The 72,089-nt window shown below is 33.1% G+C and overlaps 2 protein-coding genes across 2 annotated transcripts; both read right to left on the bottom strand.

Moving 5' to 3' along the window:
* Nucleotides 1-24,921: 24,921 nt before the first annotated feature.
* On the bottom strand, nucleotides 24,922-25,845 carry LOC145958570 (uncharacterized). Its single transcript, XM_083076076.1, has 2 exons — nucleotides 25,464-25,845; nucleotides 24,922-25,280 (listed from the first exon to the last, which is right to left on the bottom strand). Exons 1-2 carry the CDS (start codon nucleotides 25,843-25,845, stop codon nucleotides 24,922-24,924), a joined length of 741 nt encoding a protein of 246 aa, XP_082932202.1.
* Nucleotides 25,846-27,309: 1,464 nt separating this feature from the next.
* LOC109814470 (agamous-like MADS-box protein AGL8) lies at nucleotides 27,310-40,581 on the bottom strand. Its single transcript, XM_020378907.3, has 8 exons — nucleotides 40,085-40,581; nucleotides 36,953-37,028; nucleotides 36,408-36,472; nucleotides 36,229-36,328; nucleotides 36,102-36,143; nucleotides 29,037-29,078; nucleotides 28,813-28,928; nucleotides 27,310-27,642 (listed from the first exon to the last, which is right to left on the bottom strand). Exons 1-8 carry the CDS (start codon nucleotides 40,267-40,269, stop codon nucleotides 27,537-27,539), a joined length of 732 nt encoding a protein of 243 aa, XP_020234496.1. The 5' UTR covers nucleotides 40,270-40,581; the 3' UTR covers nucleotides 27,310-27,536.
* Nucleotides 40,582-72,089: the final 31,508 nt, after the last annotated feature.

The following is a 72,089-nucleotide window of genomic DNA, read 5'->3' as shown; positions in this document are numbered from 1 at the left end:
AGAATAAAATAAATTACTTTTGATAGGAAATCATGTTATAGGCTTAATTAATTAGTTAATTGAGTTTATAATATAAATAGTGTTTTGTTGAGAAAAGAGATTGTGGAGAAGAGAGAGACACTAAAAGGGAGGTTGAATAGTATCAATAAAAAATTGAACACTTTTTCGAAATAGTGAAGTAGTAGTAAGACCATAAGAGAGTAAACAAAGAGTAAAGTAAGAAGAATACACAGTATTTTTATACTGGTACATCTCAATCACTGAGACTACATCCAGTTCTTGATCAACCAGATCAAGTTCCATTATCTTTTACAATCAAGTCTCTCAGGCTCAAAGTAACAAAGTATTCTTTTATAGTTAAGCCTCTCTAGGCTTAAAGTAACAAAATATTCTTTTACAACCAAGTCTCTTTAGGCTCAAAGCAACCAAGTATCCTTTTATAATTAAGCTTCTCCAAGCTTAAAGTAATAAAAACAAAGTTAAAGATGAGTAAGCTAACAATCCTATTTTTTCTTACTATCAAGACATTATACAACCAATTAAGTACAAAACTTTTTATAAAAAGAATGAAATGTAAAATGATGTTCATGTAAATCCATCACTCTCATTACTTTCTAAATCTTTAAGCTTTTTTATATAGGTGCTTTATGATGATGAACTTTGCAAATCCTTAAGCGTTTCTCACAGGTTTGTTTCATCTGTCTTTATTTTCATCATCTTTTGATGTATAAAGAAGTGTTCGTTGGTGCATTAAATGCATTTCACCTAGGGGTGGAAAAACGGGCTAGGGCGGCCTAGCCCGCCAATAGAAAACGGGTTGGGATAGCTTGCTCGCCCAGCCTAAGGACAGGCTAGCCATATGAAAAAAAAAAATTTGTTCAAATAAAAAAAAGTGCTAAAAATAAATAAATATAACCATATGAAATTAAAAATGCATACATATTATACATAATATATGTTCAACAAAAGCAAATTACAAACTTATAACAAAATCAAATAGAAATTAGTCCACTTACACCAAAATCAAAACCAAATTATAAACTTACAAATTACTAATGAAAAAAAAATTTGATAGTCCACAAAACAAGTCCAAACACTCAACTTTAACTTTCTATTTCAAGAACATTAGAAGCTCCCTTGGAAGAAGTTGTCTCTACTTTTTTGTGTTGATCATCTTCATCCTCATCTTTTACATCAAAATAAATTAAATATAAAAAAAAAGTAAAATATAAAAAAGTTAAAGTATGCGGGTTTGGCGGGTTAAAATATTGGGCCCGACCCGCCAATTTTTGGCGGGCCAACAGGCCGGTTCGTGGGTCACAACCCATTTTGCCATCCCTAATTTCACCAAATTGTTGTTAGAAAAGATGACCTAATTCACTAGTACAAAAATCACTTTTAAAATCGGTTAAAAAGTAGTCGATTTTAAAAGTGACGTGGTGGCAATTTTGTAAATAATGACATTACTTTTTAAATCAGCTACATTTTAACCGATTTTAAAAGGTCTCTAATGCTACTTTTAAAATCGGTTATTTAAGAACCGATTTTGTATGTAGTATACAAAATCGAGTCCTAAATGAACGATTTTAAAAATGCTACTTTTAAAATTGGCTATTTAAGAACCCATTTTGTATACTACATACAAAATCGATTCTCCAATAACCGATTTTAAAAATTTCAATGCCTATACTTTCTCTCTTTCCCTCCATTCTCTTTTATCTGTCCCTCCATTCTCTTTGATCTTTCCCTTCATTCCTTTCTTTACTCTCTCGCGCTCTCATCTAAAGTCTCCAGCTTCACATTTTCTTTGCAAGACTACAATATTAAGGTAACATTCTCATTCTCTTCTCATGTCTCTAGTTTCGTTGTTGCTATATTCTGGGTAAATTTTGAATATGGAACGGCCCGTTCCAAACTACAGTTTTAGGCCTTTTTATGAATCTGGAACGGCCTGTTCCAGTTTAGGAACGACCCGTTCCAAGTTGAGCACCTTTATAATTTCTTTTTTGACTCACCATTGCTTTATATATACAAATTAGGTACCCAACTTAGAAAATTAGACACCTTGTATGTATGTGTTATATATTTGTGTTTTATTAATAATTTGTGATATAATTAATGTCTTAGTAATTTAGTGCTTAAAAAAATTAGGTGCTTTATTTGATTTTTATAAATTAATATGATGTTAAATTTATGCATGCATTGAGTGAACCTTAGTTTCCCATTTGAAATTTAATACAAATGATTAAAATAGTGATATTAACATTCATGGTCTATGTTTTTTTATGAAGAACAGAAGTTATGGAAAAAAGTTGGTTATTGAATCGAAGTTGGATACATGCATCACGTATAAGTGATTAGTATTAGATTGGAGTAGAATATTTTATTGAATATGTAATACGAAATGCTAATGATGATATGAATAAAAGGTTTTTTTGTCCTTGTGTTAATTGTTGTAATGCGACTCGCCTAGAACTTGATGTTATAAGAGAACATCTTTTGTGTGATAGATTTCTTAAGAATTATACACGTTGGATATAACATATCAGATATTACAAACGGACACTGTATGCTGAACATATCAATTTTGTAATCGTGGTTATTGTAAGTATTTGAATTAATTTTAATTTTGTTTTGTTGCTTTTTTCTAACTTTATTTCTAACCTTGTAGATTTATCCATAAATTGAGTGTGGATAAAGGGAATGATCACATTTATGAATTTTTGGAACCCGAGTTAATCCAAAAAATTGGGAACAAGACAAAATAAATCCAAGCTTACATCCAAAATTGGATGTCTGACTCAAATAAAAAAGTTTACTTAACTCTTTACTTTTCTAAGTAAGTCTATTTGTATATAATTGATTATAAATTTTTAAAAAATGTATTATCTATTACTGATAGTCTAACAATGCAGTGCTCATTGGCAACTTCTGATTATTTATCCTATGGACAATATATCTGTATGCATTTGTTCGATGCACAAATCTCCTCTTGCAGACTTTAAACGATTATTAGATAAGTAAGTTGTTTTAAAAAAAACTACTTTATTTTATTGATCATTACATTTTATTTTAAAATATAATAATGATGTCCTTTTATCATTAGGGCTATGGAAGGATACCATATACTTAAAGGTTCAAAGTTGAAGAAAAAAATGCTTTGGGTCTCTCTTAAAGTAAGTTATTTTATTTTAGCAATGATATTTTTTCTAAGGTATTTTCTTTTGAATTACCATTACTACTAAAATTGATTTTTATATTCTTTTTGTAGTCTCATAAGCAAAAAGGAAACTGAGTGAAAATACTATGTAATGAAGGCAATGCATATTATTGTTGATTCCCAAATAGTATCTGGGTGGACTGAAGTACGTTTTAGAATTTTGAAAATTTTTATTTTAAGTTTGCATTTTATCATATGTTTTATGAGTTACTTCTAATTGTTCTAAAATTTTTTAACAGATGTTTATAGATCGATCACCATTGTCACTAGAAGATATAAACACGATTAGGGAGTAACGGGCTACATTTTTCATTGAAACATTGACTAGCTACGAGTTATGTTTATAGTTTTACTCATTTTGTAGTTTAGGATGCATAATAACTTGTAAGTTACTTAAAAATATTTTGATTACATATATGGTTGACATTTACCAACTCTTGTCATTTGTATGTAATTTGGTCCATTGAAAACATATGAATTGTCTGGTATTTTATTAATTTGCAAGTTTTGTTCAGGGATCCTCCTAAAACAAGTCAATTATTTAAAAATAATAATCACTTTTAACATCAATCATGCCATAACCGACCTTGAAACTTAGACTTTTTAAATCGGTTTATGCATGACCGATGTTAAAAGTCTAACTTTTAAAATCGGTTTATAAATGACCGATATTAAAAGTCTAACTTTTTTAAAATTGGCTCATTTTAAAAGTAAAAAATGATCGATTTTACAAGTATTTTTTTCCACTAGTGTAACCAAGAGGGGAAGGTGAATTGGTTGATAAAAAATTTCTTTCAAATTTATCTTGATTTTTTTAAAAAAACTTTTCTAGATCTTTCTAAAGAAATGTATTGATCTATAGTTGTATATAGGATACTTAATTCAGATTCAATGCAATTCTAAATTCACTCATATCTTTATGCAATGTGTATACCTCAAAACACATATGAACAAGCATAGAAATAGAAATGTGAGAATGTAAGGTCAAGTATAGCAAGACAAAATAATGCACTGTCAATTTATACTGGTTTAGCCATATCCACTTGTGACCTACATCCAGTCACTAATCACTCTTTAACATAAGAAGTTTTACAATCATAATACCATATGCAATACACTTTTACACTATTAAAGAAGTCACTTCTTGCACCCAAAGAAGTCACTTCTGGCCGTAAAGGAGGAGTTTACAGTTAATGGTATGGCCTCCATTGTAATGACTTCAAGTGACAATTAAGCAACTTCATCAATTAGACAGCGAGTCTTTTTAACAAGTGGTAAGATTGCTTTTGCTCTAACAAAATATGCTCTAAATGATGAAGGTTGAATTGTTAGGGTGACTTTAGTAGATGTTGCATCAACTAGAGTCTTAACCTTAAACACTCATGCTTGGGTTGAACAAAGACTCTCTTCTACATTAGATGTTCCAGTCCAATTAGGATGAATACTCTCCTCAACAAGAGTTGCTGCTACTATTTGAGTAGAGATACAAAGTGCTTCTTTAAGCATCATGGATTTTTCAACGACCAACTCAACATCTATTATTTTTTCTTCTCTTTTGCCTTTTTTTAAGATAGATGCTTGGTGCACTTGAAACTCTTTTCTTCTGCTTTCTTCATCTTACGCTCTAATAGCCCACTCACTAGGCATCTCTTTTTGAACTGTTGAGATTGGGGAGGCTTGAATGTGGTTTGAGGTGCTAGTGGGTGAAATGAAGTGGGTTAGGGGTGAGAAAAACAAAAAGATAGAGGTTTATCATTTGAATCTGATAAATAGTCAAGAATGGTGGGTTGAGGGTGAGAGGTAAGAGCTTTTGATTTCTCTGGTGGAAAAGGTGGTAGTGTTTAGGTTGGTGTTTAGGGTTTGGAGGAGGGCCATATAAAGAGTGTTGGCCAATATGTGTTTTAGAGCAGGGGCTCAAAACATGATTATGTCTTCACTACACCTTTTTTCCTCTTCAGGCTAGGAAAAAGTTAAGTGATCCCTATTCTCTTAAGGGTGGTGAGGTTGATTTTTTTCACCCTTTTTCCTTGTTCATAGTTAGTGGTGTTGATGTCGACGTCTATAATGAACTTTGTAAAAAGCATCCCATATGAAATGAGTGCTCTCTTGCTCTTTTCTTGGTTTTTTAATTGAGACAGGACTTCCAGTGGTTAAAAACCATACTAGGAAGATTCAAAACAACCCCAGACATAGGTGATTGAGACAAAATCTATCAACATTTGAAATGTTATTCTTGGAGCTAGACCGATGGATGAACATGTTGAAGAGGAATTTATGCAACTACTTCTAAAGGGGCTTCATTTTGGCCACATAGAGGAACTACTTCAACTTCATCTTCTTAGTAGGGTGCTTAGAGGGGAAGTGGATGATGTCTACTATCTCCTTCGTGATGACTTCCTCCCAGTCATCAATGTAGACCATTCCTTCCATCTTGTAACCAGAGAGGGTCACAATAAAGGTTGGAGTGATTCTAACCTCCACTCTGTCCACCATACCCATAATGGCATTGTCACCGACCATTGTAGATGCCCAAAAGTAGGCATATGGTGCATAAAACCAATTGCATCGAAGCTCCACAAAGTTGGTTCACCAAATTGTCACTTTTTTACCTGATTAAAGAAGTTATTTATCACCTTTTAGGTACTATAATAGAGTAACCATGTGTGTGTTAGTTCGAAGAAGCTTTTCATGTAGTTTTTTGTGCTTTAAGAAATATGCTAGTCTGTCTTTTGATGTATATCATGGTTTTAGTTCCTTTAGTGGTCTATGAGTACCAAAGTTTTTTTCCATTCGATCTGTTAAGGAATCATGTAGAAAAAGATGATTTTATTATGAGATATCATAAATGATATAAATACGAAACATTTATCTTACAAATAAAGTGCTTTGTTTGTGAGACTTAATGTCCTAATAATTGATCATCTTAATAGATTGTGTTATCTTAATTCATATTAAAGCTTGATTTGAAAACTTTTCTCTTATAAAAATGTCTATGTTTGTTATTATTAAAACTTAAAGTTTGAGGGGTCTAAGATCGTCTTTTAACCTAATATATTTTTATTTGGTAATCATCAATAATAAGCTTGTGTCTAGCTTCTTCCAAAACCCACAAATCACCAAATCACCATATCATTGTAAGATGATAAGCTAAGAAAAAAAGTACCAAATAAAAGGAAGAAAAAGAATAACATCAGCACCATTGACGATGTGGCTCACAATGTTTTGCAGCTAGAGAAATTTTCAACGATGGCAACTTCTTTCATTTTTTTTTCTCCTTTTCCTTTTCTTCTTTCTTTTTCTCCTCTCTCTCTGTTTTGTCGACCCCTTTTCTCTCGTGGCTTGATTTTGTTGTGACCATTGCCATAACCAAAGATATGTATCTTTTACGAGGTATACTTTTGTGTTGTCCCCTTTCCAAATCCAATAATCAAATTTATCTTTATGTAATCAAATTAAATTAGGTTGATTTAGGTTATTTCAAATTTGAAATCTCATCTTCTCATTTCTGTTTAAGATTCAAAACGAAAATTCAGTATCATGAAAAACAAAATTATCCTAAACAAAAAGAGAAGAGGAAGAGAGAATTCGTTCAGTAAAAATTAGGAACTCAAATTTACCGTAGCTCTTAAAATGCTAAACTGATTGATGGATTAACCTTGCCTCATAATAATGTTGCTTCAGCCATTTCAAGTAGAGAAGAGAGAAATCTTATGAGAGAGAAGAGAAGAGAAGAGAAATTTTGTGAGAGAGAAAAGAAGAGAGTTAAGAGAAAATGAGAGAAACTACTTGAGCAAGAAAATCTCAAATTTGAAAAATGAGAGTAAAAATTAAATGTAAAGAGTCATTATATGAATTTAAATACAAAGTAATGGGCCTAAACTAAGGGTCTAACCCACTAATTACACTCCTAAAGCCTAATTAACTACAACTAAACAGTTTCAAGACAAAGCTGAAAATTTCAGTGCAAGACTTCGAGCTTCAGGCACGATTTTGGGTCTGAAAACGTCCGAACTGGTTTTTCCCCTCAACAAAGAATTTGTATATCTCCCCTTTATATTTCCAGGGACACCAAGTTTGCCCAATTATGAGTTATATAGATCCAAATATGGCTTGCACTAGAAACTGTGTCAAAAGCGAAAATTATTTCAGAAATTTAGTAAAGTTTACAACTGAATACTAAATGACTCACTAACACAAAATATAAACTAATACATGAATATATGACACTAAAATAAATCAAATAAGGCAAAATAATATAAAGAAAGATACTAAAATATGATTATCAACTAGGGACTTGTTAGTTGAGATCAGAGAGGGCTAGAAGGTGGATTCGTTTTTAGTATCCAGAGTAAAGGCCATGAAGTAAAGGAAAGAAGGTGAGTTTAAATTAGGGGAAGATTGAATGTTAAGGTTTAGGGATAAAGTATGTTTTCCTAGTGACCCTAAACCCAAGAAATTAATTTAAAGAGAGACATAAGAGTAACCATGACCTTAGAAAAATGTTTGGCTAGCCTAGGATGAAAACGAATGTAATTGAGTTTTTATGCATTTACTTAGTATGATAGCAAGCCAATATAGAGCATCAAAAACCTTTGGGTTTGCTATAGTCTTTGAGTATGCTTGAGTGAAAGTGGGATAGTGTGCCCATAAACTTTGTGGTTGGGTTGCCTAAGACCATGAATGGACTAGATTCCATTTGGGTTAGTAGTTAAGTAAATAGATTGTTTTTACACTTGTATTTAGGGGTGTATTTTTTTTTTTAAGACACACCTTTAGGATTCAGAGGCGTGTTCCTTTTTGAAATGTATTCCATTTGACTTTGTATTCATGGTCACCATATTTTAGTTTCTTTGAGTTTAGTAGTTGGAGTGGAAGTATCCATTCTAGTAGTGTGATAATAGCCATTTTAGGTGGTGTGAAAGTAGTAAAGGTGTTGAAATAGACAAAGGTGATATTGGACTTATTTTTCTTCTCTTGACCCAAGGAAATGATTTGGCTTGGTTTAACCTTCATTTGGTTAACCAAAGCAAATAATTCTCTAGTTTTTGGTTCAACCAAGACAAGCCCATGGCCACCTTGCTCGCCCATCTTTGTTAGTTTTCTACCTTGAAACTATTTCTCCAACCACCTAAAGACAAGATGACACTTGGCACTTTCTTATTAGCTCTTTTAGATCTAGTTGTCCCCTACATGTCTCAAACATGTCCACTTGGCTTGTAAGCGATTGGAGGAACTAGATATAAGTGTCTCCTGGATGTTTTGCTTCCTCTCCAAGCTACCTAACTCTATATATAGGAGTTTTGTCCCATTTTGTACACACTTTTGAGTTTTATATTAGGCTTCACCAAGATTTTTCTCTCCAATTCTCCCCCTCAAAGCTTGTTTCTCTATTTGAATTTCTTCTTTTTCTCTTATCCTCTCTTAATTGCGGTGAGAAATTGAAGATGCTTATTAATCTTCAAGAAGTGTGGCATCATCAAGGAGATTCACTACATCATCTTCTATGGAAAAAATGGCTTCTAGCTTCCATGGAAGCCATTGAAGAAGCTTGAAGGAGTAAAAAGAGTGAAGATCCTTTCCTTGGAAGTTTGAAGGAGAAGTTACATCAATCTTGTTTCTCCTAGGTTTTCCATCATGGAAGCTATTATGAGTGATGATAATTGGCATCCCCAAGGCAATCAACTTATGTTGTCCAAGCCCTCTAGGAAAATGTTTGTTGCATTGAAAATATGTGAGAAAATATTGTTAGGTTTGATAATGTATGATGCTTATAATGCATTACCATCTATGGAAAAGTTAGCTAAAATCAATTTATTAGGTTGGTGTTATTTTTATATAGTTGAAATCAAACTACTAGATGTTGGAATGATGTTATTTATAATTACTTTTTCTCGCTAAGCCACATTGTAGCTTATGTTGCATGTTTTGCAAAAATTACTCATTCAATTATATGTCAATTGCAAACACAATTTCAAGATTCTTGCAATATCAAAAGTGAGACCTATTGACACTAAGACAAACACTGTGTTTATTCAGGGTAAAGATAAGAAAACAAAGACGTCCTTCATTTCCCCAATCTCGTATTTGTTGTTGCACATTTTGGATTTATATAAGAAACTTGAATTTAAAAAATAAGGCATGGAAGATTTTGAATTACAGAAATAGAAAGAGGTGAGGAAGAGTATCATATTCCATGCCCAAATGGTTACTTTGATTTTTTCCAATCTCACAATCAAACTACATTAATTCTAAGAATTATGAAATTATGAAAGAATGTATAATTCCTTCATAGTTACCCAAAATCATATTACATACACAAGACATTGTTTAAGTGTATCTTTAATAGAATTTTTAACTATATTACTTTGGTATAACAAGAAAAAGTACAAGATGATACTTTGAGAAAATGTGGAAATGTAAGAAGTTAAAGAGTAACTTACCCATTTATTTATTTGCAATTAATTAATATGAGTCTTATTAATGAGAATGTCATCTTGTATAGGTGTAAATGGACCTATACAAAATTCTCGTAAGTTTATTTTTCTTTCTCTTTTTTCAAACTAATGTACATTTTATAAATGACTTTGATGACAAGCCAATAATTATATGGTCTACATAGACCAATGTCTTTGTACTTGTTACAAGAGGTCACAAGATTTTCAATTGTTTTTTATTCTAATTTTATTTTTACAGTTTATCAAATATTTTAAAAAATTAAAAACGTAATGAAAACTATTTGAATCTTTGTGCCCTCAATTGTCCATTTATAAGATCAATGTCCATTAATAAAATCACATGTCTCACAAAATCTACTAATCATCAATAATAAGCTTGTGTCTAGCTTCTTCCAAAACTCACAAATCACCAAATCACCATATTATTGTAAGATGATAAGCTAAGAAAAAGGAGAAGAAAATGTACCCAAAAAAAGGAAGAAAAAGAATAACATCAGCAACATTGATGGTGTGGCTCACAATGTTTTGCAGCCAGAGAAATTATCAATGATGGCAACTTCTTTCATTTCTTTTCTCCTTTTTCTTTTCTTCTTTCTTTTTCCCCTCTTTCTTTGTTTTGCCCACCCCTTTTCTCTCGTGGCTTGATTTTGTTGTGACCATTGCCATAAACTCCTCATTCATTATTATCTTCTCACTTTTGTGTCTTTCTTGCACTCTCTTATCCCATGCAACCATGCCATCACAAATTGATCAAAACTCTTACACTACTATGCTTCTAGGGTTCTTCCAATATGCTTTCAATGTCACACTTTGTTTTCTTCATCTCTCTAAGGAAGTTTTGGAAGAGAATTGTATCATATCTTTTGAGCAAAGAGAAATTTGAAAAGTAATTTTACTTTCTCGTAAGTATTAATACAAAAGATTGTCAATAACTTATCTACACCTTTCACTTATTTATTAATATATCTATTTTTTATTTTGTAGTTGTCTACCATAAAGTTATAAACCATATAAACTAGTGGATTACCTTTTTTTTATTATTAGCAAAAGAAAATATTATATATTAGATAGGAGTGCAAGGGGTACCCAAACCCTTATACAAATTCAGGACATTACAAACCCTTAACTCAAATCATAGGATTCACAAACCATTTGTACAATGAAAGAGAAACTTTTCTCACATTGACATTTAACCATAACCAATATCTAAATTTTATTTGGTCCAAGACATGTTTAACATTTGTAGCCTCATTTTTAAGATAATATTATTTTTGTACGGTCATATAGTGTAGAGTGTTGCAAACCATACTGTCCAAGCATTTTGTACTTTTTTCCCAATTAGACCATAACTATGTTGTAAGAAGTGACTCCTACTATCCATAGATAGTACCTCTTGAACACCAAACCACTAGTAGCAATGTTTCCATACAGATGAAGAAAAGTGACGTGAGAACATTAAGTACTTTACCATTTCCTCCTCCTGATTGTAGAAAGGACATGACTAATCTTTATTTTCCAACACATTTTTTTTCAAACATCATTTTACCAATACACTACAAAATGATGTTTACATAGAACTCTCGTGTCCATGTAACTAAAGATATGTATCTTTTACCGGGTATACTTTTATGTTGTCCCCTTTCTAAATCCAACAATCTAAGTTATCTTTATGTAACTTTACTAAGTTTATTTCCTACATAACTTCTTCCAACAAATACTTCTCCTACTCAAATCATCCTTTCCTCAATTTAAAGCACCGTTCCCAAACATCCTCTAACCATCTGTCTATCTCACTTACTTTCTTATCTTGTTCCCAAACATCCCCTAAACCCTAAACCCTTTATACCCACACATCCTCCCAAAACTTCACATGTTTCCCATCCCCTATTTTCCACTCTATTTTCTTTACAAACCAACTCTTTTGATCATCATTCTTGTACACCCTCCATAAATCTCTCCACCACACTAAACCTTCCTAAAAGTTTGTACGTATCTCCATTCTTCCACTTATTCCCCCATATTTTGCCTTCAAGAGCCAAAATCATAGACTATTTTGTTCATTCAACATCCTCCACTTCCATTTCCACCAATAGAGCTTTATTAAAAGTATCCGATTTTTTTAATACCAAGTCCCCCTGCTAGCTTGGAATAACACACATCTTTCCAACTAACCTCGCTAACTTTATATCCTCTTCCCCATTCCCCATAAGAAGTTTTGTTATTGAATGCATTTGATCTTGTGAGCCACACCTTTTGGTATTTTGAAGAAAAAAAGATAGAATAAAGGGAGTGAAGAAAGTAACAAGTTAATAAGGGATACTCATCCTACGAAGGATAGATGTTTGCACTCTTGGAGCCCAAGTTGTTCCCCACCTTGGATTTGTACCCAGTGGAATGCCTAAGTACACAAATGGGATATTCATTAATCTACAATTAGAAATAGTAGCAAATCTTCGTAACATTGTATCTTCAACTGCCACTCGTGCCACCCTACTCTTGTAAAAGTTGATTTTTGGCCCAGAAGCTAGTTTGAAATTTTGCATAGATCCATCACCAAAGAATAGAGTATCATCTACAAAATGTAATAGAGAAATATCCATCCCTCAACTCCTAACTTGAAGCTTGAGTACATTTTAAGGCTTAAAAGCTTGCCTCATTATGCCACTCAAACCTTCAGCTACTAGTAAAAAAAGAAAAGGGGGAATGGAATCGCCAAGCCTCAAACCCTTTTGAGCCTTCAATTCTTCCATTGGATTGCCATTAATTGAGACTAACATTGATGCAATTTCAATGCAGTTTCCCATCCATGTCATCCATTTGTTGCAAGAGCCCATTTTCTTCATCATATAATATAAAAACTCTCAACAAACTGAATCGTACACTTTCTCATAACTACCTTCTTGAAAATCAAACAAGGCCTTGTCTTTGTTTTAGCCTTATCAACTACTTCGTTGGCAATTAGGATTCCATCCAACGTGTGAACTCACTTTCAACAATAATCTTGTTCATAACTTATTTAGACTTGTTAAGTCATGCAATGGGCAGCGGAAGCATAAAACATAAAAACCATACAAAACCATAAAACAAAGAAGAGGAAAGGTCAGGAAACAAAGCAATTTCGTATTTGTTGAACAACTATACCATTTTGCATGCTTTTCATTCATATATAAGGCAAATACATGAAAAATGACAGCCATACATAGAGCCCATAAATGTTGTCAGTAAAACACATGTTCCCACCATCATTAAGTGTGTAAATTTGCCTAAAATCAGATACCTAACAAGATATTATCTACTGGACTAAGCAAACATAAGTACAACAGAACTTTACCTACTAATACAAGTAACCATAATTAATTATAGCAGTAAAAAAATAAAGGAAAAGTTTTACTGCTTTAACACTCCTCCTTAAAACTTTGCTTAAGGACTCCCAACTTGCTTATTAGCTCATTAAACTTAGCACTTGAAAGGGCCTTAGTGAGTATGTTTGCCAATTTCTCCTCGGACTTGCAATACATCGACTGAACATCTCCATTCTTCTCAGCTTTCCTTATAACATGAAATTTGACATTGATATGCTTGGTTCTTCCATGTTGAATTGGATTTTTAGCAATTGAAATGGCTGACTTGTTATCACACCATAGCACAGTAGGTTCCATTTGCACATGACTCAAATCTGTCAAGACTTTCCTGACCCGTATAGCTTGATTTGAGGTTGTTGTTGCAGCTACATATTCAGCCTGGACAGAGGATTGAGCAACCATATCTTGCTTCTTAGAGTTCCACGAAAATACTCCACTACCAAGTGAAAAAACATACTCTGTTGTGCTCTTAGAGTCATCAATAGATCCAGCCCAATCACTATCAACAAAATCTTCAACCTTTCCATCACTTTTTCTATACCAAATGCCAAAATCAGCAGTACCTTTCAAGTATCTCAACACTCTTTTTCCTACACCAAAGTGTGTTAAACTTGGTGAATGCATGAACCTTGAAAGTAAACTACTGCAGAACATCAAATTTGGTATGGTTGCAATCAAATAAAGAAGACTACCAATCAAACTTCTATATTGAGTCACATCTGCCTTTGCATCACCATCAGCCTTGGAGAGCTTTTCATTAACAGCAAGTGGTGTTGAAACAGGATTACAATTCTCCACTTTGAATTTTTTCAGCAAGTCATTTGCATACTGTCGCCACCTGCCCAAACGGGCCTCGGCGGTCGCGAAGACGGTCGAGCTCGCTTTTATTTTAGTTTTGAAAATGTATTGGATTATTAGAACGACTTGTTCTCAAACTGAGACCTTGTCGATCTTATCCAATTTATTTATTAAATGTCTCACCAATCCATGTTAATCCCAAGCGGGACCCTCCACAGATTAGTGGTTTTCGTAGTAAAAGGGTTCATGGAGTCGCCACCAATGTTTTACTCAAAACATTGGAAAAAGGGATAAGGCAATTGATTTTATAAATCAACTTTGGCCATTACAACCAGAGTTGGGTAAGGGAGTCGGTTACGCGTGGGGAAGGTGTTAGCACCCCACAGCGCCCCTTTCGGGTTCCCTATGACAGATTATTTCTAAAATAACAGTATAAAATTACTAAATTACCCCTATTTATTCTAAGCAATTATAAATTAACTATCTACATGATGACAGTTTAATATGCACACAGAAAGCAGTAAAAGAAGGGATTTTTAGAAAAGAAACCTCTTGAAGCGTGCTTTTTATATATCAAGTAAAACTGGGAAGCTTTTTGGCGTTCCCTCGCTCTACAAGCCCGCTCACTCCTTCCTAAATATAATTTTTGACTTGGAAATCCGATGGATTTCCCTTCGACTTAGTTCGAGACTCAAGCAAAATGCTGAGAACTCAAAAACTTCGTCGGATCAACTCTCCGAGTGATTTCTAGGCAGAGCACTGCTCAAAAAAACCCAGAATACTCAAGAAGAGGGTTAAAACTGTGTGTGAAAGTGTCCAATGACGTCCAATTGACGTCATATTTATAGGGATGAGGCGCAATACGGGCTATGGAATCAATACGGCCGTATTGAAATTTTTGAACTTCAATACGGCCGTATTGAGTTCAATACGGCCGTATTGAAATTCAGAAATTTCAATACGCCCGTATTGAGTTCACTGCGGCTGTATTGAAGCTTCAATACGGCCGTATTGATTTCAGTACGGCCGTATTGAAGTTTCAGAAACTTCAATACGCCGTATTGAGTTCACTGCTGCCGTATTGAAGCTTCAATACGGCCGTATTAAGTTTAGTACGGCCGTATTGGGCTTCATTCCCTCCACTTCCTTATTTTAAGCTACTCTAAGACCTCTAAACCTACAGATAGCCATCCTATGGTCTTCTAGGAGTCCTTCTGGCTGACTTTCCTTCGATCTTTGGGGGTCTTCGAGTTTTATTTCCGACCCGGACAATTTTAGGGGTCTACAGCTGCCCCCCCTTTACTTAGTCGGACGGCCTTTTGGTATACCGGCTGACAAGTAAAGGAGTTGACCCAATTGTCCGGGTGATGTGCCAACCTTCTGACTTGTAGCGTCTTCCGGTGGAAAATTGCTGAGTAGCCTCTCCAGGTTTGTGCATACCTCGGTGCTCTCGACAACTGGGTAGCTGAGTACCGCCTCTCCAGGCTTGTGCATACCTCGGTGCTCTCGACAACTGGGTAGCTTAGTACCGCCTCTCCAGGCTTGTGCATACCTCGGTGCTCTCGACAACTGGGTAGCTGAGTATTGCCTCTCCAGGCTTTGCATACCTCGGTGCTCTCGACAACTGGGTAGCTAAGTATTGCCTCTCCAGGCTTTGCATACCTCGGTGCTCTCGACAACTGGGTAGCTAAGTATTGCCTCTCAGGCTTGTGCATACCTCGGTGCTCTCGACAACTGGGTAGCTGAGTACCGCCTCTCCAGGCTTGTGCATACCTCGGTGCTCTCGACAATTGGGTAGCTGAGTAGCGCCTCTTAGGCTTTGCATACCTCGGTGCTCTCGACAACTGGGTAGCTGAGTAGCGCCTCTTAGGCTTTGCATACCTCGGTGCTCTCGACAACTGGGTAGCTAAGTATTGCCTCTCAGGCTTGTGCATACCTCGGTGCTCTCGACAACTGGGTAGCTAAGTATTGCCTCTCAGGCTTGTGCATACCTCGGTGCTCTCGCCAACTGGGTAGCTGAGTATTGCCTCTCCAGGCTTGTGCATACCTCGGTGCTCTCGACAACTGGGTAGCTGAGTATTGCCTCTCAGGCTTGTGCATACCTCGGTGCTCTCGACAACTGGGTAGCTGAGTATCGCCTCTCCAGGCTTGTGCATACCTCGGTGCTCTCGACAACTGGGTAGCTGAGTAGCGCCTCTTAGGCTTGTGCATACCTCGGTGCTCTCGACAACTGGGTAGCTGAGTATTGCCTCTCCAGGCTTGTGCATACCTCGGTGCTCTCGACAACTGGGTAGCTGAGTACTGCCTCTCCAGGCTTGTGCATACCTCGGTGCTCTCGACAACTGGGTAGCTGAGTATTGCCTCTCCAGGCTTTGCATACCTCGGTGCTCTCGACAACTGGGTAGCTAAGTATTGCCTCTTAGGCTTTGAGATGATTTTGTCTCCACAGTCCACGATGCTGCTTCGACGGTTTGATTTTGATTTTGGTGCCACTGAGGGCTGGATAACGCAGGGATCCGTCTAGGGGATGTGCAGTCATTCATAGGTTTTTGTGCCCCAACTTGCATTGCTTAGTTGGTACCCATGGGGAATTTCTGTTTCCTTGGGGTGTAGACACAGATGCTCTTCTTGAATTGAGCGATGCCTTATGTTTGGCTGACGTCCTTTGACGTTGGTGGAGTATCCCGGTTATCCTTATTCGGGTATCTCTTTTGGGTTTTCTGATTTTTGCTGCCTCTGTGTAGGCTGTTATCCGCTGGGGATTCTGGATGTTGATTTTGATTAGCCTCTTCTGTTAGGCATATCATCTTGATGTTCTATGTTTGGCTGAAAAGCCAGATTCCACTTGGGGAATTGTTATTGATCTTTTGGATTTTTGCTTTTTGTAGGAATGCCTCTGTGTAGGCGACTGGGGATTTGAAGTTCTTATGTATCCCAGAGTATTATTTAGAAAGCCTCTTCAGGCTTAGCTTCACTCTTTGTTTGAGTTGGAAAGCTATCTTCCACTGAGGAAGTCTAAGTCCTTTGACTTGGATATTTTGTTTGGATCATGCTTCCGTTGGGGAATTTTGCTGATCTCGCTTTGATAGCTTTCACTGGGGAATTTGGCCCGTGAGTGGAAGCTGAGATATCTCTGGGGAGTATTATTTCGACGAGCCTCTCCAGGCTCAGTTATTCTGAGAGAGTATTATTTCGGCAAGCCTCTCCAGGCTCAGTTATTCTGCATGAGTTTTGTTTTTTGTTCAGCCCGAGAATGCGAGCTGAGACGTCTTTTGGAGAGTATTATTTTGGCAAGCCTCTCCAGGCTCAGTTTTGTTGGATTTTTCTGTATTTTGCCTTTTTGTTGGCTTTTTCTGTGTTTTTGCCTTTTTTGCTGGTTTCGGCTTTTTCTGTATTTTTTGTTGATTTTGGCTTTTTCTGTATTTTTGCCTTTTTGTTGGTTTTGGCTTTTTCTGTACAGAAATGTCTCTGAGGAGTATTATTTTGGCGAGCCTCTTCAGGCTCAGTTATTCTGAAGGAGTATTATTTCGGCGAGCCTCTCCAGGCTCAATTATTCTGAGAGAGTATTATTTCGACGAGCCTCTCCAGGCTCAATTATTCTGAGAGAGTATTATTTCGGCGAGCCTCTCCAGGCTCAGTTATTCTGCGAGAGTATTATTTCAGCAAGCCTCTCCAGGCTCAATTATTCTGAGGAAGTATTTTTCAGCAAGCCTCTCCAGGCTCAATTATTCTGTACAAACCGAGGAGTATTGTTTGTATCCTTGCCTTTTTCGTTTTCGGCTTTTGTTGACTGCTGTCATACACAAGCAATTTTCTATTTTTTCTATTTTATGCAATTGCCTCATGATAAGGTCTTTGAATGTGCAACTAATGTGTGTGATGCACAAATGCAAGTTTTATTATTTAATGTTTTTAGAAAAATGAATGGCTCTCCCTATCCTCCTTTTCTTGGAGGAATTTCTGTCATCGACGTGAGGGAATATTTTTGTGAGCCTTTTATGCAGGAGATTATGGATTTTATAGGAACCCCTCCAATTTTCTTTATTGACCGATTATTAAGGAATTTCATACAATTTTTTAGAAATACCAATTTTAGAGGCATAATCACATGGTCAAGAGAGAAGAGAAAATGAATAGATATTTTATTGATATTCACAAGTGTTTTTACAGAAAGATATACAGAAGGATTTTCTGAAGAATGGCTGGCCAGGGTAGGCTATGTACATTGGGCTTAACAATTATATCTGTAATTGTTGCTCTTTACATTCCCCTAGTTGCTTCGGGTGAGATGCCTGAGCCAGGAGCGTAGATGCTGCAAGACGCTTGCTTCTAGAAGATAATCACTTGAACCGCCTTTCGGTTTTCGATTCAAGTGACCGTTGCTTGCTTTGCTTTTACATCTTATTCTTTTGCCCCTATCTTTTGCCTAGGACGTATCCTAGCGGGGATAATTTTGCCTTTGTTTTGCCTAGTACCCTTGTACTGGCGGGCTTTTTGTTTTGCCCTAACTTTTGCCTAGGACGCCCTTTTTGGGTTTTCATCCTAGCGGGCCTATGCAAGCAACGTCTTCAAGCATAGTACTTCTTTACCACGTCAGCGTTGACTGGGTATCGAAGTTCTTTTCCATCCATGTCTGTGAGGATCAATGCTCCTCCTGAGAAGGCTCGTTTTACCACGTATGGTCCTCCGTGATTTGGGGCCCACTTTCCGGTTTTGTCCTTTCGAGTTGGTAGCAATTTCTTCATTACCAACTCTCCCTCATGGTAGACTCGAGGGTGGACTTTCTTGTCAAAAGCCTTTTTGATCTTCCTCTGATAGGCTTGACCATGGCATATGGCGTTCAGCCGTTTTTCTTCAATGAGGTTCAACTGGTCATACCGGCTTTGAACCCGTTCTGCTTCGGAAAGTTTTGCTTCCATGATTACCCTTAGGGAAAGTATTTCGACTTCGACGGGTAGCACTGCCTCCATCCCATAGACGAGGGAGAATGGAGTAGCTCTTATAGATGTGCGTACAGAAGTCCTATAACCATGGAAAGCGAAGGGTAACATCTCGTGCCAGTCTTTAAATGAGACAACCATCTTTTGCACTATTTTCTTGATGTTCTTATTGGTTGCCTCGACTGCCCCATTCATCTTTGGCCGATATGGGGAGGAGTTATGGTGTTGGATCTTGAATTCTTGGCACAGTTCTTCCACCATTTTGTTGTTCAGATTAGATCCATTATCAGTGATGATTTATTTCTCCGTGCTTCCACTAGATTATTCTAAAATCATTTGGGACAAGAGAGAAAAGAAGGGAAAGATACTTTTATTCTGAAGTTTGTGTTTTAGAGGGGGTTTATTTTTCAAAAATGGTTTTTATAAGAATGGATGGCCGAGGTAGGCTTATGTGTTTAGGCTTGTTTGATTAAACACTTATGAAGTTAAAAAGTCGTGTTGTGATTCGACAACTTGGATAGCTTCCCTTGAACCTTTCTTTTTGAATTCGGTTCGTGGTACCATCATGGATTTCTTTTGTTTTTTGATTGTCCTTATTTTTGCCTAAAACACCCTTTTGTGGTGTTTTAGCGGACTTTTGTTTTTGTTTATTTTTGTAACCCTAATTTTTGCCTAGGTCACCCCTTCGTGGGATTCCTAGCGGGTTCTTTGCTCTTATTTTTGCGCAGTCCCCTTTTTGGGTTTCCTGCCGAGCTTCTTTTATTTTGAAGGATTTATTTTTATCCATGATGGCACTTGTCAAGGCCAAGGGAAGGTGCCCCAAGTTGTCACACACACTTCCACATAAAAATGATGCGGGTTTATTGTTATCACGATGATTTTAACCTCATTCATGTTTATTCAAACAGGGTCAAAAATAATGTGGTTTAGAATTTTATTATAAGCAAGAAAAGAAGCAATGAAAAAGAATGATTTTATTATAATCATAGTGGAAACATGTGTCCTTATTTCATCACTGATATGGGTCCCAATGTTGACCTCTTTTATCTCTCGGTCATGCCCCAAATTCACAGTCTCCAATTTCTCTTGACGAGCTTCTTGATCTAGCAATCTTTGCAGATCTGGAGAAATGGCCTCCTCATCACTGCCCAACTCAACCCATTTATCCTCAACTTTCGGATCCCGGTCAGAGCGAACAATTACAGACATAATTATTTTATTGGTTCTGTTTAGGTTTAGAATTATTAATGTTAATGAGGAAAGAGAGAAAAGAACAAAAAAGAGAGTAATGTGAAAAATGCCTCTTTATTGATATGTATTAAAACTGTACCAAAAACCCTTATTTACATGAAAAGGTCCTCATGATCTCGGGTACTGATCATGAGTCCCTAGAAGAAAAAAGTGGAGGGGCCCTATCATGGCTTGTTATTCTCTCTAATCCTGCTTTGGCCGAGGATTCTTGCTCACGTCGGGCGCTATCGAATCAAAAGTGACCCACCCAACATCAATAAGGTCTTGGACCTTATATTTGAGAACTTTACAGTCCTCCGTTGAATGTCCCGATGCCCCCGAATGGTATAGACATTTGTCTTGTGGTTTGTACCAATCGGGGTATGGTGGATCAATCTTCTTTAGTGGAACGTAAGCTAGAAGACGTGCTTCCACTAGCTTCGGCAGGATGTCGCTATATGTGGTCGGAAGTTTATCAAACTTCTTCACAGGTTTGAATTGCGATCTTCCTGACTTCGAAGTGGAAGAAGACGAAGAGATGGTTATGGCACTGACTTCTCTCTCCTTCTTCTTCCCAAAGGTCTTCTTAGCTTTAAATGATTGGGAAGGTTTAGCTAGCTTCCCGCTTTTCAGCTCTTGTTCCACTCTTCCTCCAACATGATGGGACTCATGGTCACTGTGCTCAGCCCCTTGTATGTTGTGGTGACGCATGAGTTCCATCATTTGCGCCATTTGCTCTTTGAGCTGTGAGAGCTCGGCTGTAAGCTCCTTATTTCGTTCCTCCAACGCGTCCATTTTCTTGTTGAGCTGAGAGAGCTCGGTTGTGAGCTTCTTATTTTGCTCCCCCAGCGCTTCCATTTTCTTGATTTTCTGCGCGCGCGTGAGGACAGAGAGATGACCAGCCACTTTCTAAAATGAATGTTTATTCTAATTAGCTTATTTATGATATGAATACACTCTTGATGTGAGCTTGATAACCCTCCATTTTTAAGGCGCTGCCTTTTTAAAACAGAGTGTTACCACCCTCCTTGACTTATGATCTCTCCTCAACGGAGAATCTCGATAATTATGGGTCTCTTTTACTCATGTCAAGAGGTATTGGTGAACCTAAAATGCATGGTCTATGAGGATACATGATGTCTTATTGGTAATGATGTACATGCTCCTCACTTTTATTATATTTCCACACATGGTCTTTCCTCTCATGTCATGGTATTTTCATGCATGGGGATTATTCTTTAGACCTTATTACGAGGTTTATTATTAATGCACAAACAATTGCACATAAGCATTTACACAAACAATTCACTCATCCACGAACAGTCACGAGCGAATCACGAGGTAGGGGTATCCTGCAGAAATGGTGCATATTCAAGGTGGTTCTAACTGTTCTCACCAGTCCAAGGCCCCCAAGGTGCCCCCATTATAGGGACCCAATTCCTCTCATCGTAGGTCGATGGAAAGCTCCAACGCACCGTCGGACTCAAGTTCATGGTTATCACCTTGAGTGATGTTTTCCGACAACGGTCTACGGGCACCTATAGACCCATTCGACAACCGGCCGTACTAACATCCACTCCCTATGGTTAATCACTCATGCCCCCGGGTATAGAGGGAACTGTTGTGTGCAAAGGTTTGTGTACAGTTTGTATTTCAAACAATTGCGGAATTTAAACATACAACAGTTATTTAAAGCCATATAATAAATCATGTTATCATACAAGCAAGGGGTAACGAAGTAATTTTTAACTATTATTTGTTAAAAACAATCTGTCACTAAATGGGACTGACTCTCGAAGCTTCCCCAGTGAAGTCGCCATCTGTCGCCACCTGCCCAAACGGGCCTCGGCGGTCGCGAAGACGGTCGAGCTCGCTTTTATTTTAGTTTTGAAAATGTATTGGATTATTAGAACGACTTGTTCTCAAACTGAGACCTTGTCGATCTTATCCAATTTATTTATTAAATGTCTCACCAATCCATGTTAATCCCAAGCGGGACCCTCCACAGATTAGTGGTTTTCGTAGTAAAAGGGTTCATGGAGTCGCCACCAATGTTTTACTCAAAACATTGGAAAAAGGGATAAGGCAATTGATTTTATAAATCAACTTTGGCCATTACAACCAGAGTTGGGTAAGGGAGTCGGTTACGCGTGGGGAAGGTGTTAGCACCCCACAGCGCCCCTTTCGGGTTCCCTATGACAGATTATTTCTAAAATAACAGTATAAAATTACTAAATTACCCCTATTTATTCTAAGCAATTATAAATTAACTATCTACATGATGACAGTTTAATATGCACACAGAAAGCAGTAAAAGAAGGGATTTTTAGAAAAGAAACCTCTTGAAGCGTGCTTTTTATATATCAAGTAAAACTGGGAAGCTTTTTGGCGTTCCCTCGCTCTACAAGCCCGCTCACTCCTTCCTAAAAATAATTTTTGACTTGGAAATCCGATGGATTTCCCTTCGACTTAGTTCGAGACTCAAGCAAAATGCTGAGAACTCAAAAACTTCGTCGGATCAACTCTCCGAGTGATTTCTAGGCAGAGCACTGCTCAAAAAAACCCAGAATACTCAAGAAGAGGGTTAAAACTGTGTGTGAAAGTGTCCAATGACGTCCAATTGACGTCATATTTATAGGGATGAGGCGCAATACGGGCTATGGAATCAATACGGCCGTATTGAAATTTTTGAACTTCAATACGGCCGTATTGAGTTCAATACGGCCGTATTGAAATTCAGAAATTTCAATACGCCCGTATTGAGTTCACTGCGGCTGTATTGAAGCTTCAATACGGCCGTATTGATTTCAGTACGGCCGTATTGAAGTTTCAGAAACTTCAATACGCCGTATTGAGTTCACTGCTGCCGTATTGAAGCTTCAATACGGCCGTATTAAGTTTAGTACGGCCGTATTGGGCTTCATTCCCTCCACTTCCTTATTTTAAGCTACTCTAAGACCTCTAAACCTACAGATAGCCATCCTATGGTCTTCTAGGAGTCCTTCTGGCTGACTTTCCTTCGATCTTTGGGGGTCTTCGAGTTTTATTTCCGACCCGGACAATTTTAGGGGTCTACACATACTTTTTCTGTGAGAGAAAAATTCCATCATCAAACTTATGCACTTCCATCCCTAAAAAATACCTCATCACTCCAAGATCTGTCATTTCAAAAACCTGCAACATGTTGTTTTTAAACTCTTCAATTTCATCAACATCATCGCCTATAATCAACAAATCATAAACATAAAGTGAAACCACAATTTTCTTTTCATTGCCACAATCTTTCACATAAAGAGTAGGCTCATTTTGGCTCCTCTTAAAATTATTTTGTAGAAAATGAGAATCAATTTTGTTGTACCAAGCTCTTGGAGCCTGTTTCATCCCATACAAGGCTTTATGAAGCCTATAAAATTTTTCTTCATGACCTGCAACAATAAAACCATCAGGCTGTTCAACATATATTTCTTCTTGCAACACTCCATTTAAAAAGGCAAATTTAACATTCAAGTGAAAGATTTTCCATCCATATTGAGCCGCTAATGCAACAATTAATCAAATTGTTTCATGCCTAGCAATCAGTGCAAATGTATCACCATAATCAATTCCAACCATTTGAGAATACCCCTTCACAACAAGCTTTGCTTTGTGCTTGTGGATGGAACCATCTGGATTTAATTTTGTTCTATAAACCCATTTGACGTCAATCACATGTTTGTCCTTGGACTTTGAAATAAGTTCCCAAATGCCATTTTTGTTAATCATGGCCAACTCCTCCTTCATTGCATCTTTCCATTCTTCATGCATTGAAGCCTCTTCAAAACAAGAAGGCTCACTTACAACAAAATTGCATTTTTCATAAATTTTAGCCAAAGACTTGGATTTTAGCACAGGAGAATCAAATTCAGCAATATGATTTTTATTCTCATTTGCAGCTTGCTCTTGGTCGAAATTGGTTGTCAACTGTTCTGTTTTTGTGCTCCTTTGAACTTCATTATTTTCCCAATTCCAGTATGCATTCTCATCAATTTGAATATCTCTGTTGATCACAATCTGTTTTGTCCTCATATTGTACACCCGGTAACCTTTGGAGTTTGCAGCATAGCCTAAGAAAATTCCCATTTCAGCTTTGTCATCTAATTTAGATCTTTTTGCTGCTGCAACATGAGTATAACAAATAGATCCAAAAATCTTCAGGTTTTTCGCAGTGGGCTTCACTCCATTCCAAGCTTTAATTGGTGTTTTCTCTTGAACAACTCTTGTTGGTAGCCTATTCAAAAGATACACGACTGTATAAACAACTTCAACCCAAAAACATTTTGGCAATTTCTTTTCAGCAATTAAACATCTTGCCATCTCCATAACTATTCTATTTTTTCTGTCAAAAACTCCATTTTGTTCAGGAGTATAACTTACTGTCAATTGATGAACAATGCCCATATCTTCACAAAATGCATTAAACTCATTAGATGTATACTCCTTCCCATTGTCAAATCTCAACATTTTAATTTTGCAGCCCTTTTGAGACTCCACCATGGCTCTAAACTTTTTAAAGACATCAAAAGTTTGAGCTTTGCTTGATAAAAAATACACCCATGTCATTCTTGTCAAATCATTAATAAACAGAAGAAAATATTTGCTTTGGCTAAAAGAAGGAACACTCATTGGACCACACAAATCAGTGTGAATAAGCTCTAATTTTTTCTTTGCTCGTGTGACATTTGTTGATGAAAAAGACTTTCTATGCATTTTCCCCATTGACAAGCATCACATAAATCATCGATAATACCCATCATAGGCATGTCTCTCACCATATCATGAGTTTGCAAAAATTTCAATGCACCCATATTAAAATGATCATATCTTTTGTGCCATAAAACAGAATCATCATGTTTGGAAATAAGAGTTGATTCATTCACTCAATTCAAATTGATTGGAAAGCTATTATCACACATTTCAACCTTAATAACTTCAGAATCATTTGAATCCAATATGATACAACCATTGTTTTTAAATGAAAGAGAATATCCTCTCTTCATTAGTTGAGCAACACTTAGCAAATTCTGATCCAAATCAGGAATAAATAAAACATCATGAATAAATTTAGGACCTTTGCTAGTGTGAACAGAAACAGTACCTCTTCCTTCAGCTTGTACAATATCTCCATTTCTAAGCTTAACTTTGGTTTGGACAACCCTATCCAAAAAAGTAAAGAGACTTGAGTCCCTCAGCATGTGGTTTGTGCACCCACTATCAACATACCATACATCATTTGAACCTGAACTACGTGTTTGAGTAGCCATAAACAAGTGTTCTTCATCTTGGAGTTGTTGATCAGTGAAGTTAGCTTGATGTGCATGTGTTGTTTGAGATTGGTTCTGCCTGGATCTGCAGTACCTCTCTCTATGTCCCCACTTCTTGCAAATGTTACATTGGATTTGAGGCTTCCCCTTATACTAACAATCTTTCGACAAGTGATTTGTTCTTTTGCATGTAGAACAAGGAGGAAAATGATTGTTTGTTGCAAATTCACTACTCCCATCCGTCTTGGTTTTCCCCCTTTGGTCACCAACTGCTTTATAATTTTGCTTCTTTTGATTTTTCTGACCAACTTGTTTTCCCTTGTGTCTTGCTTGAAATGCACCTTCAGTTACATCATCCATTCTCATGGAAAATCTTTGCTCATGAGCTTGCAATTTACTGACCATTTCAGAAATGGTTAGTTTCTTAAGATCACATGACTCTTCAATGGCAACAACTTTGGCTTCAAATTTTACGGGTAGACTGATAAGCATTTTCTTGACTACCTTGTGGTCATGGACCGCCTCACCATACAATCTCATTTGGTTCACCAATTGAGACAGCTTTGAAGTGTACTCCTTGACTTATTCACTTTCCTTCATTTTAAGCATTTCAAACTCTCTTTTAAGAGTCAATAGTTTGATGGATCTCACATGTTCATCACCGACATATTGTTCGTTCAGCTCATCCCATATTTGTTTTGCTGTTTCCAAATACATAATGCTTATAAAAACATCATCTGTCAAAGCTGAATGTAAACATGAGACAACTTTTTCCTTCTTCAAAGTCTCCTCCTCATGTTGCTTCATTTGAGCTATGGTAGGATTAGCCCTCAATGGTGGAACTTCTTTATCTTGATCTACATACTCCCATAAGCCAAAAGACTTCAAACATGATCTCATTTTGATAATCCATATGTGATAGTTTTCCCCAGAAAATTGAGGAACAACAAATACACCATTATTCCCCGAAGCCATTTTATCACTCACTCACAAGTGTTTAATCTCTCCTCTCAATTTTTTTCAGACCCACAGCCTATAAGAACAATGCTCTTGATACCACTGTTAAGTCATGCAATGGGCAGCGGAAGCATAAAACATAAAAATCATACAAAACTATAAAATAGAGAAGAGGAAAGGTTAGGGAACAGAACTATTGTGTTTGCTGAACAACCATACCATTCTACATGTTTTTCATTCATATATAAGGCAAATACATGAAAAATGACAATCATACATAGAGCTCATAAATGCTGTCAGTAAAACACATGTTCCCACCATCATTAAATGTGTAGATTTGCCTAAAATCAGATACCTAACAAGATGTTATCTACTGGACTAAGCAAACATAAGTACAACAGAACTTTACCTATTAATACAAGCAACCATAATTAATTATAGCAGTAAAAAAATAAAGGAAAAGTTTTATTGTTTTAACAAGTCTCTTTGCTAGAATTTTTGAAATTATTGTATGCATGCACCCTACAAGGGAGATTGGTCGATAGTATCATTAGCTTTGATGATTGTCTTTCTTAGAAATGAAGACTAGGCTATGAATGAGGATTGAGGATTGTTGCCTTTAGGCATTAACTCACTAATATGAAATTCTTCCAAAACTCTTAGGATGTCAAGCTTTAGAGTACCCTAAAAAGCTTTGATGAACATGAAATTATAACCATCTGGGTTTTGCCACCATCACATTCCCAGATTGCACTTTAATTTCATCCTCCACAAATCTAGCAGTAAGAAACATGTTCTCCATTTCTCCACCTTAACCCGCGACCCTTTTGTATTTTATTCTCTTGATATCTAGGAACTATCTATTTATATACTCAATAGTCAAAACCTTCAACACTCAATACCTAGACTACATTCCATTAATATATACTCAAATTCACTACAAATGTGAACTGAAATTATGTTTATCTTGTGGATTTCTCCGAAGAGGGACATGTAAAGTCAAACTTAAACTTTTGATAACAACCAAACATTCATATGGACAGTGTATCTATTGTAGGCCTGTATCTAGATAGGCCATACCATAAATTTACTAAGCATATCATTGAAATGTAGTAGTCAGAGACATACATATTACATATACCGATGATATTCCAAGTGAATTCATCGAGTGTCGTTCACAAATCAACACACTAAACCATTTTACATCTTATAAGGTAAGCTTTGTATTAGCCATATTCATATTTAATTTAAAACCTTATGTAATTAATAGTCTTCTATTCATTTGTAGGACGAAGCATCCAAGGTGGAAGAATGGCATTGGCTCGAGTTGGAGTTGGGGTTCCTTCATTATCTCCATCACCTCTGACTTGTGAGGAGCCTCTGCATCAAATAACCCATTTAATTAGTATTATCGCTTTCTGTTCAAATCGTTGCTAAGGTCAAAAAGTAAAATGAACATGGCCTAGACAGATAGACATACACATGTATCGAGAGATCCTCTAATTCTAAAATTAAGACTAGGTAGATTTAATCTATTTAATAATTTATGTTTTATATTAAATTTTATTAATTTAATTATTTAATTAAAAATTATTAATGTAAAAATTAAGTTTACAAATTTTAAAAAATTTAAAAATTATTAAATATTTCATTTTATTAATTCAAAGTAATGGATAATCATAAACACGTTTTATACATAAATTTGAATTTATATAAATAAATATTATATGATTGTAAGTTTTTTTAAAAAATTTATAAACTTAATTTATGTGTCAAGAATTTTAAATTTAATAATTAATTCAATATAAAAAATTAGTTATTTAATAAAGTAACTTTATTAAAACATAATCTTAACTTCATATATATATATATATATATAGTGACGCAATGATCATGTGGGTTTCCTTAATTTACTCTTCCCAAGTTGCATATTCCATCCTTTTAGAGTAAAATGCATTTAGATGACTATCAATGATTCACAAAACAATATTGTTTCTTTTGGTACTTATCATCGGATAAAATGAGATAATAAGGTTTAAACATGTGATTTCATGCAAAATACCTCAACTACTTTTATCTCGTAGTAATTTGCGTGTTAGAGTTCAAGCAAAGTGGTGAAAACATAAAATATATTGTGTTCTAATAGTCTAAAAATTCTCAATGATCATTTGTAAATATTATCCTCCTTTAACCTATGACATACCCTTTTAAGTAAAAAATTGTGACAAACGAATGTTAAAATGAACGGTATCTCAATTATAGTAATTTTAACAATACCAACAAATTTAAGGTCAAAACATATTATTTTTATTGATAAGCCAAATATTTCATTAGAAAGAAAGGAAAGCAAATATTTTTATTATTATTCACAAAATGCAAATATTTTACTAGCCCTTCCCTATGTTTCACGTTATATATATATATATAGATAGATAGATATATACAAACTAGTTAAGAAAAGGGGTGGTCATACTTCGATAGATACCCAAGCTTGGATATAAAAAGATGGTTGAAGAACTGACAGAGACTTAGGAAATTAAATACACTAACCTAATATTTGAGGTTTCCACTGGTTGAGGTACAAGAACAGAAGAAGTTAGATCCATTTCATCACCATGTCGTTCCAGTTGTGCCCGTTGGGCTAGTGCCTTCTCTTTCTCCTTTATCTAGTTCAAATCCATGTAATCATAAGTGAGATTTAACATCCAAAAACTACAAACTAATTACAGTTAACAAGAGTTGTTGATCAGAAGTAAAATTGAGACATTAATTACCTTCTTAGAGAGAGTGTTGTTTTGTTCCTGTAGGGCCTTATCCTGCAACATTTGCACATTATAAAATTGAATCTGTCAATGTTTACAATAGATGATCCAAATATATATATATATATATATATATATATATTAGTGTTTTGATATAAATTAAAAATATTTTTTCAATATATTTAATTATTACAGTAATTGAAATTGCATATGAATATTAGAACTGCGCTAGACATAAACCTATTCTTTTATATTAAAACACACATAACGACAAAGTAAAGAGAAATGTCATGACAATAGTTTATTATAATAAATTAATATTATATAACCTTTTAGATGTTATTTGTCTGAAGGAACAAGCATGGGTATAACCTAAGCATTCGATGAGATTAATGCATTTATTACACTTCCCTCCTTTTATGTTTGGAAAATACATTTACTTTCCCTAATTTATACTCCTTCTTGTCTTTTTATAATTTACTTGAATTAAGGAAATTAGCTAGTTTTTGGTACAGAAAAATTAGCTTAGTTAGTAATATTAAATGTCTTAAATTTATATTTTTGTTACTTTTAACTTTTTAATCTGTCTAATCATTAATATATTTATTACATTAAGTTTTATTGGCTATGAATGTTAATAGTTAAAGTAAGATTCTCAAAATGTTCTTTTTAATCTATCTAATCATGGTGTAAAAAAAATCTGTCTAATCATTAATATATTTATTACATTAATTATCCTAATCTATATCAACATAGATGTAAGACAATGATTAATTTTTCAAATGCTTGAGCAAATAATGCGTTCGAAATGTTAAACAGAGCATTCAAAAGTTGAGTTTCAAAACTTTACAAACCTCTTGCTTTAGAAAACTACCTACTATAGTTAATTTTGCATTTGGACAACAATGGAAGGCAATTGCTTGGCACATACTTAATCTTTACAAAAGCTGAGTTATTTTCCAAAAATCCAATATTTTCTTTAATAGAAATAGTTATCATAGTTATATACCCATAGGCCATAAAAAAATCATAGATTTATCAAGATTACTAGCTTCATCCCCTACCTACACTCTTTTTAAATAAACACATACAAAAAGGTCGATTTCAAGTAAATTTAAATTTATTTACATTTTAGAAAAAATCGAAGTAGCATTTGGAATGACAATTTTATAAGTATATATAAAAAATGAAATTTTTAAGAAATCATCTATTATAATTAAAATAAACTACTGGCAAAGTAAAATTTAAATTTTGCGGTAGCTTATTTTCACAAGCTTAAGTTTCTGGGAAAATAAGTCCAAAATTTTCAAAATAAATTTCAATTTGATTTTATTAATTGGCATGGATATATATTTTTTTTTTTGCTTTCAATTAAACATGTAGATCTAACAACCTTTATTTGACTAAAATAAATATCTTGTCCATGGTAAAATGCCAATAACTGAAAAGAAAACTACAATATTTATTTTGTGAGCTATTACACCCATTCTCTGCTTAAACTGGTGAATATAGATTATCTATCTTTCTGCTTAAAAAATCCTAAAATTATTTATGGTACTCTTTAATCACCGAATTAACTAGCTAATTAAAACAGGATACATGATGTGCAATATCTATATAATCAGACATGTTCAAGGTATATCATCTTCCCCGTTAACCTCTAATACTGAGCTTCCATTATTATTATAGTTGCTTTATAACTCAATATTTGGGTCACTTTAAGAGAAAGATCTATAACATATTTTCTTTAAAAAGATGAGATACCTTACTTTGCCTTCCAAAATCTTTCATTTCACCATTTTATTTATAAGCAGAGAAATTTTATCAAAAGTCGTTATTCTGAATTTTATTAAAAGTTGTTATTCTCTCTCATGCCCTGGAAATTGTTTTACAACTACATCACCTAATGGCTAATATGATTGTAACATCAACATTTATTAGTAGGGATTGCTTGTGAATGTTTAAAGACAACACAATCACCTTAATGAAAATGTCCACATTATTGCTTGTGAATCCAAAAATATCAACATTTAGTAGACATATTCTCTCTCACGTCTAACTCCTATTGTGAATGTTTAAAGACAACACAACCACCTTATGTTGTTTGTATCACAAGCACATGTTGAACGTAGCCATCTTTGTTATTAGAGCAAATGTCTCCTCCTTGTTGTCAATTTCAAAAATGTAAATTTATCTATTTATTACAACCACTCTTGTTATACAATCAAATGTGCCATTAGATTCAAATTTTAAGATGTGCCATAGAAGCACACTGGTATTTCAGTGATAGAAAGAATTGTCATCATTCAATATTAATTTAGGGACGTCAATTGTCCTTCTATTCAAGATTCATTACCGAAAATTCTTTCATGCTTGATATATATATATATATATATATATATATATATATATATATATATATATATATATATATATATATATATATATATATATATATATATATATATATATATATATATATATATATATATATATATATATATATATATATATATATATATATAGAGAGAGAGAGAGAGAGAGAGAGAGAGAGAGAGGAGTTTAAACGACACTGATGTAACTTTTATTAAATATTATACCGCTCAATAAGTTTATATTAAATGTAAATTTTATTGAAAAATATAATCAAAGTGTTTGTATTTTATTATATTTTAAAATATATATATTACGTCAATTTTGTTTTATAAAAATAAAGTATCAAATTATCTTAGATTAATATAAAATTTTGTATATATGATTTAAGAATAAAAAATTTTCAATCTAACAGTTAGGTTTATAAAATTCATGTTTAATATAAAGTTATTGAATAATATATTTAGTACAAGTTACATCAATATCATTTGAACCTTCCTTATATATATATATATATATATATATATATATATATATAATTACACCGGTGTAATTTTTACTAAGTTTTATACCACTCAATAACTTTATATTAAATGTGAATTTTGTAAATCCAACCGTTAGATTGAAAGTTCTTTACTCTTAAATCATATATACAAAATTTTATATTAATTCAAGATGATTTGATACTTCATTCTTATAAAAAAAAAATTGACGTAATATATTCATTTCAAAATATATTAAAATATGAACACTTTTATTACCTTCAAGTTGTTGTTCAATTTTAACAAAAGTTGATATACATGTATAAAGTTATATGAACTTTCAATTTAACGGTTGAATTTACAAAATTCACATTTAATATAAAATTATGAGCAATGTAATACTTAGTAAAAGTTATACTAGTATAATTATAACCCCCTCAAATATATATATATATATATATATATATATATATATATATATATATATATATATATATATATATATATATATATATATATTAAGTCTATTACCACACGTTGCTACATTGGTTTTGTTCATTTACCATAATCCTAATCAACTTGTGATGTTGTTCCATTTTCTTGGAGTTGTATTTGAAATCAAGTTTATGATATGTTCATGATTTCAAATTGCGGTCCACATTACTTATTGTGACCGTAATATTACGATTGTGGACCTTCTCGTAGCATCGCAATCGCGGTGTGAATGAAAGTCACAATTTTTTATTTTATCTTTTTTGCATCGCAACCATGTTGTGTCTCCAATGTTTAGGAGTGTGAAAAAAATTCAAATTGATCCGAATTGATCTATAACCAATCCGATCCATATTGAAAAATCCGATCCATTTTGAAAAAAAATCCGAACCGAATCACTTTATAAAATCGGTTCAGTTATCCGATCTATTTTTACAAAATGGATCGGTTCGGTTCAGTTTGATCTTTTAAAAAAATAGATCCATATATGAGTGAAAAGTGGATAATTGCACCGCATCAAACCGATCCAATTTCAAAAAAATCGATCCATATTTTAAAAAAACCAGACCGATTTACCTTATAAAAAACCGATCCACTTTTATAAATCGGTTCGGTTCGGTTTGGATCGGTTTTTTAAAAAAACAACACCCCTAACAATGTTGCTCGCAAAAACTATTTTTTCACTGTTTCATTAAAAGAGAGAGAGAGAGAATCATTCCAGAAGTTCCTGAAATCTAAACATCAATTTTGAATCTTCCTCTCCTCCGTGGCTTGTGCCATATATATTCTCTGGCTTGTTTCCTTTTTTATTTTATTTTTTTTAATTTGTATTTTGCATTCTGAACCTTGTGGGTTCGTGGGGACCAACAGGTTGAGATCAAAGGGAGAAAGGAATGGCGAAGTCAATTTGTGTTTATAGATTCTAGATTTTTTTTTTTTTTTGCTTTTGGTTTGTTTTTTGAGTGAGGGTATTACTAATTATTTATTTAGATCTAAATGGGGAAGTGGTCACGTGAGACTGGGTGACTAAAACACACATTCACAAATGACATAGACATGGGTTGCTTGAGTGATATTTTAGATTCTAAACTAAAATGAAAATAAGTAAAAATATAATGAAATCAGAGACATGGACTAGGTTGCTAAAAATTTTGAATTTTAACTTTTAATTAAAATGATAGGAAGAGATTAAATATGAAAGGATTTTAGGAAATGGGTGAGAATGTCAAGTTGGGTTGCTAGTGAAAAATTTAAGTTAATGGAAAGAAGGAAAAATTAATTTACTAGGAATTTTCAGGAAAAGAATAAACAAAATTGTACACAATTTTATAAACAAAAATATTAGATATATCAATAATAATAATTTGTTTATATTTGGTGCACATATTTTATAAATTCATATCGCAATGGTTGTAATCTCCATCACATTGACTACACAACTACAATGTGACTATAATTGTAATTGTAATTACGACCACAATTACAATTTTAAATCATGATTCTACCTGTTACCATTGTAGTTAATTTAGACTTTGTATTCATAAGTTATTTTTGACTTTTTACATATGTTGTTCAACCGATATAGGAAGTTAGACATTTTTACATCCATCATTAAATAATCGATGTAAAAAGTCAAGACACCACTACAATAAGTAATAATCATGCTTCAATCACCATCAATTAATCAAATTCTCCACTAACAACTCATCTCGCAACGCATTCATTGCGTGGCTTTACAAATCCTCAACAAGTTCCTCTATTATGAGGCCAAGTTCAAAGTTGCCATCCTCACGGGCCGCAAACCTTCATATGTACATTGTCAAGCCCTTACTCAACAAGCTTCCCATGGACTTCCTCGACCATGTCATTAGGTCCCTCAACATCTACAACCTCACCATCCTTGGACTTGATGTTAAGAATTTTCAATGCCTTTCAATTAAGGCATTCACTATCATCAAGAACCTTCAACTCCTTCTTATTAATGCTCTCACCACCCTTGTCATTGCCATGCTACATGAGGACAATGTTGCCAAGGACACCAAGCACACCCACTCCTTTGATTATCGTAGTGACAACAACTACATGGGAAAGATTGTGGAGGACTAGAAGAAGGTATAATGGGATCGTTGGAGGAGTGAATGAAATTTGTAAAATGATGGAGGAAGGGTTGGAACCTTAACAACAATAGATTTGGACAAAGACATTTAGTAATGACTCAATTTTTAACTGATGTAAAATGTCCTTTTTTTACATCAATTAAAATTATACTTAATATAAAATGTTATTTTTACATTAGTTAAAAAGTCAATGTAACCATAAGAAATATTATATATAATGATATAAATTTAGTGTTAATTTTAAATACGATTTAATAACATATATTATATGTCATCATAATTTATATATTTATACTTTTTAACAATTATGAGAATATATTTACTAATATATATCAAATATATTATAAATAAAAATAATTTTTAGTAATATGATCATTGTACCATTACAATACAATATTTTATAGTATCATCAGGTGACTTTTTATATGAATTATTTAACAATTAGTGTAAAAAGTCTAATAAGGTATAACCTTTTTCTATTGATGCTTATTAATTTTGTTGTGCTTATCAAGGAAACGAGTCCTAGATTGACTAAGGGAAGACATTGTGGTTATAGGGCTTGTGATCATGGCAGAAGAGGTTTTGAGGGAATTTATTCTTTTCCTCCCGACTAATATTAGTAGCACCTTTAACTTAAGGCAACCCAATAGTCTTCCTCCCTATAACAACTATAACGCATATTGGTAATCCTACATATAATTTCCTTATTTCACTCTATATTTATCAGATCATGGATTATAGATTATGGTGCTTCAAATAACACAACCAATCCCTCTCATATTTACAACTTCTTGCCTCCTAAAGCACCTCACAATATCATCCTTGTTAATGATTCTAATTAAGCAAAGTTTGCTGGTATTGGTTAAGCTTCACCTCTCCCAAACTTATCTCTAAATTTTCTCTTATGTGTGCTTGATTTCCCCCTTCAATTTGATTTTAATCAATCAACTTACATGTTCTCTTAATTAATTACTCCATAACATTTAATTCTAACTGTTTCTTTATGTATATATAAAAGACCAGAGTAAAAGAGATATGGCTGGAGAAAGATTTGAATCTTGGGCTCTCTATATTACCTTCGACCTTCTACATCCATGATATGTGTCATCTTTGTGTCTATTGATCCTATCCATGTTCATCTAATCATCAAGTTTGGATATGTTGAAGCAACTAGTTATTTGTCTTTCACATTTGAAGTCCTTAGAATGTGACTTAATGTGTTAGCTTGTTAAACATGTTAGGGCTTCCTTTCATAGTAGTATAAATAATAGAGTTGTGTCTCCTTATGCGTACATTCTAACATTTGGGTTTTAATTTAGTCTCTATTTGGATAAATATCTTCGCCAATACTTATAGAAAAAGAAAATAAGAGAGAGAAAATGAAATAAGATTTTTCAAAGAACAATCATTCAGAGTTATTTTTCTGCATTTGTTTTACTTTAATTATGGCTTCTCATAGCATCATATATTCGTCAATTAAGTTGCCTTCATAAACATGAGTTGTTCCAATTCTGGAGAAAGAGAACAAAATTGTCTACACCTTCTATTGACTCGTTGAGCAATATGGCTATTTTGCAACCTATACTTAATAAAAAGATGAAGACAAGACTCACCTTTTTATGAAGCTCTGAAATAGATTCATACATGAGTTGGTTCTGCAAATCATATAATTAAATAGTCAGAAAGACATTGAATTCAAACTAATTAATCGCAAAACTCTTTACTGCATGGTTTTATTACCTTCCGTGATCTAATGTGTTTGAGAGCACTATCAAGCTGATGCTCCAAATTCTGAAGCTCTTTGATGCTTAGGCCATCCAAATCTTGTCCCATAAAATTTCTGCAACATAATTTGGAAAACCCTACTGTTTTATATTATATTAATTACACAAAAGCCCTTGTTGGAACTAATTTAATACCTTTGATTTTTCTGTAGGACTTCCAACCTTGCTTTGAGCTTTGCATGTTCTAGAGTCCAATTTTCCTAACATCGTACGTAATAAAATTAGTGTTCTCTGATTCTTCTAATTTTTTATAGGAACAGCAAGTTGCAACGGATATATCTACTTTATCTCTTAATTGATAAAATAGAAGAAAATAATTGGGCTTTTTTCATTTCAAAACTTCTCTTTGAACAAAATTGACGTACAAATATACAAATGAATAAAGCAGCTGGCTTAGCTAATCAAATGGGTAAAATGATTGTAGGTGGGTTTTTTTTTTTTCTTTTGCAGTAGTGTAAAAAATTTTAATGAGTTGACTTTTAGAAACTTATCAAACATCATAGATAAGATTTAATTTCATTCTTTGCTTTCTCTCTAAACATGTAGGTGGAGTTTAGAGAAAAAGGAAAAGATGATATCCAATTATTATCGAATAATAATTTGTTATAAGAGATTATTATCAATTAATAAATATATCAATAAAATGAGTTCATGATTTATTATAAGAGATAAAAACCTACAGTTTGTGGTTCACTTGCAACAAGTTGCCTCTCCGCATATGAATACCTCTCATACCGTTCAAGAATTCGTTCCATACTGTTGACAAAGGAAAGGAAAAGTGAGCAATGATAGTGTATATTGATAACAAAACCTGGATACAGAACTTCAGTTCAAAGAATATTACATGAAGATATATTCTTTGTGTTAATTAATCAGGAGTATCCATCAACTATTTCACATTTCTTTTCCGTTTTAACCACTGATGGATTTGGTAACACAACTTTTTTATTTTTTTAATCAGACAAAACAAAATAACATTATGAGATAGGACAATGAGTTCTTCGATCCTTACGTACAAGGTCTTTATTATATGAAGTAACTTATAAAAAAAATCTGCTTTATGCATTGAATTGAGTAAAGGACAAGAACACCAATCCACATTTTTCAGAAGAAATCTATAACAAAGATCTAACTTTTCTAGCTATGACCCAAAATACTAACCAAGTTAGTAGAACCATGACTAATAGAAAACCAATAAATCATCACCCATACCTTTTTCATCATCTTTCCTCTCAACTTTACTATTCTGAGTTCATGAATCTTGGTTGATCATGATGGAAAAACAATACTTTTAAATGCACTAACCCCATTGACACGTTATAACTTCGTATATATATATATATATATATATATATATATCAGTGTTTCACACAAAGTCGTCCAATCCAAACTTTGTATATTTTTCTCTCTCACTTACATTATTCTTACAAGGGCTTGAGTGGTAAAAAAACTCGCACTAAAAGAGGGAGAAACAAAGTTGAAATTTAGGATAAACACTTGATGGGAGAAGACCCTTGGTTAAGATTGTATCTCATAAGATTACTGCCAAAGCAAATATATTCAAGCATCATGATTAAGAAAAGCAATAGGCATGCATTATAAACCTATTTAGATATAAATTAGAAATATTTTTTTATAGAATTTTTATATTAAAAAATACAGAATATTTGTTAATAAAAAAAACTTAAAAACGCTTTTAAATTTTTTTATCTAAATAGACTCTATCTAACATTATTATTAGTTATAATTTATCAAAAATTACTAAATTATGTATGTAGTATATTAAATAAAAAGTGAAACTTACAATTTTTCATAATTTCTAATATATTTAACCGAGTAGTGAAAGAGAGGTACTAACATTTCTTAGTCCATATCTATGACACTACAGGAGTACCTCGCTTCGAGATTGTTGATTTTTACTTGCAAGGTATCAAAACTAATGTTTCGGATCCAAACACGAGATATATAATTAAGCCAATTAGATTTAAGCTTCAGCTTGGTCCCTCGTGTTCGTCCAAGAATTGAAAAAGACACACGTGTTTCCTTTCGACTGTACACGTACTGTTATGTTTAAGTACGTTAATTGTCTCGATTGAAAGCTTTCAGTCTAAGTTCAAATTCAAGTAGTGGTATTATATTACCAAAATAAATGGAAGAGTTATTGTATTTGCGAATAATATTTTCAATACGAATATTATTGACTGACTTCGACATAAAAAACCATAAAAAAACTTGTAAGATTTTATAGCACAAAAAGTACGTAAAATGACATCATGCACCACATAATGTAAAACTTTTACATGTGTGCATTTTAAATCTATTTTATTCTGTGTTTGAGGGGAAAAAAATAAACAAAAATTCCTCCATCAGTATTAATGGAAGTCCAAGCCAATGTTTTCAGTATTAATACTCTGTGTTCTGTATATATTAATTTGATAGCTAGATTATAAACGAAGTATAAAGGTTGTTAAACAGTTAAACTTATACACTAATGGAAATTCAATATCAAATTAAAGAAAATAACATAGGCCTATAACAACAATTTCTTTTATTCTAATTAATCCACCATATGCCAACTCACGAGTTACCTCCCTTAATCTGTGCATTCTCAGAAAGTGTACCTAGTACCTACACTCCACCTGTTGATTTATCCTAGACCAAATGCCAGTAAAAATATATGGTAGGTCAAACAAAGCAGGTTATATAACTAACACAAAATATATAATAAATTGGACAATAATATGGTACGGGCAACTGCATTGTAAATTTGTAATCTGAGGTAAAAAGTGGTGCATATACTCGAGTGCGAGAGTGACATTGATTTTTGGTGGGTTTTGGGAGCACTATAACAGCTTTATTGTATAGTGTATACTCAAGTGTGCTATTTCTAAATTGAATTGATTAGCTTCTAAATATGATAGTCAAGTGTGGTATGCTTCTATAGTGAATTAAGCACAACATATAACAGCTTCAATTTTCATACATAAATTCATGACCCTGTAACTATATGTTGTCACAGTGATTGGTCACTTTTCTGGTTCCTCCTTTCTCATTTATGTGTCTGTGGCTGAGTTTGTCAGATCAGGCTGCTGCTTTCAAATAGCGAATCACGTACGCTTTATATGTCCATGCGGAGAGAGTGATATATACAAGTTTCAAACCCACCCTCAGACACTAATAAACTCATGCAACTCTTTCTCTCTCCCTTTTGATATGTTATGCTAATTAAAATAGTAAAGTATAAGCCACTGCATGATGATGACTCTCTTTTCAAGTACAGGAAAACCAATGATTATACGCGACAATTATATAATGAAGATTACTATAGCTAGGCCCAAATATTCATAATGAAAAGTTGATATTAAGTCTCCGATTCCATCAAAGTCACTAAACTACTATACCCAAAGGGGAATTCGAAACTAGAATCTTAATTTCATATAGTCAGGTGATTAATAATCAAAATTATTAGTAATATAATACGGATGAATTTTAAGATAATTTTCATGAAAATTAACACGTATTACAATTTAGTTTAAATGACAGACTATTTACACTAGAAACTAATTGAAATTAGGAGATATTAATTAAACCTTACGAAGTATCATACCATAAAGGGGTAAGAAAATCATGAAGAGGTATAGATATTATAGTAGACATAATTGACAAGATCCATAAGCAAATAAATTGAACATGATATGAGGAGAAGAAAAGGGTAAAAATATATATAATTTATCAGAACACATATAGTAGGGATTAGAATAAAGAGGGTTGAATATATATGTAAGGGTATGGTAATTGAATTATGTAATTACCAGGGATCACTAGAGTACTCAAAGAGTTTTCCTTTGGTGGAGAAGACTATGAGAGCCACTTCAGCATCACAAAGCACAGAGATCTCGTGTGCTTTCTTGAGCAAACCAGACCTTCTCTTTGAGAACGTAACTTGCCTATTGATCTTGTTCTCGATCCTCTTCAACTGCACCCTTCCTCTCCCCATGTTTGATCTCTATCACTCTAGTCTCTACTCTATCCTATGATCTAGACACTCACTTTTCAGTTTGATCTATGATCTATCCTCTCTTACCACTGCCAACAACACAATTCCAACACGAGTTTCAATCATTAATAGTAGATGAGAGAGTGGTACCCTTCAATTTCCCTCTATGGACATAGTTTTCTCTATGCTTCTTTCTTCCTGTGTATGGAATTCTAGGCCATCAACAACTTTATTTATGTACGTGATGAGAGAGTGAGGGAGATGAACGTGACCTTAAGTCTCCTCCCTCTATTCATTTTTTTTTTCTAAAGTGGACATTAAAACATAAAAACAAAACATAAAGACCGAAAATCATTGGTTATTATTATTATATTCCACCAAAAGAAAAGGAAAAGTGAAAGCGGAAAAAATGGACGGGGAAGGTGGTTTTGCGAAACCAGAGTGGTTTCGTCAAAAACGTTGTCGAGTTTCGATTGGACAAAGCGACTAAAAGGACAATCCGTTGTTGCCTCTCGTCATTGTTATTTTCACGTACGAATTTTCTCGTTGCGTGATTACTTCTTTGGTTTAATTTTTCAAGTTTTTTCCTTTGCTTTTGTCTTTGTTAAGCATATATCCTCTTTTTCTTTTTCATTTTTTTTTATCTAATTAAGCATATATCCTTAATCTTCCTTACAATTTACCACGGGGAAGAATAGTTTTCTTATTTTATTTTCTTTTAAGAAGTTAATTTTAATACGTTGAAAATGTAAAGAATCTCTAAATTGATTTTTTTATTACAAATTGTTATTTTATTGATTCTTATAATAATTATTTTAAAAATTATGTTTATCATAAATTAACAAGGTTCAAACATACTATTATACTAACCTCAATGGTTCTTATCATAGATTCTTGTTGAATCTTAGTATAATTGTTTTTAATATTAACTGTACATATACAAATTGAAATCTTACTTATAATTAAAAAAATGATTTTATTCGTCCTAAAGTAGGTAACTTTAAATAAATTTTAATAAATGTTAGCTTTTAGTAAAATGTGTAGTTCTTTATTATGAATTTAATTTTGATATATTATTGATTGTATACCAGAATTTACGCTTGCAGTTAATTATTTAATTAAAATATATTAATAGTGTAGTTTTTATTTTATATTATCATTCTTTACAAATCGAAAATTCGTTATATATGATTATTTTATTCTACCTTTTATAATAACAACATTAAAAATCGTCCAAAAATAATTATGATAATAGTTGACAACGTAAAAAGTATTATAACTAATGACGACATATAATAATTAAACTCATGTATCTATTACTTGATAAATTTACCGTAATATTTAATAATAAGGTTATTCAAAATTAAGTTTAATTAAAGCTTGTCTAGTTTTAGTATAAATACTGAATGATTTTGATGTCTAATTTTTTTAGTTAATAAAGTTTACATTTAAAATCTAGTAAATCTTACCTCTTTCTTCTATCTAAAACTTCCAAACTCCCTTTTCATTATCTATCACGATATTCGATATTTAACATGAATTTCGAAAACAAAAAATTATCATCATGTTATATGCAAAATATCCGCAACTTATATATTCGGCTTACCATCTTTAATAGTCTTATAATTCTTTTCTGGCTACAATTTGTTTCATGAACAAGACATAAACCCAAAGACTTTGTTTAAGAAATTTGAAATCATGGCTTTCACTCAAATCAACAACATACTAGTGAATATAAATATAATTTTAAAATATAAAAAATCAATAAAATTAATAAAAAAATCTAGAAATTAAGATTTAAAGGAGGAAATTGAGATTTTATTAATTTTTGCCTCAAGCAGAATGACTACATTCCAACTAGTTCGGTATTATTTTTTTTTCTTCTTTTTCAAACAGTCGTTTAACTCCCAGATCCAAAAACAACTTGGAGATCTTTATATAATATTTACATGAATAAACTGTATCATCCCTTTCACACACTCTTCCTATGGATATCTACACACAGTTTGAGCATCATCTTCCAAGCAAAATCTCAAGGTCGCAAGCAAAAACATCTCTTTCTTTGGGAGTTATAATAAACTCATCAATGAACTTCTCCATTTCCTTTTGAGCTTCGGGGTTTCAGTTAGCAAACTTGCCAACCCCAACTCGGAGACCTCTACCATTTTTCATCAGCTAATTAAGTAGTCAACCCATACAGTGATACAGATGATTATATAACCTTAGATGGCTTTTCACACCCTTGTGTCCCATATTATATGGAGGAGAATATATTTTATGAACTATCTAGTCATCCTCGATGATTTTGTGGATTCATTACTAGTTGACTGTACATGACGCTCCCTTTGCAAAATTGAATTCCTCTTATTCCAAAGATCATTCCATGTCATTACTTACCATGACTAGCTTTAGAGAACATTATTGATAATTTAGTCCAGTCAAATTAGTGAACTTCTCGCTCGATCATCCAATACTTCCGTTGTTCATCAGGGGTTTACATACACGTCTGTATATTGGTATGATATTGTTTATTTTGAGTTTAAACTTTCATAGATTTATTTTCTATCATCACCCAAAAGGCATAATATATACCAATGGAGATATTCACATGCTTATAGACTGATGTTTCTCTTATTTTAATAATGTGAGACTTGTATTGTATCCCAACAATTCTCCTCTCAAACAAAGGATCATGGTTTAACCTTTCTTACAAAGAAATTATCATTTCAATCCAAAAGAAGCTATCTTTTCAGTCCACAAGCATTCAATGGTGACATATAGATGCTTAGTCCTGATTAATTAGGTACTTAGTTACATCGTCACTCCACTATTAACTCATGATAGCAAGACACGCCTCCTAACCTCCATGCTAATAGAAAAACTCTCCACACACAGACCTATCATCAATAAGACTTTCGATACAAGTCCAAATCTACCTATTAATTTCATTATACTCATCTAAGTCAACCACCTAGTCAAACTATCAGCTTTGATACCACTAGTTAATAATAGTAACCAAATTCTTAGGGAGGAGAATAAACACTCAACACACAAACAACAATTTAACAAGGTTCAATAATATGCTTACGCTCTTATAACCAGAGCAATTGTGAATATATTATTCATTAGAAATAAGATTACATTAAACATATATGAAGTATGAGTGTACAACCCTACACCCCAAACTTAATTAGTTTGTAACCCAACAAATAGACAGTCTAAGCCCAATTTGCTCTACTCTAGAATTTGTTTGCCCCTTCTAAATATGAGTCATGCACAACAATCTCCACCTTGGTGAATATCAAGTCCATTAAGAGATAACAATAACAAGAATCTTTCGTATGCCTTTTGAGTTGAGGTTTACATTTATCTTTAGAAATAAGAAATGTTTTACAAGTCCAAGCAATGCTTAAACTTGTCAATGGTTACTAACTTGGTTAACATATTAGTTGCATTCTTAGAAGTATGAACCTTTTTAAGAAATATATGACTAGATGTCATCAGCTCCCTGATTTTGTGGAACCTCAAATCAATAAGAAACGTTTTGGATATCACAATGCAACTGAACTCCACCTTATTCAATGACCAAACTCTCTTACTAGCCCAATAAACCATAAGGCCTCTTTAATACCCTATGCTATTTCCATGTATTTTGTTTTAGTTGTTGCCATTGCCACAATTGACTAAAAACTATTGATTTCCTACAAAAGTAAAAATAAACATTGTCATAATAAACCCACAACTGAAGGATCACCTAGTTGACTACCAAACATAATACCATGACTTATTCTACTTGTTAGGTCCTTGTAGATCCACTTAACTACTTCCCAACTTACTTATTAGATAGCTTGGAAATAAACTTAAACTTGAATTATAGCATGTGACAAATCCGATCTAGTCCAAACCATAACATACATCAAGCAACCAACTACACTCATATAGAACCTTTGAAATGTACTCCATTTCTACATTTGTCTTTGTCTCTTTAGGTAGGTATTGTTCCTTAGAAAGTTTGAAGTAATTTTCTAATGGTGTATTGATTGATTTAGCATTGTTCATGCTAAATTCGTGTAGAATAACCTTCTCAACATAGCCTTGTTGTGATGAGATCCATAGTATCTTAGAACTCTTATACATGTGAATATCTATCAAAATCATCTTTTTGGTAACACTTGAGTCCTTCAAGCCAAACTCCTTACCCAACATGGATTTAACTTATTAACATTAATGGTTAGCAACAATCATATCATCAACATCAAGTAGTAGAAAAATAAAAGAACCATCATCAAGGCTCTTCACATAAACACAACAATCATACTCATAATTCATATAGCCAATTTGAAGCATATAGGAATCAAACCCTTTATGCCAAGCCATATAGAGACCACTTCCATTTACAAATCAATCAACCCTCACTACAAGAAAAACACAAATTTTTGACAGACATAATTCATCGGTAAAAAGGAATACCCGTCGATTTTTTTTTTATATTTTCAACGGATGCAAATCCGTCAGAAAAATGGGCGTAAAAAAAATCTATTGGAAACAATTTAATCCGTGAGATATATCTGTCAGTAATTATCCATCGGAATTTACTGACGGATATATCCATCAAAAATATTTTGTTTAATTTTAATAAATTTATTAATATAACAACCCTCATATTTGGTATTTCAAGGATTCTATTTCACGATACTTCACTTTTCAGTGTGTTTTGTCCTTACTTGCACAATTTTTGGGAAATTTCCCAAAAGGTCACCCATTTTCCTATATTACTCCAAGTCAAACACACTTAACTGTGCAGTTCTGATGAGATAAGCTATCGAAAAATAGATGCATGTTGTTAGTATAGGTAGTACAAATTAATTTATTTAAGTCATCATCAATTATACAATCTTATACTTATACTATCTTTGAATCCCTCTCATTTCGATGTATCCGGACTATTATAAAAAAATATAATAATATATATGTATTATCCGTACCGCTAAGCCGAGCTCAAGCTCAGCATCACAACGCAGATTGACATCGGACACGTGCTGTGCAACATCGACCAGGACAAGGCCCACTATCTAAACAGATTATAACCGATCTCAGGCCCAAGGCCTAGTAAAACCCTAATTTACACAAAGGTACGTGCATTACTTATACGAGACCCATACACCCACAAACGCTAACTTTAGCATCGGAGTCTCTTTTGCAGGTACTACCCCCACTCTGAAACAGCAAGCGTACCCGGCGAAGGAGGCTCACCAATCTTGCCCAGCAGATCGTCCCTACGACTAATCTCCAGTAAGAACAATATATAATAATTATATTACCAATAATAATAATTATATTATATTTAATTAATCTTTATTTATATATATATACTTACTTTTATAATTAACAATCTACTTATTTCTATTTAAAATTAATATTATGATGCAATTTAAATTATTTATTATAAATTTAAAAGTTTAAATAATGATTTATATATTTTAAAATGAGAAGGGTTATAATAACATCGGTGTAACTTTTACTATTTATTACACCGCTCAATAACTTTATATTAAATGTGAATTTTATAAATTCAACCGTTAGATTGAAAGTTCATATCACTTTATATGTTTATATCAAATTTTGTTAAAATTGAACAACAACTTGAAGGTAATCAAAGTGTTTATATTTTAATATATTTTGAAATGTATATATTACGTCAATTTTGTTTTACAATAATGAAGTATCAAATCATCTTGAATTAATATAAAATTTTGTATATATGATCTAAGAGTAAAAACTTTCAATCTAACGGTTGAATTTATAAAATTCACATTTAATATATAAAGTTATTGAATAGTGTAATACTTAGTAAAAGTTACACCAGTGTTATTATAACCCTTCTTTTTTAAAATATTATTTTATAAATTAAATTTTAACATTTTAAATAAATTATTAATTTACTTAATATATTTATTCATCTTAAATCTAAAATATAAAATTCAAAAAATGTATTTATCCTGTTTTATTTTCTAATTATCAACCATTAATAAAATACTAATTTAAAATCTTATCTAATTATATCATAATATTTTCATATCAAATTTAAAGCCAGATATTAGTTATACAAAAATATCATCAAGATCATATAGTAAATTGTCAATAAGATTCTAGTTAAATAATTTAAAATGATTATTTTTTCAACTATATTGTTTGAAAATAATTTATTCCAAAGCTAATCAATTTTTTCGACATTAATTATTTGTAAAATTTAATAACTTTTAATTTAATAATTGAATCGATGAAATTCAACATACACCATAAGTTATTGAGCAGAGTAACTTTATTAAGAGTTATTTTGTAAGTCATTTGATTCCTCCTCTCTCTCTCTCTCTCTCTCTCTCTATATATATATATATATATATATATATATATTTAAAATTTTATTGATGATCATTTTTAATATATGATTGTCAATTTTTGTCAAAAATTCTTACATTTTTTACAAATATAAATTAATTTGTCAGAAATATTCCATCAATAATATAACTTTTCCTACGAATTTTTTTTCATTGAAAATATAAATTTTTCGACAGATTTATATCTGTAAAAAATTATCGACAGATAAATCCACCAGAAATTACCAATGGATATATCATTCGGAAATATAAATTTTTTGACAGATTTGTATCCGTAAAAAATTATTCGTCGAATATATAAATTTTCTGAAAGATTTGTATCCGTAAAAAATTACTGATGGATATATCTGTCGGAAATATAAATTTTTCGACAAATTTGCATCCGTCGAAAATTATTGGTTGATAATATAACTTTTCCTACGAATTTTTTTCGTCGGTAAAATTTGTCGGAAATATAAATTTTTTGAAGGATTTGTATCCGTCAGAAATTATCCGTCAGGTAATTTGCATTTTTCTTGTAGTGCTTATCCAATTTCATTGAACCTCTCTAACTACTCCTTGTAAATCTACTCTTTTAGATCACCATGAAGAAAAGTTATCTTCATATAATCTACTCCAAATGCACATCACAGTTGGCTTCTAAGGCTAACATTGCCCTAATAGAAGTATATCTCACGACCGGAGAGAAAATATCATCATAGTCAATACCGTTCAATTGTGATATTGCAAGCTTCTTGTTGTACGCCCATTTGCATCCAATGGTTCATTTGCTCTTAGGAATTTCAACTAACTCCTATGTTTAGTTTTTATGCAAAGTCTATGTTTCCTCCAACATAGCACCACCCATCTGTCATTCTTTTAACCTTTTATAGCCTCATGAAAGTTAATAGATCTCTTGAATTAGTGAGAAATGCAAAAGAAACTAGATCTTCAAACCCATACTAGGTAGATGACTTAATTGTACAACATTCCCTATCTTTGACAAAAAATGTATTATTGTTGTTCACCTAAACTATCAAGGCCAAGTGCTAGTGTAGCTTCAAGTCTTGGACTACAATGTTCTACCTTCCCAAAATTAATCGACATTTGCTCAACGTCCACTTGAACCACCTCAGATCTAGAGGCGGCTTTGTCTATCACAAGAATTGACACATCAATCTTAAATATCTATTTCAATATGAACACTCATAAAAGACTGCATCTCTGTTGATCACCATTTTCTTTAAAGTTGGAGGCCAAAACTTTAATCCATGCACACCTATAGCATAACCTACAAAAATAGACTTTTTTGACTTTGGATGAAGTTTAAATATTTTATTACTGGATACATATACAAATTAAAAGAAAGACACCTAGAAGTTCTCAAATAATAAAAAATCAATCAAGTTACTTGTCCAAAGCTCTTTTGCAACTTTGCAATCTAGTGAATCTTGTGGTGATCAATTAAGTAGATCACACATTATATTAACATTGCTTCTAGCCAAAAGCCCTTTCAAAGCCTAATATTAAGCCTCGTACATTTAGCTCTTTTAGTGAAGGGCATGTTAGTCTTCTCTACAACACCATTTGGCTATTGTGTTTTATGCACTAAAAATGTCTTTGAATGCCATATTCTTGAAAAAAAATTTGAAACTATGAATATGTGTGTTATGTGTCATTGTTAGATCTCAAATACTTAATTTTTCTACTGATCTGGTTCTCCACCTCAACCTTCCACAACTTGAACTTGTCAAATACCTCAAATTTTTGTTTAAAGAAATACATCCAAACTATGAGAAAAATTGTCAATAAAAATAACAAAGTATTTAAAAACCCCCGAGAATGGATCTTTAGTAGGCCCTTATACATCAATATGCACATAATCTAGAATCTCCTTGCTTGTGTCTTTCATAGCACTAAAATAGCTCTAGATTGTTTCTCGAGCACACAATACATGCACAAATCTAGCTTACAAGTTTGAACACTCTTCAAGAAACCTTTCTTATGAAGTTTGTCATCCAAAGCTCACTAAGATGATCAAAATGCATATGCCATAATTTTGTGGCATCATCATCTAAATTAATACAAGCAACTCTACCTACAATTGTATTCCCCAACAGTTAGTAAATATTTCCTTCAATTCATTTTCCTTTCATCATGGTCAAGGCTCTTTTGCACAATCTCAAGCATCCTGATCTTCGTATGTCTTATAGCTAAAATCATTTGCCTACAAGGTATTGAGTAAGATCAAATTCTTTCTCAAGTCAAGGATGCATCTTACATCACATAGTTTGTGGAGAAAAGATAAAAACTAAAAAGGGGTTGAATAATGTGTATCAAAAACTCACTTTTTATAGTGAAGTAGTAAATTTAGTCAGATAGAGTGCAAAGAGAAGAAAAATGGAACATTGGGGGTATTTTTATTCTGGTTCGTCTTAACTACCAAGACTTCGTCTAGTACTCAATCCAACTAGATTGAGTTCCATTATATATCTTACAACAAAGATAAAATTATTCTTTCAACAAGTCACTCCTAGCTCAACCCTAAGTATTTGTTGACTTGCCTTTTCAAGCAACTATCTAAGTATTCTTTTCATAACAAGTCTCTCCAAGCTTAACAACCAAGTATTCTTTTTCAAGCAAGCTTTTCTAGGCTTAACCAAATATTATTTTATAGACAAACCTCTCCAAGCTTAACCTTATAATAATGGTTATGAAGGTTAATTACATGGAGTTGTTTTCATCTCACTTAGACGTTATACAACAATATAGTGCACTAAGCTATTTACAAGAATGAATGAATTTGATACAAGAGTATAATTTACAGAATATATTTCTTCATGTTTACTTTTGTACATGTGTCTCTTTGTGTGTCATTTCTTTCTTGAGCTTCGAATCTTCTTATATAGTAGCTTTAGAGAAAATGACCGTTGCAACATTTTGAATCCCACTCACAAGTTTTCTTTGTTTTTCTTCAACATCTTTCCTTGTGATGGAAGGTAATTGTTGACTCATTTAATGCAAGCATTAAATGCATTTCACCAAATGGTACCTTTTATCTGATCAAGGAAGGTACTTATCATCTTTCCATACAAAATAGAGCTTGTAGAAGCAATGTTAGCGTAGAGCAACAACAATAGTGCCTTTATCTATTTTTCTACAAGATTTTAGGGATCTTTGTCCTTGGTTCTGATAGAAAGCATGATCTAATTGTTCTCTTTGAAAAATTTATGAGTTCCAAGATGATTTTCTAGTTCGATCTGTTATGGAAAAAAACATTAAAAAGAATTTTGTTGTTAGTCTCAATAAACAATGAACATTTAATGTATATGAGACAAATTGTATGTTTCATCTGATTCACATAGTCTTGCAAATGATTTGCATTTTACACTTCATCTGATAAACATTTTCAAAGACATTTTCTCTTGTAAAAATATTTCATTTGTTAACATTAAAATTCTAAAACTTGAGAGATCCAAAATCATTTTTTGACTTAACAATCTCCCCTTTTGATTTGGACAAACACATTTTTGAATATTTGAAATGTCTATTTTTCTTTATTTTAGAAAATATTTTTGCTTTGGTAAGAAGAAAATACTTTTGAATTTTTAACTTTTGAAATGCTTTTTTTTTATTTTGCTTAAGATATTTTATTAAAAGGCACAAAAGCAATATGATATTTTCTTAAACACTATAAAATCATTCAAGTGGGTTGGTTTTTATGAGTACATTCTTTAAACACATGTATTTTCTCGCATTATCTTAGTTATATTATCATTCAATAAGGCATTTGAGACAAGCTAAGAGATCATAATAGAGCAATGAAAATGATATTCAATTTTAATTCTTATAGCATGTCAGACTAAGTGTGCATACAGACCATGTGAGTTCTAGTCTTAACATTTCAGTGATTTTAAATCTAAAGAGCATTGAGAAGTATTTTATATCTGGCATAGCATGCTTGTTTTATGTCTTTCTTATCATGCATATCAGATCTATGAGTAATATAGCATGTATATATAACTTAGGTGTTGTACGCAATGCATAGAGAACTCCCCCTGAAAACATACATGATCTGAAGAAAATAACTTGCATAAAAACAAATAATATGTTCAATATAAAACTTGTTCAGAATAAGGAACTGTAAAATTTCTTAAATTAGAGAATAATCTGTAAAATTGTTTAGATGTTTTAAAAAAATTTATTAGAGTAAACAAAAAATTTAATCAAATTCCCTTTTTTGGCACCAGCAAAAGCTAGGTCAAGTCATCCTCCTCGTTAGAGATCAGATCAATGTTGAGGTGAGATAGGAACTTGTTGAATTTCTATTCATATCATGCTTTCCTTCTCAAGGTGTAGTGTAGAGCTCGATAGAAGCCAAACAATTCTCCTCTCAAACAAAGGATCATTGTTTAACCTTCCTTACAACGAAATTATCATTTCAGTCCAAAAGAAGCTATCTTTTCAGTCCACAAGCATTCAATAGTGACCAATAGAGCTTAGTCCTAATTTAGGTACTTAGTTACACCGTCACTCCACTATTAGCTCACGATATCAGGATAAGCCTCTTAACCTCTATGCTAACAGAAAGACTCTCCATACATGAACCTATCATCAAGAAGAATTTCGATACAAGTCCAAATTTACCTATTAATTTTATTATACTCATCTAAGTTAACCACCTAGTGAAACTATTGGCTTTGGTACCACCAGTTAATAATAGTAACCAAATTCTTATAGAGGAGAATAAACATTAAACACAGAAACAACAATTTAACAAGGTTCAACAATATGCCTACGCTCTTAAAAGAAGAGCAATTGTGAATATATTATTCATTAGAAATAAGATTACATTAAATACATGTGAATTAATTATGAGGTTATAAATTTACACCCCAAACTTAATTATTTTGTAACCCAACAAATGGGCAGTCTAAGCCCAATTTGCTCTACTCTAGAATTTGTTTGCCCCTTCTAAATATAAGTCATGCACAACAATCTCCACCTTGGTGAATATCAAGTCCCTTAAGAGGTAACAACAAGAATCTTTCGTATGCCATTTGGGTTGGGGTTTACATTTGTCATTAGAAATAAGGAATGTTTTACAAGTCCAAGCAATGCTTAAACTTGTCAGTGGTTACTAAGTTAGTTAACATATTAGTTTCATTCTTAGAGGTATGAACCGTTTTATACTTTAAAAGCATGTTCAACTTAGAAGATCCATCAAAAAATTTGGCTAAGTCATTCCGGAGTTATAGATTTTCAGCCTCCAATCCTATGATCTCAAGTGGGACAAAGTTAGTGATATTATCCTTGAGATGTTTTATCTCTCCTACAGTGTTTGACATGTTCTTCTTGAGTTCAAGATTTTCTTTTTCTAGAATCATTTGTTTTTCTTTAAGTTTCTTGTAGTCAAGGGAGATTATGTGGTAATTAGCGAAGAAAGTCTCATATAACATCTCATCATCATTAGATTTAGAAGAGTAACATCTCGAGTTAGATCTTACCTTAATGCCAATAACATTTGACTTAGTGTCTGTCATGAGACATATGTTCACTTTCTTATCATCTAAACTACCATTATTGTTGATCTTCCTAGGTGGCCCCTAATAGACCAATTTTTGTATATCTTTCTATGCATTTTTTATTTGACTTTTATTAGTATCATATTGTTATATATTAGCTTTGATTTTTTTTATTGAGTCATTTTGGTCTTAGTTGTAAATTTTAGTTAATTTTCGTAATTTTTTTCCTGTTTTGACATTGTTTCTTGTGCAAGTCATATCTAAAGCTTCTGACATAGGATTTGGACATTCTTGGTATCCATAGAAAGATAAGAAAGATTTCTACAATTTCTTTGCTGGGAGAAAAGGCCAGTTCAGATGCTAAGTGACCCAAAAATGCGTTGCAAAGTTGAGACTCTACACAGTATTTTCTTTTTTATTTTTAGAATGTAATGTTAGAATTTGTTTAATGATGTAATTAGTTGATTTAGTGGGCAAGGCCTTGTAATATTTTGATTAGGACCATTATATTTCTTTATTAATTGGTGTATGTAAGACTTGTTATGTACATTTTACACTCATTTTTCATATTTTAGAGTTACTTCCACTACATGTTTCTATAAATTCTCTCTCTTTTTCTCTCTTGAAATTTTCTCTTTACATTCTTCTATACAAATGAATTGCAGCATCTCGATAAAGATGTGTGGATAATATGTTCATCCAATTCAAGGTTTCATGAATTATGGTAAAATTCGAGTTCTTAATCTATTTTTACCGTACGAATTCTCTTCATCTCTTCTTCGTTCTAGATCCATTTTCTATTCTTCATGATTATGAATTTTGTTTCAATGGAACCTGATCAAATTTGAAGATTAATTTTGGATCTAAATCTAGACCTAAAATAACCTAAATCTCATAAATCAATCATTCACCATTCTTAAATTTCAAGGAAATTGTGAGATCGCGATTGCATTTCATGTTTTAATTAAATTCAATAGATCTAGATTTAGATCTAAATTTTGATTATGTCAATGTTGATTTAGGTTGATTGAATTCAAATTATAATTTGAACCTTTTACCGTAACGATCAAAATCTTGAATTGATATAATTTTCAATTAAATTTTCTATTTGTGCTTATAACATTCTAATTTCTCTTTATTAATCATAAAAATCCTCTTCCTAATTGCGTGATGATTTTGGATCCTATTGGTTTGTATCTTAGAGAAGAATGACCTAGGTTTTTTCCAATATTATAAATCTTTGGGAAAAATGTAGTAGTTTTGTATAATGATTTGACAAACGCTATCAACCATTAGGCTCTTCTTAGTCTTCTTTTAGGAAGACCACCTTTTTCTTTGAGATAGGCAATTAGTCTTCATGTGACCAGGCTTCTAGTACTCATAGTAAACAACCTCTATGTTGTCATTTTGATTACAATTTCTAAATCTGTCCTTTTTTGGTGGAAGTTTATAAATCTTTCTTTCTTCTTTAGCATGTGCTTGAACTTCTTAGACATGAGAGATATCTCATCATCTGTGAAATTCTTGGAAATTTCAACTAAGCTGCTAGACTTAGATTCTACCTTTAGAGCTTTTCCTTTTTCTCTCTTCTTGCTAGTCTTGCTACCCTTTAAAGCAATGGTGTCATTTGCTTTAGGATGGTCTCTGTTGTTCAAATGAAGCTTATGAAGTCGAAGAGATCCAAGAAGTTCATCAAGAGTGAGAACCTTCAAATTGTGTGCTTCTAAGATAGTTGTGGCTTTAGGCTCCCAGACCTTTGGAAGATTATCTAAGATCTTGAGATTATTCTGAGCTTTGGAGAACTCAATTCCCGTGAATTTTAACCTATTTAGAATTCTTTGGTTCTTCCAAACATTTCATCAATGGACTCACTCTTTTTCATGGAGAACAACTTATAGTGTCTATAAAGTGTAGTAGGTTGTTTGACCCTTACATTTAGTACCCTTATAGGTTACCTTGATGGCATCCCATATTTCTACAATTGTTGAGCAGCTGTAGAACTTGTTGTACTCCATTACGGACAAAGAACAAGAAAGGTTGCATCTTGCTTTGGTGTTGAGTTGTAACATGTTGTAGTCGTCTTGAATATATTCACTCTCAATCTTGGTAACAACAATATCAACTTGGTAATGATTCACTAGTGGTAGTATTGGGTGGATTTAATGAAAATATTCATTCGATCCTTCCAATATGGATATTCATCTTCATTAAAGGCAGTGCCCTTATAATAGAGGCTCCTTTTGATAGGTATTATCCTTAACTACTATCCATGGTAGATCTTTTTCCTTTAGCATGATTATATGCTCAACCCCGTCAAAGGTGAACTCTGATACCAAACTATGGAGAAAGATAAACGCTAGAATGGGGGTTGAATAGTGTGTATCAAAAAATCGCATTTTTTGTAGTGAAGTAGTAAAGCTAATCAAATGGAGTGTGAAGAGAAGTCAAATGGTACATTCGATATTTTTACATTAGTTTGTCTTAACAACCAAGACTATGTATAGTTCTCAACCCAACCAAATTGAGTTCCACTATCTTTCAATAATGATACAAGTATTCTTTCAATGGGTCACTTTTGGCACAACCCTAGGTATTGTTTGACTTTCCTTTTGAATCAACTACACTAGTATTTCTTTCACAACAAGCCTCTCCAATGTTAACAACCAAGTATTCTTTTTCGAACAAGCCTCTCTAGGCTTAACCAAGTATAGTTTTACAAAAAAGTCTCTCCAAGCTCAACCTTATAATAACAATGGTTATGAAGCTTACATGGATGTTGTTTTCATCACACTTAGACATTATATGACCAATATAGTGCACTAATTTGTTTACAAGAAAGAATGAAGTTTATATACAAGTGTAATTTACAAAGTGTGTTTTCTTGTGTATATTTTTATACATGTATCTCTTTGTTTGTCACTTTTTTCTTGAACTTCGAATCTTCTTATATAGTAACTCTGGAGAAGATGACCATTATAATACTTTGAGTTTAGCTCACAAGTTTTCTTTGTTTTTCTTTAACTAGACAAAACTATAAGGACTTAACAACTATACAAAACAAGGCACACAATGGAAGTAATGACATATAAGTACTAAATAAGGCAACTAGACAAAACTACATGGAATAGAAAATTTAAAAAGCACTTAATCATACACTTTTGTTTTAGATTTTTTTGACCAAAAATTAATAGATTCAAGCAAGATATAAGAAAGACCTAAAAAAGAAAATGCTAGTTCACAAAATACCTAAAGCACACAATGAGGATCGATTCATATGAATGGATGCATGAACCAAAAACTACTGGACAAAGTGAATTGTTCTATATATTTATATATGTGACACAAGAATAATTCTAATCCATAAAAACACAATACAATCAAGGAATATACATTGTGACCAAATCAAAAACTCAAAGAATTTATGGAAAGAGTTTACCAAGAAGACTTTTATCTTAATACCAAATGATAGAAACCTTAGGAGAGACTAGATTGATGTAGTTCTCCTTCAAGCTTCTTGGATGCATCTTTCACTTCTTGGATTCCTTCAAGCTTCTCAATGGCTTCCATTGATGTTAGAAGCCATTTTCACCATAAAGGATGATGTAGAGATTCTCCTTGGTGGCGCCACACTCTTGAAGAGTGATAAGCCTCTTCAATTTCTCACCACACTCAAGAGAGGATAAGAGAAAAGAAAGAACTACAAAGAGAGAAATAAAATTTTAGATTTATACATGATTTGGACAAAAATTACTCTCCTAATTCTCTCTCTCAAAACTTGTCTCTCTTTGTAATTCTTCCTTTTCTCTTATCTTCTCTTGAGTGTGATGAAAAATTGAAGAGGCTTATCACTCTTCAGGAGTATGGTGTCACCAAGGAGAATCTCTACATCATCTTCTATGGGGAAAATGGCTTGTAACATCAATGGAAGCCATTGAAGAAGCTTGAAGGAGTTCAGGAAGTGAAAGATTCGTCCAAGAAGCTTGAAGGAGAAGCTACATCAATCTAGTCTCTCTTAAGGTTTCCATCATTTGACAACAACAATGTTAAGAATAATGCAAAAGGAGTGAGCTCAAGGTGAAGATAAAAGGCCTAAGCTTTTGTTGAGCTATAGGCTTATTTCATAGTTCATTCTTTTTTTTTTATATATATTTTCCTTGTAAATATTTTCCTTTGTTTTGACCTTGTATTTTGGGTCAAGTAGTGTAGGTAATTTTTTTCTTGTATTATTTTTATTTAAGGACGTAATTAGTAGCTTAAGAAGATGTAACTAGCTAAGTTTTGTTAGACTTATTTGGGCTTAGATGGCCCAAACTCCTTTTGGCCCATTGGTATTGGACGTCCACTTGCTCATGCAAGTGGTTTGGACATCTAAACCAACCCAAAATTGTCATACAAGTTACAAATTAAGTCACATGGATTTGATAGTGATATTTTAACAAACTTGTTAAATGTAAACATCAATTAGGCAATTGTAATGATTAAGCCAGGTAGTTGTGTAGACACCAGATTTCATTCAAGTTTCCACTATTAAAGACAAAGGGCCACTAACATGACACGAGTAGCCCTCGAAGGCCCATTAAAGCACCAAACCAAACCAGGATAGGACTAGAAGGCCCAAGAACCTCAAAACCCTAGTTTCAGACGTAGAACGGCTCCAAACCTAGAACAGTCGACCCAACTAAAAAGATGGCCTATAACCCTAATTGGGAACAGGCGTTCCAAGGGCCCATTTTATGAGTAAATTTATGGGCTAGAAAAACCGTTCTAAGCTTGGGAAGGACTGTTCCACGCTCCTAGCTACTTATATAAGCGAGTACAAGGCATGTTCTTCCACACACATGGTTCAGTTAACCTAGTCCTAGCATAATTTCTCTCTTCTCTCTTTCTCTCTAGTCTTTCTTGAGTGTTTGTGAGGCTTCTATAGAGCGAAAGGTTGTCAAAATGCGCCTTTGTAGCAAGATTTAAGATTCTTCTTCTATAAAGTTTGCTTTAGAGGTATTTCCATCAATTCTCTATCTCTCTTCATATTTATTTAACTACTTCATCCATAGTATTATTGTCATAGAATAGTAAAAAATCATGTAAACATTAGGCATGTAAATGACTAATAAAAAGGGGTAAATATGTAATTATTGTTCATTATTATGCTAAATTCGTCATACGGTACCAATTGAGGGCGTTGTGGGGTGCCTAATACCATTTGTGGGCAAGATACCAATTAAGCTAACCTAGGATATTGTTAAACTAGGATTAGCTTAATTTGCTTCATAAGCATCTAGACAATTAACTACACTTTTAGAAATTCAACTAGAGTTGGTTAGCTTAGGTACAAGATAGCTAACCATGATTACATTTAACTATGGTTAATCTAGCCTGCACCATAAGCTAACTAAACTCTATATATATTGTATCTTTGTACCATTTTGTACTAACTTTCAGCATTATAATGAGATTTGGCTGAAAATTCTTCTCCAATTCTCTATCTCAAAGCTTATTTCTCTCTTTAAATTTTTTCTTTTTCTCTTATCATTTCTTGAGTATGGTGAGAAATTGAAGAGACTTATCACTCTTCAAGAGTGTGGCATCACCTAAGAGAGTTCTTATCTTCTCTTTTGTGTTAGAAATGGCTTCTAACATCAATGGAAGCCATAAAATAAGCTTAAAGGAGTCCATGAAGTGAAAGATCTGTCCAAGAAGCTTGAAGGACAAACCACATCAATCTAGTCTCTCCTAAGGTTTCCATCAAGTAATCTAAGTCATAAGTCTCCACCACATTTCTATTTTTGGAATTTTACATCTACTCCAATTGATCTGGTCACAACAAATTCTTAATCCTCCATTGCCATAATTCAAAATTCTCAATTCCACACCATGTAATACTAGTTGTGCATTAAGGGTCACACACACATCTTCACATTAGTATGATATTGTCCACTTCAAACTTAAATCCTCATGGATTTACTTTTGGTTATCATCCAATAGCCCTCATATTAGTGGAGACATTCATGTGTTTATAAACTCATGTTCCTCCTCTTATTTTAACGATGTGGGACTTTGATTATGTCCTAAAAACTTTGTATGTACACTTATTTTATTAGTTCAAAGTTATAAAATAAGTATTCCGACATATTGATTCCTTAACTCATTTGATTATATAGATTAACGCTTTGAGAAAGTATCTTAATAGCGTTTTGACATGACTTTTACTTAGTTTGTTCCTATTATCTCCTTTTAACATTGGCTTGTAATTTTAGGGTAACTTGAGTTATTCGTTGAGAATAGGGACCTTGTTCTTCTTCTTATTCTGACTTCTATTAAATGTCTTATACAAATATTTATGTTAAATAGTAAGTCATATTGTTTTCATTGATAGTTTTGAGATATTGAGAGGAAAGATATACGATGTTGTCAAAACTTTTAACAAAAATAAGGTTGTCCTTAATCTAACTCATTGGGCAAATTTTTCTACACGTCTTTCTTCTTGATTCTCCCTTTGTATTGTACTTATACATCAAAAAAGACATATTACATTTAATTCAAGATATTCATAACATATTATCACTTATAGCTTGGTTTCATTTAAGTTTTGAATAGTTTAAGGGTTGTGGGAAAAGTGTTGGACTTGCTTTCTTGGATGTTTAAACTATAAAGATTGATTTAGAGTGTAGAGAGTTGGACATACAAATCTTTATAAAGCATTAAATTGAAAGCATCTAAGAAAGCATTTTGTTAGTAAACTAAAATTAGAAACTTGAATGAGATATGTTAGTTAACTAAGTGCATTTTAGTTATTAGACGCTCATTATATAAAGTATATTATTCTATTAAAAAGGCACTTTAGATGCCTCATTAAGATTAATGATAAGGTTATATTGGATTTTTTTGGACACATTATTTCTACGTAAACTCATAATATGTTTTTCTAACAAAATATATTGGTTTTGTTATCATAAAAAATCTAAAAGATATTTAGGGGTTGGATGCTCCACACATTTTTATTCATCTTTAGGAATATATAATTTAGAGAGGTGATAAACATTTAAAACACAACCACTATGTAGAAATGACTGCTCTCTAACACTCTTTATCTTAGTGTTAGCCTTCTATCTCTTAGTGATGAGAAAACAAAGAGCAAAGGTTACTCTCTAGAGCTCATACGCTCAATGCCAACCTTTTATCGCTTAATGTCAAGAGAACGAGAGTAAGGGTTGTTCTCTAGAAGCTCCCAAGCTCAAAACCACGTACCTCGCACTTAACATCAAAAAAGTTAGAAGGTAAGGATTTTAATCTTCCTTCCCCACACTTAGTGTTGCTTCCTCCACACTTAACATCAAAGAGTGCAAAATATAACCTTTTTCTCCAAAAGTCTCATGCCAAGCAATAGTGTTCTCATGCTTAGTGGCAAATGGATTGAGAACCTTTTAGAGCTCACACATTAGGCGTGAAGTTTTCACTCTTAGCACCAACTTGCAATTTTGCAAAATTAGGGATATGTATTTTTCCAAACCTCATAATTCACCCAAACTTTTAACAATTATGTCTAAGTGTTTGTAATTGAGGCTGAATATGATCCTAATCATTTATACACAAGAAACACCATACTCACAATGAATTCAATTATCATGTATCATTCACAAATCATCCAAATCCTTAATTCTTTCAAGAACTCTAAAGATAACTAAATTTAGTAGAACAACCAATAACATAACTAAATCATCATGATAGAAATCAATTACTTAAGAGTATTTATTGCTCATCCAAAGGAACTATAAAAGATATATCAAAGTCTAGGATCAACCCCACTGTTGACAATTCAAGTTCATACTTCATAAGTAAGAAAACTCAGACTCCTTTTAGTCATCTCATTCTTTTTTTTTTCACAACTTTAACAAGACAAGTTTCAAGAGCCAAAAAAGAAAGACTAGGCCTTAAGAATTTAATTCTTATTGGATGGGTTGAACTTGTGAAGACCAAAACCCAACATTTGTCTTAAATAAAATTTATCAATTATTAAACCTTTTATTTTTTTATTTGGTTACATACAAAAAATAAAAATAAATAAAAAGAAAATAGTAACAACAAAAAATGAAGGGACCTCTTAATTAAGCCCCTCTAAGAAACAAAATTTCCATTGTGTCTACCCTTTAGCTCAACCTTAACATAAAAGGTTCCTCCAAAAAAACCCCTAACAAGTCATTTGAAGAACCACCAACTTAGAAATAAAAGGTTCTTCCAAAAACATCTGAATTACCACCCTGGCAAGGCTAATGTTGTAGCTGACACTTTAAGTAGGAAATCTTTGAGAGTGTCCTCTTTGATGATTAAGGAGTTGCGTATGATTGAGGAGTTTAGAGATATGAGCTTAGTGTGTGAGCTGACCCCTAAGAGTATTAAGTTGGGAGCCTTGAGAGTGACTAATAGCTTGATAGATGAAATTAGAGAAGGTCAAAAGGTAGATCCTTTCTTATTGAGTCAAGTAGAGAAGTTGAATCAAGGTGTGGAGAGTGAGTTTAGATTTGGAGTCGATGGAGTATTAAGATTTAAGGACATGTTATACATTCCTAGTGTGTCTGAGCTTAAGAGAGCAATCCTAGAAGAAGGTCATAGGAGTAGCCTTAGTATCCATCCAGGAGCCACTAAGATGTACCAAGACCTTAGGAAGATGTTTCGGTGGCCTAAGATGAAGAGGGAAGTAGAGGAATTTGTGTATGTCTACCTAGTATGTCAGAAAGTTAAGGTAGAACACCAAAGACCTTCAAGTTTGTTACAACCTTTAGACGTGCCTGTGTGAAAATGGGATAGCATCTGATCGAAGCCGTATCCGGTCAAATTTATACAATTAAATGTAGTACTAGGAAGTGACTCCTAGGTCATCTCCCAAGGACCGTCTTTTACTGTTAAAGGCTTAAACACACGAAGTGGGGGTTTTGCTTCAAATTTTCAGTTTGTAACACTATAAAACGAATTAAAACACAGCTAGTAAAACAGATTGGCTCCTTGTTTGAATTGCAACTCTTTTATCCTTGGTTCTCAAAAGATTTCTCTGTTCATAACTTAATCCTTGTTCCATCCGAGTTAACCAACTAAGCGAAGATTAACTCAAGATTTCCCTACACGAATTAAGCAAACGTACACAACATTAAACCTCCCCACAAGATTAAGCAACTTGTGAGCAACCTGATTCATTAAGCATGAACAGGTGTCAAAAACGTTTCAGAGGTTCAATGAAGAAGAACCAAGCAGAACACAGATACAAATATAAATAAAACCTCAATCAGAGATTGCAATCTTCTCAAGGAGCCAACCCCTGCGGTTTTAGCCTTCCATTAAAACGGAAACAGAAATAAAAATACAAAACAGAAACGAAAATACAAAGCAGAAACGAAAATACAAAACATAAACGAAAATACAAATAGAAACGAAAATGGAAACGAAAATGCAAGAAAGGAGAACAAAACGAAATACAAGGCAGAGAAGAAGTTCACAACCAGAGAAGAAGCTAAAACGTAAAACTCAACAAAGATCAAGAAAAACGTGAATAACAATGGAGTTTCAAAAGTTCAACCAGAAACAAAAAGGAATGGAGAGCCCAAAACGTCAATACAACCAAAGGGAAGCCAAAACGTAAAACAAAAACAAATGGAGGCCACTGTTCACGTAGTCACCTCAGCCCCTTCATTTAAAGGCTGCCAAGTCAGCCCTACCCTAGCCCTAGGGTCCTATCAGCAAAAAAAAATGAATTGGGCCCAATGAAATACAAGTCTGACCCACTACAATAAAATGGACTAAAAACTGAAAATAAATGCTGAGGTGGAAAATGGTGCAGCAGTGACATGGCAGATGACGTGGCAGATGATGTGGCAGCTCCACTTGAAGTCCAGAAATTAATTCCAAGCCCAAATGATTATTAAACTGCCCTGAAAATAAAATTTGGAATAATTAGATTCAGAAAATTCAAATTAGTTAAAATATGAATTACCGGTCCAATTAAAGCCCAAATAGAAAACAGTCCAGAACATCAACAATTAAGCACAAATCGGAGATTAAAATAAGTACAGAAAGGTAAGAAAATAATGGAAAATAATGACTCATCATCATCTTTATGGATTTTGTAGTTGAGTTACCTAGGACAGTGAAGAACTTGGATGCTATATGGGTCATTGTGGATAGATTGACTAAGTCTGCCCATTTTATTCCCATTAACATTAGATACCCTTTGGAGAGATTAACCAAGTTGTACATAGGTGAGATTGTGAGGTTGCATGGAGTTCCTACTAGTATAGTTTCTGATAGAGATCCTAGGTTCACCTCTAGATTTTGGGAGAGCTTGCATAAGGCGTTAGGCACTAAGCTTAGATTGAGTTTAGCCTATCATCCCCAAACAAATGGTCAAACTGAGAGAACCATACAATCTTTGGAAGACTTGTTGAGGGCTTGCATCTTAGAGCATGGGGGTAGTTGGGATAGTTTCCTATCTTTGATAGAGTTTACCTACAATAATAGCTACCATTCTAGTATTGGTATGGCCCCCTATGAGGCTTTGTATGGTAGAAGATGTAGGACACCCTTATGTTAGGTAGAGCTTGGAGAGAATGTCATATTAGGACCTGAGATAGTTCAACAGACTATTGAAAAAGTTAGGATGATACAGGATAAAATGAGAGCATCCCAAAGTAGGTAGAAGAGCTACCATGATAAAAGAAAGAAAGACCTTGAGTTTAAAGAGGGAGACCATGTATTCCTTAAAGTAACTCCTTGGACTAGAGTTGGTAGAGCACTTAAATCTCGCAAGCTTACTCCACGATTCATTGGTCCCTACCAAGTCCTTAAGAGATTTGGTGATGTAGCTTACCAAATTGCGTTACCTCCATCCCTATCAAATCTTCATAGTGTCTTTCATGTTTCCCAACTTAGGAAATACATTCATGACTCATCACATATTGTTGAATCCGACAACATTCAGTTGAAGGATAACCTCACTTATGAAACTATACCTTTGAGGATTAAGGATAAGAGGGAGAAGCATATCCGTTTTAATTTGCTTCAGGTAATTTCGGGGATAAAATTTCTAAAAGGAGGGGAGAATTGTAACATCCCAAATTTTCTACTAATATAATGGTTAATTATTATTTATTGTTATATTTATGAAGATAATTTTCTTATACTTATTTTAATTAAATAAATGGGTTTTATAGAATATTTTAGAGTTTTTAATAATAAATATTTACGAAAAATTATTATTTAATATTTTAAATTTTAGTAGTCTAGAATGGGACGTTCCGAAACTGGAACAGGCCGTTCCAAACTACAAAAATGGCCTATAACCCTAGTTGGGAATGGGTCGTTCTGGTTTAAGAACGGGTCATTCCAAACATGGACGTTATAGGTTAAACTCAACCCCAGAACGTGTCGTTCTAGTTTAGGAATGGGTCGTTCCAGATGTGACTTTTACACATGACGAATGGGTCCAGAATAGGCCGTTTTAGATTTGAAACGGGCCGTTCTGGCCACACCTGATGTCTATAAATAGAATGCTCTGACACTCCCAAAAGCACATTTTTCATTTCTGACTTCTTTTCTTCTACATTCTCTGAAGACCAAGGGAAACCTAGAGGAGGAGACTAGGAAGATCCTCCTTCAGTTTCAGCTCCTACTTATCGAGGTAAGGGGGGAGTGAGAAACCTCACTTTGCGTGTGGGAATATATGTTGGGTAGTGGGATTGGCCCCCAATCTTGTGTTTGTTGTATTTGTGGTATGCTCATGTATGAGGAGTTTTCCCCAATTGTATCTGTTTCGCCTATTGTTTTTCCTTATATGTAATTAATTGTATGATCTGAGATCTCTATGGGTTCCTATGGGAAACCCTAAGGGAATGCGTTGGTGATTGTAAGAGGAGATGGTTTGAAGAGGTAATTGTATGAGTTAATTGTACTGTTTTAAATGTTTATTGTATGAATTAGACTGCTCTGTGGGTTTCTGTGGGAACCCTATGAGAAATAGACAAAATATGAATGTTTTCTATTTTGCTTTCTGATTGCTCTGATGTATTCCTTATTGAATGAGATGTATGAATATGTATTTAATTTCGTAAATAGACAGGTTTTGATATGATTTTTAGTGCTCTATAGAGACTATGTGAACATGGTGAGATAATGTGAAAAGTGTTAATGAGACATGATGATGTGATATGATAATCAGACATGATAATGTAATATGAGAATGCATTGAGTCTTGATTGACATGCATCATTTGTATAAATGTTTTTAAGGGTACGATATGGAATACACTGCCAGGGAAGGCCCTCTAGTGTAAAAGCTTTGGGGATTAGTCCTTGGGGATAGCTTGGTTTGTAAGTCCCAGTCTCGCCCATTGTGTGCATGGGATGTATCTTGCGCGACTTAGCTATCCCGACGAGACCCTAGTAGTATGTCCTTCTAGTGAGAGTGCGCAGATGGTGTGACCCAACATGTACTCCTAGACTACTCTTCGTGTATTGCTAGCGACAATATGCCATGTGATGTTTTACTGGCGCCACATGCATATGATAATATGTAGTCCATGTCCATACATGTGCATTTTAATGTTATATGATAAATTGATATTTTTATGTCTTGGATGAGTAAGATGTAATATTGTTGTTAATATATCTATGTTACACCTATATTGTTTGTGTTTGGATATCCGATGTGTATTTCTACACTGTGAGCCAGAGTGAGATGTTTCTCACTTTTTTTTCTTTTTGTTGTTTTCCTTTGACCGTTATATAGGTGATTATCAGCATGAGGCTGAGGATGTAGGTGACGAAGCTTAGGCTTTAGAGTTGGGCTTTACTCTAATAGGACATGTGACATCGGGGCGTAGATAGGATTAGATTAGGATGTTTCACTTATTAAATTATTTTGGAAACTTTAGTTTTATTTCTTTGTAATTTTCGCTGATTTTGTTAAGTAATGGATGTGGTACTCTCTATCTGAACACGTTTGATATTTTAATTATGAAATATTATGTTATTCAAATTTTATTATTATGTGTTATGGTATGCGAGGTAGAGGGTGTCACAACTAGAGAACAAAATCTCCGAAGGAAAATTGATAAGGATCCAACTTGTTAATGAAAAAATCCATTATGTGACATTGGAGGTCCCATGATAAGGTTTAAGATAAAGATGATGAAACAAACTTTACAAAACTAATTATGAAGATCAAGGCAAGTTCATAACAAAGTTTAGAGGTTGTACCAAAATGGGTCACTTGCCTACAAGTTGATGAAGACTTAGGCCCAAATTAAGGATAACATGACAAGCCCAAACTCATATGATCAAGAAGAAACATTAATGGGATGAAGTTTAAATAGTTTTAAAGAGAAAAGTTACTAAAGCCTATTTTCTTAATTTTAATTTATTTTTTGTATTCTATTTTAATTAAATAAGTTCATATGATTTTTCATATTTCTTGGGTCAATTTTAAGTGATTTAGGCTTCCTAGTGGAAAATAAATTATAATGAAAATTTATGTCCTAGTGGAGTCTTAGTGGAAAGTTACTAGTTGTAAATGAGATGCCACTTATCTTAACTAAAAAATATGAGTCTCTTGTAAGCATCTAAGGAAAATATGAACATTAATCAAATTGTGAGAACTCTTTCCTTTATTTTTGGATAGGAACTTTATAGTGTTGGTTCTACCGACAGGTCATAGTCAGGGTCACTTTTCTTTTTGATAACTTTGGTTATATCGACGGGTCATAGTTATGGTCAAATTCCTTTTGTTCCTTTACCTATTTTTAAGATGATCTTATGTTTAAAAATCATTAAAAAAAATACCTTTACATCCAAAATTTGATTTGATTATGTTTGTAAGTGTTTTCATGGAGTCACAACCCAAACCGCTAGGTTTGATAAAAGCCCAAATGTATTTATTCTATCAACCCAATTACAAACTGAAGCTAATATTAAAAAAAATAGCTTAAATTCAAATAAAGCAGAAATTAAAGCAAATACATTTTTATTTAGGTTTATAAAATTAAAATTACGACCCTTTCCAATTCTTAGGGTGTTTAATCAAAATGCAGCAAATTATATCGGCAGGTCGTAGTCAGAGTCACTTTTCTTTTTGATAACTTTGGTTCTATCGACGGGTCACAGTTATGGTCAAATTCCTATTTGTTCCTTTACCTATTTTTAAGATGATCTTATGTTTAAAAATCATATAAAAAATACCTTTACATCCAAAATTTGATTTGATTATGTTTGTAAGCGTTTTCATGGGGTCACAACCCAAACCGCTAGGTTTGATAAAGCCCAAATGTATTTATTCTATCAACCCAATTACAAACTAAAGCTAATATTGAGAAAAAAAATTTGGCTTAAATTCAAATAAAGCAGAAATTAAAGCAAATACATTTTTATTTAGCTATATAAAATTAAAATTATAGCCCTTTCTAATTCTTAGGGTGTTTAATCAAAATGCAGCAAATTATTTTGGGCTCCTTTTCTCCTAGGCTTGTCTCAAATAAGGTGACCACTAAGTGATTTAAGGCCCCTTTAGCCTTCTTAGCCCTTGCCCTCGTCATTGGGCCTCCTAGGCCTTGTATGTCCTCCAGATTGTCTTCCTCGGTTGTGCCTCTTCTTATGTCCTCATCATTCTCTCCTTGAAAGGAATTTTCCCTCAAATTATGTTTCTCTCCTCCTACATTAAATGGGGACAAAGGAGTGACATTAAAAGTAGCACTTACACCATACTCACCAAAAAGGTCTATTTTGTAGGCATTATCATTAATTTTGGATAACACTTGGAATGGACCATCTCCTCAAAGATAAATCTAAAATTTCCTTTATGAAGGAACCATTTATTTTCTTAAATGCAACCAAATCCAATCATAAGGTTCAAATACAACATTTTTTTTTTTTTTGCCTTTGTTTGCTTATTTAGCAAAACTTTTTTGTTTTCTTATCAATGTGAGCTTTCACTTGATCATGTAACTTCCTCACATATTTAGCTTTAGCTTTACCATATTTATGCTTCGAAAACAAAGTGTTTGGAAATGGCAACGAATCAAGACGAGTTAACGGGTTGAACCCATAAAAAAAATTCAAATGGTGAATATTGAGTAGTTCTATGAACAATCATATTATATGCAAATACTACATGAGATAAACAATATTCTCAAGTCTTTATATTCTTTTTAATCACTTATCTAAAAAGAGAAGAGTTTTACTCACTACCCTAGTTTTCCCATTAGTTTATGGATGGAACATAGTGGAGAAAAGAAGCTTTATTCATAGCTTACCCCATAAGATTCTCCAAAAATGACTAAGGAATTTTGTGTCACAATCTGAAACAATGCTTCTTGTCAGTCCATGGAGGCGCACCACGCACCACTTCCTTAAAAAATAATTCAGAAATAATGCAAGCATCATCAACTTTCCTACATGGTATGAAATGTGCCATCTTAGGGAATCTGTCCACCAACACAAAGATGGAATCCTTGTCTGAGGCAAACCTAAAACAAAATCCATAGACAACTCAATCTAAGTAATATCTAGAATAAGCACAGGAGAATAAAGTCATGAGACATTACCTTAAACTTAGACTTCTTATAAGCAATGCATTGTTCACAAAACTTATGCATATCATGTTTCATGTGTGGCCAATAGAAATATTCATGTAACATATTTTAAAGTGGATTTAGAGATAACTTTGATTTTTTTTTTTTTTTTACTTTTGAAAACATTTTTCTCCTCTTTTTCTTCCATTTTCTCTTCCACAAAAAAATATTATTCTATTTTCTTGTTTCCCAACCATACATATTTGCTTAAGTTCTTAGCCTACTGAAATATAGCTAATAAATCCATTCACTCATATTTAATAAACTCAAGTTTTTTACTTTAATAGAGAAATAATCTCTATATTTTGTTTTTATATACTCATTTGTTATTTTATGACATACATGATCTTTAAGTTTCATGTAAAAAAAATATTAATATTCTTTTCAAGTAAAATTAACTTATATTCTTTATTATAGATAATGTTTTATGGTTTAGATATGATCATTTTGAACAACAAAGTTGTAACATCTTGGGGGCAAGATTAGACGAATCCAGAATATATGTGAGATTAGACAGTTGAGAATGACTTAAAAGAAATTAATTAGTACTACATGTACAAAAAAGATGCTTTTACTTTTTGGTATAATTTGTCACTTAAGAACTTCATAGTTAAATGCATTTGACTTGGATTAGTACAAGGATATAAATGTGACATTTTAGAAAGTTTCCAAAAAATATAATTAGAGAGGGAAAAACACATTAAGTCTTGTTTTAATTTGTAGGTACAATCATTGATCCTAAAAGTGGATGAGTATCATGTAGGGTTCTAAATGGTGAAGGGTCCGACTAATAGAAATTTCAGTAAAGTGACATCATGTGAAGTATCATAAAGTGCAATTACTGGGATGTCGAATCAAATTGGTGTTAAAAAAGTATTCTCCTTTCAAATATTTAACATAATTGTGTACTTTACCTCAAATTTGAAATCACTAATTCAACTAAAATAATTTTACACTACTTGGTGCATGAACTCGGTAGTTATCAAATATTTTTTAATAGTTTATTTATTAAATTTAAAAAAAAATTACTAGCATTGATTAATTTAATTGATGTTCATTTTTTAATCAATATTAGGTATAATAAAATATTCATAAATCATTGATAAAAATTTTCATTAAATTTATGAATTTTCAAATGAAAAATAATAAAATATATATGATGTGTGTAGATTTTTAACTCTAAAAATATCTTTTTCATCAATGAAATTATTCATGAGCATAAAACTTATGTACAATTCTTTATACATGTTTAGTATGGTTCTCCAATTAGAATTGAGGATCTATCTCGATAATATTCATAAACGGATATGAATAAGATCTACATTAGATGTAAGTATATATTGTTATTATCGAATTCCACATATGCACTTGCGATGAAAGGGATACCATTCATTCTTAAAAGTCAATGGTGGGAGCACATGCAAAGATACTTTAATGCTAACATTAGAGAACAATTGAAGTTAAGTGTATAATTAGGTTAGAATGATACTTGGTGCCCCATATATATGTGTTGGATTGTATCTCTAGGTTTAGAGATAATGGTGCATGATCTCCAAAGATATCTCACAATAGTTATTGGAGATATTGTTCTTAATAACATGATTTTTAATCTGATTCTAAGAGATATGACAAGGTTGAGTTAGGCTCTCAAAACACTTTCTAAATATGGTATTAGAGCATATCAAAGCCTATATCCTAACGAATATTAACTGCTAGTGGGTTTATCAAGTCACTTGTTATTGGGATGTTATTGGACCATTCGTAGATGTCTAGTCTTACAAACTTCACGCTCGAGATGCTCAGTTTTCAATGTGAGGAGGGTGTGTTGGAAATCTCATATTTACTAGGAATAAAGCCATAATAGTTCATATAAGTGGAGAACAATCCTCACCTTACAAGTCAAATTTTATTCTCAATATCATGTTTCAACATATGATAATTTAGGGAAAAATATTTTGAAATATAATTAATAAAATAAAATGATATATTAACTCATTTCCATTATTGGTGTGTAATTTAGTTAATTTTACTTTTATTTTATTTTAAATATAGTATATAAGAAACAAAGTGAATTTTTTTTTTTTTTGTAACTATAGTATTGGTACAAACCATTGTCACTAATTTCTATCAAATATCATGAGTGCAAACAAGGTGAGTATATGCCAATTACAACCTAGTTTATTTCATACCTAGAGTCGGGATTTGAACATGGACTTAATTACAAGAAATACTTCCTCCCATTTTAAATATAAGTAAAAAATAATTAATATACATTACTAAAAACAAATAGCTAACATCATTTAATTGCGCTAATATAATTTAAAAAAAAATGGTCTTGCTACTACAATAAAGGATGTGACACTGATGGAAAACTTGTTGGAGAATCCGGATTGATGTGAATCCTCTTCAAGTTCCTCCCTAGATCTTTGGCTCCTTGATTCTTCTTAAGCTTCTCTAAGGTCTCCAATGGAGGAAGAGGCCTTAGAACCACCACGGTTTGGTGGGGAACTCTCTCAAGAGACGCCACTCCTTGGTGAAGAGATAAGTCTCTTCAATTCTCACCACACTCTTCTATGGAAGGGATAAGAGAATTGAATGAATATCAAAGAGGTTAAAGACTTTTGGAAGAGAGAATTTTCGTGCAAATTCTTATCTCACTCAAAAATATCATCCAAAAGTGTTTTACAATGAAGGAAAAACGAAAATATAGGAGTAGGAAGCTTGGAGAGCAAGCTAGCCTTAACCATGGTTCACTAGGAACCATGGTAAGGTCTAGCTAACCATCCATGGTCTAGAGGCTTGGAGAGCAAGCTACTCACTTAACTTGCTTGGTAAGAAAGCTAAGGAGAAGCTTGTGCTTCAAGCTTCTAAGCTTGAGTGTGAACAAGCAATGTGAACACAAATCAAGGTGGGCGGCTCATGGACTTTATTTTACTCCAACTGGTTTTGAAAAAATGTTGATTTGGTTTAGTTAGGTTCATCCAATGTGAATGAAACCTAGCTAAATCAAATCTATGAAAAATTAGGAGTAAAATGAGTCTAATATGTAAAATTTTGCCTAGGCCCATCTCTAGGCCCAATTGCTAGTAACACTCTCTAGCTTGCTAATGCCACTCCCAATCCTACTACTAGAAAACTAAGAAAAGAGTGTATTTCTAGATTAGGTTAAATGGAGTCAAAGTGTCCAAGTAACCTACCCTAGAAACAATATACAATAGCTAATAAAAGGAAATAAAGTGCCTCACAAATACAAAGGCAAAAATACACCTATACAAGTATCTACTATATACAAGGTACAAGAAATCAAACTATACAATGTATGTACAATAGAGACTATGAGACTAAAAAGAGGAATCATACTCAATACTCATATTGAGCATAGGTCTAAGAAGCACCTCCTCTCTAGAAACCTCCTCTAGCCTCCTAACCATGGACCTAGTTAAAGGCCCAATGGTCTTCAAGTGTGAGCCTCCTTAGATCAACCTTCACCCTTCTTGGTCTTACCTCTTCCAAAGGGATCCTTGGGGATTAGATTTCTATCAGACACCCTCTACCCCTCATGTATAATAAAATCAATATAATATTTATGAAAAAGAAAATATTGTATTGAATAACTCCAAATAAAGATAAAAGGTATCACATCTTAAATTTAAACTCAAACTAAACACCTAGCTATTACAAAATTAAGAAATACATGTAAAGAAATAAACTATAATTATTAGAACAAAAGATATAAAAACATGTTTGGGCGAGACTAGGGCTTCCCAAACCAAGCTATCTCCAAGCATAAATCCCCAAACCTTTAGAGAAGAGTGTATTCCACATCATACCCATCACAAAACACATTTGCACATGATGCATGACATTCAAGACTTCATGCACTTTCAATAAGAAATAGCTTACCAATCTATAATTCCTAAGACTTCACAATTTATCACTTATCATATTCGCTTAGCACAAATCCCTTGTCACTTATCACGGTATAAACATCACCTATTTACCCAATCCATGCACATATACACACATGAAATTTAGGTTTTGAAATAGGGTCGCACCCAACAAGGCACACCCTATGCCTTGCAACGCATACCCTAGGCCCAGTGCCTGCAAGGCCGCAAGCCTCTAGAAGGATTACGCTTAGCAAGATCCATCCAAAGGGCCTTTGGAGCTCTCGCATTCGACATGACCATGCTCACGCTTGGCATCAACAATGTCACAAGTATTTTGAGCTTCCACGCCCAATGAGACCAAGCCCACGCCCGGGGTGGTCAAGGCCACAAGCAATTCATGGTCCATGTGCCTAGTAAGCTTAAA

Source organism: Cajanus cajan, chromosome 6 (genome assembly GCF_000230855.2).
Source record: "Cajanus cajan strain Asha chromosome 6, NIPB_CcT2T_4, whole genome shotgun sequence".
NCBI classification, from domain to species: domain Eukaryota; kingdom Viridiplantae; phylum Streptophyta; class Magnoliopsida; order Fabales; family Fabaceae; genus Cajanus; species Cajanus cajan.
This window is presented reverse-complemented; position numbering and strand designations above follow the sequence as displayed.

Coding starts and splice junctions, on each gene's coding strand:
- LOC109814470 (XM_020378907.3), bottom strand. CDS start 40,269: ATGGGGAGAGGAAGGGTGCAGTTGAAGAGGATCGAGAACAAGATCAAT. Junction 36,473..36,952: donor TTGCAAGTGAACCACAAACT/GTAGGTTTTTAT, acceptor GTACGATGTTAG/GAAAATTGGACTCTAGAACA. Junction 27,643..28,812: donor GTGGAAACCTCAAATATTAG/GTTAGTGTATTT, acceptor TATTTGATGCAG/AGGCTCCTCACAAGTCAGAG.
- LOC145958570 (XM_083076076.1), bottom strand. CDS start 25,845: ATGAGATTGTATGGTGAGGCGGTCCATGACCACAAGGTAGTCAAGAAA. Junction 25,281..25,463: donor AAATCACTTGTCGAAAGATT/GTTAGTATAAGG, acceptor CACGTAGTTCAG/GTTCAAATGATGTATGGTAT.